At 43.6% G+C, this 72089-nt stretch overlaps 1 protein-coding gene across 2 annotated transcripts; it reads right to left on the reverse strand.

The window, feature by feature from the left end:
• Positions 1-3196: 3196 nt before the first annotated feature.
• LOC119364126 (probable phosphoribosylformylglycinamidine synthase, chloroplastic/mitochondrial) lies at positions 3197-16889 on the reverse strand. 2 transcript variants are annotated; one of them, XM_037629539.1, is made up of 4 exons: positions 16699-16889; positions 15942-16047; positions 11399-15606; positions 3197-3458 (listed from the first exon to the last, which is right to left on the reverse strand). In XM_037629539.1, the coding sequence occupies exons 2-3, from the start codon at positions 16005-16007 to the stop codon at positions 11404-11406; spliced, it is 4269 nt and encodes a 1422-aa protein (XP_037485436.1). In that variant the 5' UTR covers positions 16008-16047; positions 16699-16889; the 3' UTR covers positions 3197-3458; positions 11399-11403. The 2 variants fall into 2 exon arrangements, with proteins under 2 accessions (XP_037485436.1, XP_037485435.1); XM_037629538.1 differs by having other exon boundaries at positions 3197-3455; positions 16699-16888.
• Positions 16890-72089: the final 55200 nt, after the last annotated feature.

A 72089-nucleotide genomic window follows, 5' to 3' on the forward strand; every position in this document is an offset into this window, starting at 1 on the left:
CCTATGTCGTCGTCGCCGATTTCACCACTGTCTTCTGTACCAACCGACTTGCGTCGATCCGTCAGACTGCCTAGTCCGACCCAACCGAACTTGTTCGACTGCAACCATGCTCCACCCTACGTCGTCTCCGCCCCGCACATCTCCGTGCATTGCTTGACGTCCCATGTTTGCATGGTCCCGCCACGACGCGCTCCAGACTCCTCCAAGCCTTATACGCACATCGTCAATCTGCCATCATTATGGTAGAAACCTCGTGTCCAATTAGCAACACTTCCAAAAGAAATTTACTTTCCTGATAGTCTCCATGGACGCAACAAAACTTTGCTCCCATAACTTCAAAAGTCCTTTCTTTATTGTGTTGTTGTCAATGCCACGGTCAATACCAAACCATACATATTGCTTTTTTTTTTTCAAACATATCTCTTCACGTGCAAGCCTTCACAGCTCAACGAACGCCTCTGCAGCCTCCTGTAGCACACAGTACATGACCACACGCCTGTGCACTGCCCTTGTGCAACTCAAGGGAAGTAGCCAGCCCAACACGGTTCTTGCTCCACCTGTGCCGCCACCTCCCCTTTGCGCGCCTGTGTTATTATGTTGGCATAGGTTACATCGTGTGTCTATTCATTAAGAATAAGAGGATGTTTGGTCTTGTGCTAGAAGCGCTCGATCACACCAAATCAGATGAAGAATATCCTCCCCAACTATTCACCTCAGTGAAGAACGACAGGGTCTACACTCCGCTGTTTTACTTTTACCTTGTTAACTTCTTACAGATTACTCAACAATATTTAGAAGGCAGTGGATCCAGAACATGCTACCGAAAGAAGAAAGGAGATGAGGAAATTGCAGATGCATAATGTGGGTCTGAACATCAAGGAAAATCCTGAGCTGGCCCAATTGGATGGAAATGATGCTGAGATGATCCACCACCATCGCAGCGCCGGCTTGCATGCAGACTCATCCTCCCCATCCAGCTCAATTCCTTTGAATGGCACATCAAAAACAGATGACAGCATTTATATCAGCAACACATGCACACATCCCTCCCTCCGTTTCACTCAAGAGGAGCGGGAGCGGGAGACGACTGAAACGCAGCATGCCATATGACTTATGGGGGTGGACCCAGCTCCAATCATGTGCACAGGCAAGGACCACCCAAGAGAAAAAGGCAAAGGTTTATTCATTCATCTCTGATCCATGCTGATCACTTGATCAGCAACCAACCTAACCAAGGAATCCAGATAGATCAACAGAATGGTGCACAAAGGAGTGAAAAGAAGAAGATAGAAACAGTGTTGATTGATGGATGGATAGAGGCGTATCAATTAGGGACACATGGCATGGCCCTGGGCGAATAATGCATACTCAGGCGTCATTTGGTTTCACGGGATCCTCCCGGGATCCCTGCTATTTCCCTGGTTAAGAGCCCCACGTGGAAAGTTAGTCCCGATTTTCCTGCCGTGGCATTTGGTGGCACCGTGGAGGACAAATTCCCGTCCCAATCCACCCGATAGCCCCGAGTTTCCCACCCACGTCTCTACACATCGGGAGAACTCCCCCGGACGCCGTCCGCGTTCTCTTCGCGCGACTTCGCCTACCGCTTGTGCACTCGTCCGCAGGCTATTTTCCGGCCCTTCCTGTTGATAGTCTCCTCCACAACAGCTCACAGCGACCCACCAAAGACCCAAATGGAAACGGGGAGATCACCCCCACAGGAGAAGGGAATCCCCTGTGTCCGTGAAAATCCCCCACAGGGTTTTGTTACCCTGGGTGGTCCTCCCTTTGCAACCAAACAAAGCCTCACCGGGAACAAATGGCCGGCTGGCTTGCTGGCTGCTGCTCCTTCCGTCCACGAAAAGAAGGGAACACATGCGGCATTACGTTCATGTCTGCACATCGAGAAGCCACTAATGCTAGGGATGGGAGGGGCCATGCGAGATTCAGCAACTGACCGCCGAGCGCCGAGCGAGACAGATGACGGGGCCTTCTGTAAAGGGCATCGCATCGCCTTTAGTCTTGTAGCATGCCCTGTCCTCTTCATTAATGCTGGAGTGCGTCACCAGCCATGCTTAGTGATTGTCTAATGATGTGATGATCCTCTCTATCTCCTTTCCAATCAACTCAAACATCAACTTTCTGGCTAGGGGTTGACTAATCTTAAATTTAGATTCGCCTCCGGCAGATCTCGACGAAATACATGGCGTTTTGTTTGGCCAAGTGGACTTATCGATGAAAAGATACGCAATCTTTGCGTATTTGCATAAGATAAAGTAGTAAAGTGGCACGAACCATATTTCCTCAAGCTAGAACTGTAGTATCCTACCTGTAGACCACACGGAGAGACTGATAACACAAGGCACTACGCAAGCAAAGCCATGTTCCACACAACTGAATGGCGTATCCGATGACCTAGTTCCAGCTTAGTCGTCTTGCTAGGGGCGAGGTTGTTGGATACATGATTAATGACCTGAACCTGTTAGAAGGTGAAAATACACTAAAATTACTTGTTTCGAAAAGGTTTTGGGACTTAGGTAGGTACAGTACTTCGTAAGTCCCGAGTCCAGAAAAGATGACTAATTGACTTGCTGAGAGAAATGTCTGCAGAAATTACGCCGAAAGCATGATTTGCTATAATGGTAGGGTGATCCTTGATTGAGATCAGTATCATGTAAAAATAAAACACCCAAAATGGCTGCTGGTGAAAACAAGAGGAGCAGAAAAGTTCTGACAGGCGATATGCTGGGCGGCATAATCATTCTGTACTGACTTCAATCAACCCTCTTTTATGCCCTGTTTCCTCCGATTCCAAGGACCGCAATAGTTGAAGCGTCACCAACAAATCACTAGGGGGCATAGCATTCCCATCAGTGTCTCCTCAGCCAGGAGCCATTCTTCATGGTTGCACCTGCGAATTTGGATCATAACAATTCGCCAGAGCAGCGGCAGATCAGCGTCAGGAAACAGGTACACATAGGAGAACTGAATGTCAACCAATAAAACTAGGCAAGATTCTAATTTATCTCAAAGAAATCAAAATACGTACGCTAGATAATAACTTAGATATAAATCTCCCGGAATTTCAGAATTCAGAATAACCCTTTAGAGAGCTTCTTTTGGTACTATCTACAGAATAGAGGATTGCACAACACAAGCTTTAGCTAAGCAGAACACCAAAAGGGGCGGAAATCGGGTATACAAAATATAGATATTAAGTGTTCAACCATGGTTGGAGCATAACCGCTGACAACCACTTATTATAGCACGTTCAAAAATAACCCCATGATTATTGCAAATCATGATGATAGCCCTAGTATTGCAAGAAATCATGCTGGGAGAATCTCTAGCAACTGAACAGAGATTATTGGCTTATCCACGCTCAACTCCCAAAGAGAAAATGTCCATCCAGGTCCCTGCGGGCAGGATACGGTGTAGCACCAGCGACCACCATTTTTCTTCTTGCAGAAAAAATACCATATTAGTAACACATTTATTGATTTTTACTTTTGTATCTAGAAGGGAAAAAGAAAAAACCAACAACATGACTCCCATCTTTCGAGCAACACAACACAGCACATCATGGGGGGAATTTATTCTGTAGACCCTATTTCAATCATGTGCATAATACATCATCAACAAAGAGCTTTTTAATATGGTCCCAGTTGAGCAAGCAGCAATGGATAGAAGCACATCCACTATTGAGTGGTCAGTAACAGAGTCAGTTTTGGAAGTACATTAATTAGCCACAACTAGCAATACCAGCAGGGCCGCAAATTATTATGCAGTCGCAGGAATAAACAAATAACTGTTTTCTCAGTTCGAAAGTTGAAAAAAGATCAAACATGGACTTTAATGGACCTGAAACATCCAGATCTATACATAATGAATGTGCTAAACAGCACTTCCAATGACAGATCGATGTCGACCACCTCATTAGACCGAGACATGACTGCAATGTTACCAGATAACAATTTCCGTAAGATGATAATAACTAGCTTTGTTTGCCAGGATATGCATCATCTAGATTCTAGACCATGCTGAAATATCTAAAGCTTCTTTCTCCTCAGGAGTCAAACTAGTTTAGCTTGAAAGTTCATCATCGATGTAATATAGCATGCATCTAATATCTAAACACCTTATACTAGCTTTATTGATTATAGTCATGTGATTCAATGTGAGCATGAAAACTATTTAGAGTATAAGTAGCATTCAGTGTCTACTATCTGGAACAATTGGTACATGTACTAGTTGCAAAAAATACTAGAAAACAAAGAGAAAACACTCCAAACAAATAGAGGTTTAACATAGGAGAACAGAAAAATACTAAAAGAAGCAAAAATATGCACATCAAATATCCAACAGATTCCCCCAACAAGGATGGATATGTGAAGAAAGATAAAGTAATCTACATAGGCTGCGATGCAACATCACAGGCTAGGCCTGGTGAAAACATACCAGGTGACATAAATAGCCTGAAGGTGCGTCATGATTCACCAGGCTGGCAGCATAAATAGCTTGTTTCGACTTATGCTCAATGCAACTGGCAGCGTGACAATGTTAAAGTTGTCATGTGGGGCCAGTCCTATAGGCGCAAGGGACCTGGGCGGGCCAGCCCTGCTCCTGCCTAAATATATATCCTAGTTTAATTATAGTTTTTTTAGATTAGGAGTCTGGGTATTAGTTGGAAAGGTTTAGTCCCGTAGGAGGTTTTCCCTGCCAACACCCAATTATATTAGGAGTCTGTAATCTGGTCTTGTAATTAGGCTATATATAGCCAGCCCTTGGGATCAAGAAAGGCAAGCAGAAAAATAACCTATCTCTCTTCCCGTGTTCCTGCGCCTCGGCGCCCCTCCTCACCTCCTTCCCCGACCATAGGTCGACGAGAGCGGCGCCCTCATCCCCCAACCTCACACGACTACAACCTGTGGTCCAATCCAGCCCAAGCCCGTGACAACTTGGTATCAGCTTCCTCGTCGATCCCAGCGGCCATTTCTCCACCACCGCCGCCGGCGCCTCTGCCGAAAACCCTAGAAGAACTCGCGACCAAACAGCACGAGGATCATGAACCCGTGGTCGCCATGTTGAACAGCCTCTCTAAGGAAAACCACACCGCTCGGACAGAGCGCACTGAGGACCGCGCCACCCTCCAGTCCATCGCCGAGACGCCAAAAACCTCCAGGGCCAACTGGTGGACACGTCGCAGCAGCAGCGCGCGCACAACCTGGCCCTCCTTCGGCAGGAAGGTAAGGGCACGCCTCAATTGGGTGGTCTCGGGCTCACGTGGGCTCTAGACGTGTCGTCCCACACCGGGGCCCCGGCCGATCCGGCGGAACGGGCTCCGCGCCTCTACAAGATTGATTTTCCCCTCTTTGACCGGGCCAGCGATCCGCAGCCATGGCTGACACACTGCAATCTCTTCTTCCTCGGGCAGCGAAAGCCGGAGTCAGATAAGACGTGGCTCGCCTCCTACCACCTCACCAATGTCGCCGCATTATGGTATGGCCACCTCGAGACAAAGCTGGGCCAGCGGCCGTCCTGGACCGAGTTTCAAAAACTGATCGCCAACCACTTCTGACCGCCTATCCGCGCCGACCCCTTTGGCGAGCTGATCTCCACCCGCCGCTCCGGCACCGTGACGGAATACTCCAAGCGATTTCTAGAGAATCTCTCTCGGGTGCGCCCCATTGCCGATGACGATGAGCGAGATATCTTCACCAACAACTTGGGCAAGCCCATGAAAACTCAGGTCAAGATGCTGAAACCGGCAACTTTGGACGCGGCTATGGACTTAGCCATCTCTTTTGAACACCTCAATACCGGCACCGGCACCGCGGCCACCCCTGGCCGGCCCAGCCGGCCACTCCGCCCCATGGCCGCACCTACTCCGGCCTTACCAGACACCTCCAACCCCACGCCCGCGCTCGTCTTCAAAAGACTCACGCCGGCCGAGATGGATGAACGGCGCGCTAAGGGTCTCTGTTTCAATTGTGACGAGAAGTTCACGCGGGGCCATCGCTACAAACGGCTGTTCTACATTCAGTCCGCCGACGCCGAAGAGGAGCAGTTTGAGGATTTCCAGGAGGCACAAATCTCGCTCTTGGTTGTCACCGGAATTCCCACCAGCGACACAATGCAGGTCGCTCTTCGCATCGGAGACCGTGACTTGATCGCCTTGCTGGATTCGGGCAGCACTCATAACTTCATCCACGAAGAGCTGGCCACGATCGTCGGGCTGCCTTCTCCTCCAATCGTCGCTTGGGAGTCACGGTCGCTAATGGCGATAAGGTGACCTGTCGGGGCCTCCTTCAGCAGGCCGCGATCACCATTGATAAGGAGCGTTTCGTTGTTGATCTGCATGCCATTCCTTTGGGCGGGTTCGACATCGTCCTCGGTACACGTTTCCTCAAAACGCTTGGGCCAATTCTCTAGGACTTCACTACGCAGTGGATGTCGTTTTGGCACTCGGATCACCGTGTGGAGTGGTCGGGCCTCGGCTCCCTCGGACGGCCTGCCCACCTATATGCGTGTGAAGGCAAGGACCTTCTGGACAGCCTTCTGGCCACTTTTGCCGATGTTTTCGCCGACCCTCCGGGCCTGCCGATGCAGCGCGCACATGACCATCATATTCATCTTATTCCCGGGACACCGCCGGTTGCTGTCCGACCCTACCGCTACCCAACGATTCAAAAAGATGAACTTGAGCGCCAATGTTCAGAGATGCTGGCTCGTGGTCTGATCCGTCCTAGCTCTTCCGCATTTTCATCCCCCGTTCTACTCGTCCGAAAGGCCGACGGGACTTGGCATTTCTGTATCGACTACCGTGGTCTCAACCTTGTCACCATCAAGGACAAGTTTTCAATTCCCGTCGTCGATGAACTTCTGGATGAACTAAAGGGCGCCCGCTTTTTCACCAAACTGGATCTCGGGTCGGGTTACCACCAGGTTCGGATGGCCCCTGAGGATGTCCACAAGAGAGCATTCCGCACACATGAGGGCCTCTTCGAGTTTGTGGTGATGGCCTTCGCTTTGACCAGTGCTCCAGCGACGTTCCATGCACTAATGAACGACGTCCTCCGTCCCTATCTCCGTCGGTTTGTGCTTGTCTTCTTCGATGATATCTTGATCTACAGCTCATCCTGGTCGGATCACCTACGTCATGTCAAGCTCGTCTTGGAGGCTATGTGCACACATCAGCTGTTTCTCAAGCGCTCCAAGTGTTCCTTTGGGGAAGAATCCATGGCTTATCTGGGACACGTCATCTCCGCTGCAGGAGTTGCCATGGACAGCGACAAGGTTCGAGCCGTGGTAGACTGGCCGGTTCCGCCCCGTCCGCACTGTGCGTGGTTTCTTAGGACTGGCAGGATACTACCGCAAGTTCATCCGGGATTTTGGCACCATTGCAGCCCCCCTCACGGCGCTCCTCAAGAAGGACGGATTTCTTTGGACGCTTGCGACGACTACCGCCTTTGAAGCTCTCAAGACAGCTCTTACCACCGCCTCGGTGCTTCAGCTGCCGGATTTTGCAGTTTCATTCATTGTGGAGTGTGATGCATCTGGATCTGGTTTCAGGGCATTCCTACATCAAGGTGGCGGGCCCATTGCCTATTTCAGCAAAACCATCGCTCCGCGCCATGCCTCTCTTGCCGCTTATGAGCGGGAACTCATTGGTCTAGTGCAAGCTGTGCGCCACTGGCGGCCCTATCTTTGGGGACGCGCGTTCATCGTCAAAACTGACCACTACAGCCTGGAGTTTTTGCTGGACCAACGCCTCGCTACCATTCCACAATATCATTGGGTGGGCAAGCTGTTGGGATTCGACTTCACGGTGGAATATAAACCAGGTCGACAAAACATCGTCGCCGACGCTCTTTCGCGCCGTGATGCTCCTGCCGGCCATGCACTCGTCATATCCGGGACTTCCTTTGATCTGTTTGAAGCTCTCCGTCAGGCTGCACACACGGACCCGGCACTCGTCACTTTCCAGGAACAACTCGAATCTGGTGAATTAGGCCAGCCTTGGGCTCTCGTTGATGGCATTGTTACCTTCCAGCAACGGGCTTATGTGCCACCCGCGTCGCCGCTGCTCGGGGAAGTACTGGCCGCAGCCCATGATGCGGGCCATGAAGGTTTCTAGAAGTCACTTTATCGTCTTCGCCGGGATTTTCATCTGCCGCAAGCAAGGGCAGCACTTCAGCAGTACATTCGTGCTTGTCAGGTTTGTCAACGCAACAAGACGAAGCAGCTGCATCCAGCCGGCCTATTGCAGCCCTTGACAGTGCTATCCCGTGTCTGGGAAGACATCTCCATGGATTTCACTGAGGCACTTCCGAAGGTGGGCGGCAAAAGTGTGATCCTGACCGTCGTGGACCGTTTTTCCAAGTATGCGCATTTCATCCCCTCGGCGCATCCGTACACTGCGGAGTCTGTTGCTAAGGCCTTCTTCTCCAACATTGTCCGACTTCATGGGTTTCCAACATCCATCGTTTCAGATAGGGATGCGGTTTTCACTTCGGGCTTTTGGAAGGCTTTGTTTGCCGCCGCGGGGACGCGCTTGCACATGAGTTCGACAATCTGAGGCCGTCAATCGCGTCATCACCATGTACCTTCGTTGCACAACTGGGGATCGCCCACGGCAGTGGCTCCAATGGTTGCCTTGGGCGGAGTATTGCTACAACACTTCGTACCACTCAACATTGAAGGACACTCCTTTCAGGGTGGTTTATGGACGGGATCCCCCCTCACTCCGGGACTATACGCCGGGCGAGATTCGCAATCAGGCCGTGGAACGCCAGATCGTCGACCGCGATTAATTCTTACTCGACATCCATGAGCATCTCCTTCAGGCAGCACAACAGTACAAGCATTACTATGATGATAAGCATCGGGCCCTTTCTTTTGATGTTGGAGAGTGGGTTTGGCTCCGTCTTCAGCACCGGCCGGCGGCATTCCTTGGAGTAGGCGCAAAACGGAAATTGGCTCCCAAATATTATGGGCCTTTCAAAGTCCTCGCTAAAATCGATACGGTTGCTTACCGTTTGGAGCTGCCCCCACGCGCCCGCATTCACAATATCTTCCATGTCGGGGTCCTGAAGAAGTACCATGGTCCGCCGCCGGAAGTTCCGCCGATGCTTCCACCTCTGTTTCAGGGACGAGTACATCCAACCCCTGTCCAAGCATTGCGTGCTCGTATTGCTCGTGGTGTTCAGCAGGTGCTCATTCACTGGGAGGGCCAGCCGGCGTCTACTGCTTCATGGGAGGATGTCACAACCTTCTGCGAACGTTATCCAAGCTTCCAGCTCGAGGACGAGCTGTTTCAGAATGGAGGGGGAGATGTCATGTGGGGCCAGTCCTATAGGCGCAAGGGACCTGGGCGGGCCAGCCCTGCTCCTGCCTAAATATATATCCTAGTTTAATTATAGTTTTTTTAGATTAGGAGTCTGGGTATTAGTTGGAAAGGTTTAGTCCCGTAGGAGGTCTTCCCTGCCAACACCCAATTGTATTAGGAGTCTGTAATCTGGTCTTGTAATTTGGCTATATATAACCAGCCCTTGGGATCAAGAAAGGCAAGCAGAAAAATAACCTATCTCTCTTCCCGTGTTCCTGCGCCTCGGCGCCCCTCCTCACCTCCTTCCCCGACCATAGGTCGACGAGAGCGGCGCCCTCGTCCTCCAACCTCACACGACTACAACCTGCGGTCCAATCCAGCCCCAGCCCGTGACATAAGTATACAGCTTCATTTGAATGTTAAGTTAGAAGTTTGACCCTAGTCGAGCAAAAGTAATTTGGTAAGATGGTGGAGGCTGGGGAAGCAGTCATAGAAATTGACACGCAAAGTACCGACATAACGAAGTGTATGCTTCTGCAAATCACACATGAACAATCTAGCTATCAAATTGATAGCAAACAGACATAGATTTTTAACTAATTGCTGTTAATGTGATAATCACAGTGTACGCATTAGCAACGGGCCACAAAACTAATCAGAGATATAGGGACAAGTGCAATGTCCTTAGTTCGTAATATCAAATGCATGAATGTCACAGCACCATCACCCAGGCCGGGTGCTTGCTGAGTGACGATCCCGGATCGTCAGATTCCGACGGGTTTTAGAGGAGCACTGAATACAAGACCTCAAAAATGTTGACAAGGGTCACTGTAATGTATTGTACGCTTCTCTGATGGAGATTCTCTATCCACAAGAATGTGGTAACTGGCAATACGACAAAGGAACGGCACATATGGCTAAACAATAACAGCAATATCAACTAACCTAAAGAAGTGCTACACAAGATAGCAATCCATTATTTGGTAACACAGTTCAACAAATAAGGCTTTACTTTAGCATGGTAAGACTGCATAAGATATCAGACCCATCTACTGCATTAAGGGCATCTCTAGCAGATCCCCAAAAAGTCAGATTTAGGGAGAAAATGTCTGGTTTGGGGGATTAACCCCAGCTAGCAGACCCCTCAAACGGTTAATCCCACAAAACTATAGCTTTTGATTCCACAAAAAGCCACCCTCTAGCCTATTTTGCTCAGAACATTACACACACGCAGAGAGTATTCTCTTGCAGCACATGGATATGGGTCATAAAGCTTTACATAACCAGATGCTAGACTACTACTACTACTATCGATCACTCAGAGAGAAGCTAGATGATCCGCTGATAGACGCATGCGAGAAGCAAATCCAAATCAACGAGAAGCAAGATCAAATCAACGAGATGCAAGCCCAGAGAAAGGAACTTAAGAAGCTTTGCCTTGCACTCGCTGCTGCAATGATTTGGTTCATACTCCCTGGATCAGCAGCAACAGTTCTTGTGGGAGCCATTGCACACTGATGATGTTCTTAGTGAAGGCCATTAGCTAGAGAAACTACTATGTTCTTAGTAATATTTGATATGTATCCTAGATCAAGTTACGAATTATATATGTTATGAAAATATATGTCCAAATGAAGTTTGTATGCAAACATTTGAAAAAAAAAGAGCAAAAGAAAATTTTGGGGGGGTTAAGTTTTGGGGGATCTGCTAGATGAAGAGAATTTTAATCCCCTAAAAAGTAGTTGTTAGAGGATAGGGGATACGATGAGGGATCTGCTAGCCCTAAACAACTAAGCCATGCTTATACTTTTGTTGGCATACACATGCTAGTATTAGAATATACAGCACTAGAACTTCTGACACAAGCAAAATAAGATGTAAATCGAAAATGAATAAATAACATGTTACTTAAATATAAATTATTTGACAACCTTAATTTATGATTCCAAATATGAATTCTGCAACATCATGTAGCAGCTTACAGCTAGCAACAGAGGAGCCTTTTTTTTAAACAGGGGATCTACTTACATAGAGACCAAAACAAGGAGAAAATGTTTCAGGAGTTAGGTTTACCTGCTCTATGAACACCATTCTCGTGCATTCTGGAACATGCGCAACCAAGGACTCGGACCACCCTTCTCAACCTGCCATTCCTTGGGGTACCATGGGTATTGCCACATCATGAAGGAACGCTCCGGGTGTGGCATCATAGCAAGGTGCCTTCCATTAGGGGAACAAAGGCCCGCGATACCAAGAGGAGAACCATTAGGGTTAAAAGGATAGACTTCGGTGGTATTGTTAGCGTCATCACAATATCTCAGAGGAGCCAGATTAGAGTTAACAACACCAGATAAAACATTTTTATCTGGGAATAAGGCTCTCCCTTCACCATGAGCAGCCCAAATGCCCAAGGTAGAGCCTTCCATGCCTCTGAACATTATAGCAGGAGATTCCCCTATGGCCACACTGGTAAAGCGGCACTCAAAACGGCCAGATTCATTGTGAATGAACCTTGGCTGGGCCATGTCTCCGCCTGCACCAAGAGAACCTCCAATATCTGGTCCTGGCACCCAACCGAGAAGGGACATGAGCTGACAGCCGTTACACACTCCAAGGCTGAATGTGTCTGGCCTGTTGTAGAACTCCTGGAACTGTTGTATGAGAGGCTGGTTGAACCTGATAGAAGCTGCCCAGCCTTTTGCCGAATCTAGAACGTCAGCATAGCTAAAACCGCCAACAAATGCAATCCCACGGAATTCCACTAGAGAGGCCTTCTGATTCAAGAGGTCTGACATCGAAATGTCCCATGGTTCAAATCCAGCAGCATGGAATGCAGCAGCCATTTCCCTATCACTGTTGCTCCCTTCTTCGCGAATGATGGCAACTTTCGGTTTAGATGACGCAGTCAATTGCTCCCTGTCTGTGAAGTTGGGGGTGAAAGACAGATGCCACAAAGGAGATGTTCGGCTTTTTAAGCCTTCTTTCTCTAGCTTGACACAAGACTTCAGCCGTTGTAGCTCCTCAAGCTGGAAGCTCGTTTCTTCCCACAAATCCCTGAGGTCTGAAACGCTTTCATTCAGGCACATCTCATCATCAACAACCAGCTCTATCTCTGGTGTTGTGTTTACTTCTCCTATTACGTTAACAGAGACGCCTGCTGCTTGAAGCTTTTCCTTTACAGCAGCAAGGTTATTTGAGTGAACTTCAATGACAAGACCAAGCTCCTCGGCAAAAAGTGCTTGTAGAAGGCCACTGTCTTTTGAGTCAATGTTGAGGTTAACACCACAGTTGCCAGCAAATGCCATCTCAAGAATAGTAACAATAAGCCCACCATCACTAATGTCATGACCGGCCGAAATAAGACGTTCACCAAGCAATTCCTGAACAGCCTCAAATACTTTCTTCAAGTAAGGAACATCTTCTATGTCTGGGCAGTCATTTCCAATTTGGTCAAACGCCTGTGTGAGAGCAGAACAACCAAGCCGCCGTTTTCCTTTAGCCAGGTCAATATGTAACAAGACACCATCCTTTCCCAGCTTTAAATCTGGAGTGACAGTCAAAGTTATATCAGGACAGGTCACATAAGCACTGATAACAAGATTGCCAGGAGCCTTGACTACCTCACCATCACATTGAGCTGCCATAGAAAGGCTGTCTTTTCCACCATCAATTGCAATACCAAGTTCAATCATGCAGTCAGCCAACGCAACAGCGGCATCATACATATCTGCTCCTTCTCCGTCAAGCTTTGCAGCATACATCCAGTTACCACTTGCTTTGACATCAGCAAGTGATGTAACTTTAGCCCAAACCAGATTGGTCAAGGCCTCCCCAACAGCAAGCCTTGCCATGGCCTTAGGATTAAGTAAACCCTTCATTGGTTGTTCTCCAATGGCGCAAGCACCACCTGTCAGATCTGTGTATGTCTGTGCAATCACGGCGACATCGGCAAGTGGAAGTTGGAGAGGACCAACTGTCTGCTGCTGTGCAACAAGACCTGTCACACACCTGTCAACCTTTGTGGTCAAGAAACGCTTTGAACATACAGAAGGCAGCTTCAATACTCGCTTAAGAATATCCATTAGCGTGACCTCAGGTGCAATATCTAAGGGCTCACCCAAACGACAAATTCTCTTAAATTCAAACATCTTCTGAGGCATATCTCCTAAAACCTTTTCAAGCTGAAGATCAACAACGGGGACGGGAGAGGGAAGGTCATTCAACTTGGCATACTCCACGGCAGCACTATCGATCAAAACAATTTTTCCACTGCCATCAATTTCCCCAAGGACAGCCATTGAAACTCTTTCTCTCTCACAAAGTGACTCCAACAGGCTTCTGCTCTCAGGCTTCACCAACAATGCATCTTGTTCCTGGTATTCAGCACCCCAGATCTCCAACACAGACAATGTATGATCACCAACGACAATTTTACGGATATCAATTTCAGCACCCTTAGGATAGATTATTTCTTTCACAACATTGCAATTTCCACCAGCACCCTGGTCATGAATGCTGATAATTGGGTTCTTCTCTCCCATTTCTACACATGCCCTGACAACACGATACAGTTTCTGTGACATCTCAGCATCTCCGCGCTGCACTGCATTGAAATCAAGCTCTGCGTCATTCTGCCCACTAACCATACTTGAGGCAGCACCACCACCCATACCAATTCTATATGCTGGACCACCAATCTTCACAACTAGCATGCCAATTTCTGGATCCCCCTTATCTATATGTGCATGATCAATCTGACCTATTGCTCCACTGAACATTATTGGCTTTAACCACTCTCGACGCTCCCCATTTGGCAACCTTGTACCAAAGCTTCTTGTAAATCCCTGAATCATAGGCTCACCAAACTTGTTACCATAGTCAGAAGCACCATCACTAGCATCAATAAGGATCTGCAAAGGAGAAGCTAAGTTCGATGGGTATGAAAAGGATGAATCCTCCCAAGGTGCATAAAATTCTTCCATTCGAAGATTTCCAACACAATAACCAGCAGTGGAAGCAACGACAAAAGAACCTCTTCCAGTTGCATGTGTGTCTCTTATGCGACCACCTGCACCTGTTTCAGCTCCTGGGTAAGGTGCCACAGCACATGGAAAATTATGGGTTTCTGCTGTGAACAGAATGTCAAGCTCGCGCATCATGAGGGATAACGGCGAAGTGGAACCAGGTAGTGATGGACGTAGATGATTTACTGGGTGTCCTTTTATTGCACTTGAGTTGTCCTTGAAACCAATTACAGAGTTATTAGGGTTGGCCTTCAAGGGGCTCTTCACTAACTGGAACAAAGTACTAGCCATGGTCTCTCCATCTATCACAAGCTTTCCGTTGAAAAACCAATGCCTGCTGTGTTCACTATTGGATTGCGCTATATCAAAAAGCTCCACAGTAGTTGGATTGCGCTTGATGTCGTCTCTGAAGAGGTGGGTGTAGTATTTAATATCTTGTTCATCAAAAGCAAGCCCCATTTTCATATTTATTTCCTCCAATGCTTCCCTCCCCCTTTCAATGACTGGTATAACACTGATAGGTTCTGGAACTACATCTGACCAAAATGATGTGAGCTTGCTAGGATAAACACATTCTGTCATTCTGTCATGAACCAAAGCAACAAAGCTGTTGAGTTGGCTTTCATCAAGTTCTCCACTGCCAGGCTGAAGGTGCAAAAGATATCTTCGAGATCTCTCCAAGCGAGTTACTTCTATTAATGATAGAGCTCTACAAATTGAGACGGCATTGGTTGAGAAAGCAGTTGAAAATGTCATCCGTGGTCCAACCTCAACAAGGACAGAATAAGGGCTGCTACTGATTTCCTTCTCAAAAAAGCTCCTTGTTTGTAAGTTATCAGGTTCATAAGTTTCTGCAAGGAGCCACTGAAGTGTTGCAAGCTTATCAGACGCTAGTGCCTTCTCCAATTCCACATTAAAACATTGCTCAGTCTGTATGTCAATAATATTACAAGAAACTTTTGCCTGAACTTTCTTGAGTAACTCCTCAGTCTCATTGTCTTGAAGTAGTGGTTTACGGTAAAAATGAATAATCCTTGATCTTGACTCCGCCTCATCAACCAATTCCTCTAGCAATGGGCTAATAACGCCCCTATATACTGAAGCACTAGGAGCATGCCTTGGTCGCTTATTTGGAACAGTAGTACCTCTCTGTTTAGGTAGCCTGCAAAGATGCCGTAGGTCCAAGCAGTGTCGAACCATTCGTGACCTTCTCAACCAAGGATTTCTTGCAGAGATGAAACCAGGACTTTGTTTTCCCTAAGCAGAGCATACATATAATATAAGCGAATGAAAAGTTTAAATGCAGAAAACAGAAGCATAAGTAAACTAGGTACTAGCCCCTCTGTTGATTTATTCAAGGCACAGTTTGACATTCTAAACTTGAACTTTGACCATAGATTTCGCATACAATACTTTTTCAAATTTACAGAATCACAGTCGCTAGAAAATGAGGTGGAATACGATAATACAAACCCCAACAGTATCACTTTTGTGTAATATAACTCAGGTTGTCATAACTGTTGGTCAAAGAAGGATGATCAAACTGCACCCAATAGAAATCGATTGTCAAAGTGATTTAACTGGGTGCATACCACATTACTAGGAAAGCATTGAAGGCGCAGCATACTGGCTCCTGTCATTTCACCAGGAGATGCCATATTTCAGGCAATCCGGAGGAATAATAGACACTCCCAAAACCTGTAAAGCATGGAAGAGTAAATCAGCTATTGAACATAAACTCAAATTTGTTCTAGGAGGTATGAGACTAGACATTATATTTCATATCATCTGCAAGTGGCGAGACCAATAATTCCTCTCACTATATTTTAACTATGTATGCTAAAAGGCTTCGCGTATACGCATACACACGTCAGGACCAAAATCCTTGCATACGGATACTATTAACCAGTTCCAACAAGTGCTCAGCAAATTCTGTCCACTGCAGTCATAACAACATCAAAAGATGAGCGGTGCATATCTGTATGTACAAATTACACACCCACGCAACGCACAAATCAGATGACTGGCATTTTGTGCACCGAACAGGAAGCGTTCATCACAAGAAAGAAAGATTTACTGCTGCGCGTGGCATGAAATCTTATGTTGGGCTGTCTTATTTCACGAACCCAGTGCGCGAGCGCTTAGTGGAACCCCAGACTCTAGCATCACCCCCCGTCAGTTGAAGTGTTGAACTACCAGTTTTCTTTTCATACAGGAGGCTACAGCTGATGGCCCATCACATGGCAAGCAAAACCCACAGCAAGCTGGCCAGATTGGAATATCCATCCAGGAAAAGAAACTTTGTATTAGAATGAACTGAGAACAAGGCATCGAGATTGAGAGGCCAACCTGGCTGTATCCTGCAGACCAGCACGTAGTCGGCGGCCGCCGAACTCGCCGCACCCGCGTCCTTGGCTGCACGCCCTCGCTTCCTTGCCGCCGGGTCTCTCACGAGGTCGCCGCGCCGCACAGTGGCACAGAGCACGAGGACAGCACTACCGCGAGGGCGGCGGCGAGAAGGGTATCCTCCGCTCGTTTTACCTTTCCTTTTTCCCTCTTCGATTCGATGGAATCGTTTTCCTTTCTCCCCCTATCCTGTAGGAATAACTTCCCTTTCGTTTTCTGGGCATATTATTCCGGGTAGCATTTTTCTTGTTTATAAATAGTTTTTTTTAGCATCAGTACATACACAAGCGCTCATATACATGCGCATACACTCATCCCTATGAACGCACACACGCACATCCTACTCCTATGAGCACCTCCAAGAGATTGAGTCGGCATATCATCTTAAGATTTACGAAGTCACCGGCGGCGCCTCGTCGTCGACGAGAACGTCTCCTCCCACTGAAAACGCATCACCGGAAATCCTGAAATAAATCCACGATAATGCGAGCACCAGTTTATAAATAGTTGAATTGCTTACCACATGTGTCACAAGGTATTATTTTGGATAGCCTTTGCTCATGTGACTGAACTGATATGTATCTTTTGAAGCGACTAGTAAATGTATACGTGCAATACATGTTAGTATTGGTGAGAAAATTATTTTTAGGATATCTGTCACGTGTTAATTGAATGTTTATATTAGTTAAGATATCAACTATGCATTAATTATATGATTAATGTAGATGTTTATATTAGATAGGGTATCGGGTATGTGTTAATTATATGATTAACACAGACATTGATACTTTATATGATATAATTACACGCTAAATATGTCGAGCGCTCATCACTGGATCAATCGATGTCGTTGGATTGGCATAATTTGATAGTGCAGTTTAATTGGATCCTACCTCTTTGGGTATTTTTATATTGGTATAGGTACAATCGCGCCAGCATCGTGACTGAGCTGGCCCATCCAGCGAAACACGAATTTTATTCAAAAAGTTTCAAAGTTTTTTTTGAAATATTGAGAACTTTTTGGGAATAGTGTTTTGATATTCTTGAACAGTTTTTGAAATTTGTGAACATATTTGAAATTTTGTGAACATTTTTTAATATATTTTTCAAATGAAAAAAACCCTAAAAAATAAAGATAAAACCAAAAATTAAGAAGAAAGAAATAAAATGGACCAAAACCTTCTAGGCGGTTCACAAAAACAAATTCCCCGTAGACCTAACTGGGTTGGGCCTGTGGTGGGGTGGCGAGGACAATATTAGAAGAGGACGCATTAGATGGCTTGGTGGAAGATGTGTGTTCCAAAAGATCAAGGAGGTACGGGTTTTTAGGATTTACACTGTTTCAACCTTGCACTATTGGGTAAACAAGCATGGCGTCTTCTTGACAATCATGATTCTTTGTGCAAGACGAGCATTCCAATAGGCAATCAATTTCCATATTGCCGAGAGATAGCCCAAAACTTAGAGCCAACGCTTCTTGACAATCATGATTCTTTGTGCAAGACGAGCATTTCAATCTCTTGCACAAAAAGTGGGATGCTCGTCTTGTTATTAATTCGGATAATATGAAAGTCATTGACAATGAAGAATGGAGGACGGTCTGCATGAGCAGCAGCTGGCGGTGGCAATTTTTTTTTGGCTTGTGTTTTTTCTTACTAGTTTTGAACATTGTAACGGATAAGATTGCCCATGAACTTGCTAGGTTAGCGAAATTTCCAGTGACAAGAGATTGGTTTGAGGATCCCTTGGATGAGATTGTATCTCTTCCTATAGACGATGTAACCGTTATTTGCAATTAATAAAAAAATATTATTTTAAAAAAATATTGGGTCGGCCCTCTCCTGAGCCGCTTCATGCGGAAGGTTGACACCTTGTCGCATACTGTCAATTGCCCGCTAGGCCGTCACTACCAGTTCAGAACAGGACTAGAGGGGTGGAATGGGCCAGAGTGATAATACACTTGCTGCTCACACCTAAAGTTTTTTTTAAAGATCCAGCAATTGTTGGCTTTTCATATCATTAGCAGGAAGTAGTGGGAAATACAAAGTGGGAGTACAGGTCCTAGGACAAGGTATAGATACGGTGTACATCACATTACAAAACGGTCTGTTATTTTCTGGCTGTAATTTGGACATTACAGTGGCTTACTCCTCATGGCGGATCCCAGAAGGGGCTCTGTAGGCAAATAGCTCCGGCATGCCGCCAAAGCTCGACGGAGCTATCAATGGCCCTTGTGATGTCCCATGGCGTTGGTTGTTTGCGTTTGAAGGTGTAGTTGTTTCGCCCTTTTCAGATTTCCCAGCAGGTTAGGAGTATGATGGTTCTTGCGCCTTTCCTGTAGGCTGTTGGTGTCACGTTGATCATTTATTGCACTATCTCAACCGAGCTTGAGGATTTCCAGGAGTCGCTTGGGGTAATTTCAGGCATCCTCCTCTTCTCCCCACCGTGTTCCAGACTATAAGAGTAGTGGGGCAGCACCAAAGCAGATGGTGTGCCGATTCCAGGTTGCGGACACATAATTGGCAGAAGTAGTTGTTAGGTCAGTCGCGTCTCTTGAGGCGGTCATTTGTCCATAGATGATCTTTAAGCATCGTCCAGGCGAAGAATTTGGCGTTCCCCTATGCCAAAACCTTCCAGACAAGGTCGTCCAGGCTGGATCGGAGCCTACCCTGAAACTGCAGTTCGTAGGCCGATCTTGCTGTGTACTGGCCCTTCGCGTCCTGGTTCCACCTTATGGTGTCAACAACACCATCCCTGAGTACCGTGGCTGCGGCGATGATTAGGCGATGTAACCGAATGAATTGTCGCAGCAAAGGTTGAGTGTCTCTGTGGCTCAGGTCCTTTATCCAAGTGTCGCCCCTGAGTGCCTCCCGCACGGTTCGCTTCTTCCGCTTGGAGTGGTTGTAGAGGCCAGGGTATGCTGAGGCGAGGGTGCATGCTCCAATCCAGTGAGAGTGCCAGAACAGAGCCGTCGAGCCATCTCATATCGTTACTGTCATTACAACCGCAAACAGGGCCATGTCCTCATCGCTGTAGGGCGGCATGGTGCCTACCCATGGGCGACTTGGGTCTGTCCACCCAATCCAGAGCCATCTCAGCCTCAAGGCGTGATGACCGACAAGTATATGGGGTCAATTGTAGCCTTTTCAATAAGAGTGTCGAACCCAACGAGGAGCAGAAGGAAATGACAAGTGGTTTTCAGCAAGGTAATGTCTGCAAGTGCTGAAATTGTAAGTAGTGGAGTAGTTTGATACCAAGATAATTTGTAACGAGCAAGTAACGATAGTAGTAACAAAAGTGCAGCAAGGTAGCCCAATCCTTTTGAGGCAAAGGACAGGCCAAACGGTCTCTTATGATAAGCAAAGTGTTCTTGAGGGTACACGAGAATTCCATCTATTCAGTTTCATCATGTTGGCTTAATTCGTGTTCGCTACTTTGATAATTTGATATGTGGGTGGAACGGTGCTTAGGTATTGTTCTTACTTGAACAAACCTCCTACTTATGATTAACCCTCTCGCAAGCATCCGCAACTACGAGAAAAGTATTAAGAATAAATTCTAACCATAGCATTAAACTTTTGGATCCAATCGGTCCCTTACGGAATAGCGCATAAACTGGGGTTTAAGCTTCTGTCACTCTCGCAACCCACCATCTAATAACTACTCCACAATTCATTCCCTTAGGCCCAAATATGGTGAAGTGTCATGTAGTCGACGTTCACATGACACCACTAAGGGAATGACAACATACATATCATCAAAATATCAAACACATATCAAGTTCACATGATTACTTGCAACATGATTTCTCCCGTGACCTAAAGAACGAAAGTAACTACTCACAAATGATAATCATGCTCAAGATCAGAGGGGTATTAAATAGCATAATGGATCTGAACATATAATCTTCCACCAAATAAACCATATAGTAATTGACTACAAGATGTAATCAACACTACTAGTCACCCACAAGCACCAATCTATAGTTCCGGTACAAAGATTGAACACAAGAGATGAACTAGGGTTTGAGAGGAGTTTGTGTTGTTGAAGATGTTGATGAATATAGCCCTACCCAAGATGGTAGAGTTGTTGGTGATGATGATGACGATGATTTCCCCCTTCAGGAGGGAAGTTTCCCCGGCGAAATCGCTCCGCCGGAGGGCAAAAGTGCTCATGCCCAAGTTCCGCCTCGAGGCGGTGGCGCTTCGTCCCGAAAGTCCTCCCCTTATTTTTTTTCTAGGTCAAAATGACTTATATACGAGAAGAGGGGCATCGGAGGTGGGCCGAGGAGGGCAGCAGCCACTAGGGCGCGCCTGGGCCTCCTGGCATGCCCAGGTGAGTTGTGCCCACCTAGTGGCCCCCCTCCTGTACTTATTTGCTCCAATATTCATTAAATATTCCATAAAAAATCCTCGTGAAGTTTCATCTCATTTGGAGTTGTGCAGAATAGATAGCTTGACATAGTTTTTTCAGGTCTAGATTTCCGACTGCCAGAATTCTCCCACTTTGTGCATACCTTGCATATTATGAGAGAAAAGCATTAGAATTACTCCAAAAAGCATTATTATACAGTAAAACAACATAAATAACAATAGAAAAACATGATGCAAAATGGACGTATCAACTCCCCCAAGCTTAGACCTCGCTTGTCCTTGAGCGAAAACCGAAATCGAAAAACATGTCCACGTGCTTAGAGAGAGAGGTGTCGATAAAAACAAAAATACGTACATAGCGGCATCATGTGACTTATTATAACAGCAATAAACTTTAACATAAAACTTTTATCATAGAACTTTTATCATAGGCTTCTCATGAACAAGTGACAGTTCATCACAACATCGAAGTATAAAGCATAAACTCTATTGGAAACCAACAAACTATGTTCTCAGTCAATTTTGTAACTACAATTCATCATCTTTTCAGAAAGGGCCACGTATCGGAGCCTTTAGGCAAGTCCACATACTCAACCATCATTTAGTCTTCTATGATTGCTAACACTCACCGCGTACACATGAGCAAAACATTTCAACTGGACACATAGAAAGATAGGGGCTTAAAGTTTCGCCTCCCAATGCACTCACCTCAAGGGTGATGTCAACAATAATAACTCATGCCACCCATATTCAACTAGATATATGTGCCTAGATCTTTCCTCACCACATGATGCTTGCCAAAGGAGAAAAATAAAAGGAATAGAGAGAAAAACTTTGACTCTTGCATGAAAGTAAATACATGAAAGTAAAAGGTAGGCCCTCCGCAGAGGGAGAAGCAGAGGTTGCCATGCGCTTTTTGTTTGTATGCTCAACCCCTTAGTGCAAGAGAACATCACATTATATTGCCCCTTGTGATGGCAACCTTTATTATGTAGTCTGTCAATTTTATTCTTCACCATCACAAGTTCGTGCAATGCTCAATTTTCCCTTACTCTAAATGATCTCACACTTTTAGAATCAATTTTTATTGCCCTTTTTGCACTGATGACAACTTACTTGAAGGATCTTACTTAATCCATAGGTAGGTATAGTGGACTCTCAAACAAGATTTGGATTTAAGGGTTTTGGATGCACAAGTAGTATCTCTACTTAGTGCGGACTTTTTTGGCTAGCAAAGATAGGGGCAAGCACCACATGTTGAAGGATCTATGAGAATATAACTTCTATGTGAATATGAACACACATAAATTATTAAGTTGTCTTCCTTGTCCAATGTCAACAATTTTGGCATATAATATTTTGATGGGTGCTCACAATCACAAAAGATTTTCAGGATAGTATATTTATATGTGAATCTTCTCTTCCCTTATTAATTCTTTCATGAGTTGCATCATTTACCAATGCTATGTTTGTCAATCTACAATAAAAAATTCTACTTATACTTTTCCTTGTGTAATGTCATCACTTACCATAAGATTAGCATATGATCTTTTTCTTTTATTTCCTTTCTTTTTATTGAAACAAGGAAGTAAAGAAGGCAAAATTCAAACTAAACTTTATTATATATCTCGCACACGATTACAAGGATTGGTCACTAAGCAAACTCTTGAAAAGAAAGGATCGAACTAAACTTTTATTCATCTAATAGCAAAAGATAACCATGGATTGAACTAAGAAAGTAAAGGAAAAAGATAGTGGAGATGATACGATACCGGGGCACCTCCCTAAGCTTGGCGAAAGCCAAGGGGAGTGCCCATACCCAATACTCAATTTTCTTTTGGTGATGATTAAGAAGGTGGTGGTGATGAAGTAGAAGCTTTCTTGTCCTCGGGTTTCCATGGGAGAGGCTCACCATCATAAGAGGAAGAGTGAGTCTCTCGGATCCTGCAACTGGCAGCCAAACTCATACCTTTAAACCTCGCCTCGTATTCAAAGACTTGGCTTTGAAGGTCGTGAATCTGGCTATGGAGGAAGTTGATTTGCTTGTTGAGGGAGAAGACGATGTCCTTTATGGACTTGCCATCCACCTTGAGATCACGGGTGTAGTCCGCGATCATGAGGTGATTGGCATTGAGTCCATGTTCCACCATCCCCTTGCACCTGAAGATGTCCTGCTCCATAGCTTCAAGCCTGGACTCCATGGATCCAGTCCCCTTGGGTCCTTGCACATCACAGATGTGCAGCACCCCATCTCGCATTTGGATAGCTTGAGGGTGTTGCATCACCTCCCGCAGATATGGGTTGATGACGTTGTCGAAGAACTTGTCCTTGGAGGACCTTGAAGCGGCCATGATGGATTGGATATGACAAAAAATAGCAAGAAAAGAAAATAGGAGATTTCTCCGTGATATAGAGGTCAACGGGTTCGGGAGGTATATAAAGACTTTTTTATCTTGGGGAACAAGCAGAATAGAAGAAAAATAGAGTCCGGAAAGTACTCGAGGTGGGCACAATCCACCTGGGCGCGCCTGGCATGCCAGGCGTGCCCTGACGTATTGTGCCCACCAGGGTCACTTTCCTAGAAGTTTCTTATTTTCCTAATTTTCTAAATATTCCAAAACTAGCAAAAAATATTTTTGCGGATTTTTCGGAGTCCGTTTACTTACCGTATCACGTACCTCCCTTTTTTCATGATTCTGGAGTGTTCCAGAAGGTTTCCTTAATGTGTTCTTTCGGTGTCAAAGCTTGGATGATATTGCTTTCAACATTAATGGGCGTACCTGAGATATAGTGTTTTATTCGTTGCCCATTAACAACCTTCGGATTAGTACCTTCGGCATTATTTATTTTGATAGCTCCGGATCGATAGACCTCCTCGATGACATAGGGTCCTTCCCATTTGGAGAGGAGTTTTCCTGCAAAGAATCTGAAACGAGAGTTGTACAAAAGAACATATTCTCCAACTTTGAACTCACGCTTTTGGATTCATTTGTCATGCCATCTTTTATCTTTTTCTTTGAATAACTTAGCATTTTCATAAGCCTGGGTTCTCCATTCATCTAATGAGCTAATATCAAATAGCCTCTTTTCACCAGTAAGTTTGAAATCATAATTGAGTTCTTTAATTGCCCAATATGCTTTATGTTCTAACTCAAGAGGCAAATAACAAGCTTTTCCATAAACCATTTTATATGGAGACATACCCATAGGATTTTTATAAGCTGTTCTATAAGCCCAAAGTGCATCATCTAATTTCTTAGACCAATTCTTTTGGGACCTATTGACAGTCTTTTGTAAGATTAGTTTTATTTCTCTATTGCTAAGTTCAACTTGACCACTAGACTGAGGATGATAAGGTGATGCAATTCTATGGTTAACATCATACTTAGCAAGCATTTTACAAAAAGCACCATGAATAAAGTGTGAACCACCATTAGTCATCAAATATCTAGGGACTCCAAACCTTGGGAAAATAACTTCCTTAAGCATTTTAATAGAGGTGTTGTGATCAACACTACTGGTTGGAATAGCTTCTATCCACTTAGTGACATAATCAACAACAACCAAAATATGTGTATACCCATTAGAGGAAGGAAAGGTCCCATGAAATCAAATCCCCATACATCAAATGGTTCAACTGCAAGTGAATAATTCATAGGCATTTCTTGACGCTTACCGATATTACCTATTCTTTGGCATTCATCACAAGACGAGACAAACTTACGGGCATCTTTGAAGAGAGTAGGCCAATAAAAACCAGATTGCAATACCTTATGAGCGGTTTTGTCTCCCGCGTGATGTCCTCCATAAGCTTTGGAGTGACAATTCCGTAGGATTTGTTCCAGTTCATGCTCAGGTACACAACATCTAATAATACCATCTACTCCTTCTTTATAAAGATGCGGGTCATCCCAAAAGTAATGTCTTAAATCATAGAAGATTTTTCCTTTTTTTGGTATGTGAAGCTAGGTGGTATGTACTTAGCAACAATATAATTAGCATAGTCATCATACCAAGGTGTACTGTTAGAAACATTTATTGCAGCTAATTGTTCATCAGGGAAGCTATCATTAATAGGTTGTGGGTCATCAAGAATATTTTCAAGCCTAGACAAGTTATCAGCTACGGGGGTTCTCTGCTCCTTTCCTATCAGTGATATGCAAATCAAATACTTGTAGCAGAAGACCCCACCTAATGAGTCTAGGTTTAGCATCTTTCTTTTCCATAAGATATTTCATAGCAGCATGATCGGTGTGAACAGTCACTTTTGAATCAAAAAATGTAAGATCTGAATTTATCACAAGCAAACACCACTACTAAGAATTCTTTTTCAGTAGTAGCATAATTTCGTTGGGCACTGTCTAGAGTTTTACTAGCATAATGAATAACATTCAGTTTCTTATCAACTCTTTGTCCTAGAACAACACCAACATCATAATCACTAGCATCACACATAATCTCAAAAGGCAAGTTCCAATCAGGTGGTTGAACAATAGGTGCAGTAATTAAGTCTTTCTTTAGTGTTTCAAAGGCTTCTAAACAATCATCATCAAACACAAAGGGAATATCCTTTTGCAAAAGTTTCGTAAGAGGCCTAGAAATTTTGGAAAAGTCTTTGATAAACCTCCTATAGAATCCAACATAACCAAGGAAACTACTAATACCTTTGATATCTTTAGGACATGGCATTTTCTCAATTGCATCTACCTTGGCCTGATCCACTTCAATGCCTCTTTCAGAAATTTTATTGCCCAAAACAATACCTTCGTTAACCATAAAGTGGCACTTCTCCCAATTCAAGACAAGATTTGTTTGTTCACATCTCTGCAAAACTCGATCAAGATTGCTTAAAAAATCATCAAAAGACTTCCCATAAACAGAAAAGTCATCCATGAAAACCTCAACAATCTTTTCACAAAAATCAGAGAATATAGCAGTCATACATCTTTGAAAGGTAGCAGGTGCATTACATAAACCAAAAGGCATATGTCTATAAGCATAAGTTCCAAAAGGACAAGTAAAAGTGGTGTTTTCTTGATCAGGTTATGAAACATGTATTTGTGAAAAACAATAATATCCATCAAGAAAGCAAAAAATGTGTGTGCTTAGATAATCTTTTTAACATTTGATCGATAAAAGGCAGAGGGTAATGATCTTTTCTAGTTGCTTTGTTTAATTTTCTATAATAAATTATCATTCTATAGCCTGTGACAATTCTTTGTGGAATAAGCTCATTCTTATCATTAGGAACAACAGTAATACCTCCCTGCTTAGGGACACAATGAACAGGACTTACCCATCTACTATCAGCTATAGGATAGATTATACCTGCTTCCACAAGTTTCAATATTTCCGTTCTTACCACTTCTTTCATCTTTGGATTTAACCGTCGTTGGTGATCAACAACGGGTTTAGCATCAGGTTCCATATTAATCTTGTGCTGACATAGAGTGGGACTAATGCCCCTAAGATCATCAAGAGTATATCCAATAGTAGTTATGTGCTTCCTCGGAACTTTCAATAATCTTTCTTCTTCATGTTCTGAAAGGTTAGCACTAATAATAATAGGATATCCTTTTCTCATCAAGATAAGCATATTCCAAAGTGTCTGGCAATTGTTTTAATTCAAACACAGGATCACCTTTAGGTGGAGGAGGACCTCCTAGATTTTCAATAGACAAATTGTGTTTAAGCAGAGGTTGTTGTTTGAAAAAGATTCTATCTATTTCATTTCTTTCACGCATATGCAAATCATTTTCATGGTCTAGCAAGTATTGTTCCAAAGGTTCAGTAGGAGGAACAACAATAGAAACAAGACCTATAGTTTCATCCTCACTAGGCAAATCTTTCATATGAGGTTGTCTACTAAACTTGGAAAAATTAAATTCATGAGATTCATCACCAAAGATAACACCGATAGTTTGTTTCTTAAAATCTATTTTGGCAATTGATGGTGTTCAAGAAAGGTCTACCAAAGATAATGGTACAAAGTCATCTTGTGGGGAACCAAGAACAAGAAAATCAATAGGATATTTTATTTTCCCACACAATACTTCAACATCTCTAAGAATCCCAATTGGTGATATAGCATCTCTATTGGCAAGTTTAATAGTGACATCTATGTTTTCTATTTCAGCAGGTGCTATTTCATTCTTAATTTCTTCATATAAGGAAAAAGGAATAGCACTCACACTAGCACCTAGGTCACATAACCCATGATAACAATGATCTCCTATCTTAACTGAGATAACAAGCATGCCAACAACTGGTCTATGTTTATCTTGTTCTTCAGGTTTGGCAATTCCATAAGCTTCATCACAGAAGTAAATAGCATGCCCATCAATAGTATTGACTAAGAGATCTTTAATCATAGCAGCACTAGGTTCAACTCTGATTTGTTCAGCTAGTTTGGGTGTTCTAACATAAATTTTGTTAACCACAGTTGAAGCTTTAGCATGTTACTTCATCCTAACAGGGAAAGGTGGGTTTTCAATATAAGTAGTGGGAACAACTGGATCAACATTGTAAATGATAGTTTCTTCTTTAGCTTTTACCAGTTCTTTAACTTCCTCTTTAATAGGTGGGTGATATTTAAACCACTTCTCCTTAGGGAGATCAACACGAGTAGCAAAATATTCAAAAAAGGAAGCTACTATCTCAGAGTCAAGTCCATATTTAGTGCTAAACTTTTGAAAAGCATCGGTATTCATAAAATATTTAACACAATCAAACTTAGGTTCAATACCTGACTATTTACCTTCGTCGAGTTCCCAATCTTCAGTGTTGCATTTAATTCTTTCTAAAAGATCCCACCGGAAATCAATAGTCTTATTCATAAAAGAACCAGTACAAGAAGTATCGAGCATGGATTGATCATTACGAGAAAGCCGAGCATAAAAATTCTGAATAATAATTTCTCTTGAGAGCTCATGATTAGGGCATGCATATAACATTGACTTAAGCCTCCCAAAAGCTAGAGCGATACTTTCTCCTTCACGAGGCCAAAAATTATATATATATATATATATATATATATATATATATATATATATATATACATATATATATAATTCCGATCACGATGAACTAGATACATAGGACAATTTTTTTGATGAAATTCCAATTTCAACCGATTCCAGTTCCAAGATCCAATATCATCGCATAGCCTATATGTAGGACCTTGAAGTATGTCTAGAGGGGGGGGGATGATTAGACTACTTGACCAATTAAAAACTTAACCTTTTCCCAATTTTAGACTTTGGCAGATTTTAGCTTATCTTGCACAAGTCAAGCAATCTTCACACAATTCGAGCAAGCATGCAAAGAGTATATGAGCAGCGGAAATTAAAGCATGCAACTTGCAAGAATGTAAAGGGAAGGGTTTCGAGGATTCAACGTAATTGGAGACACAGATGTTTTTGTCGTGGTTCCGATAGGTGGTGCTATCGTACATCCACGTTGATGGAGACTTCGACCCACGAAGGGTAATGGTTGCGCGAGTCCACGGAGGGCTCCACCCACGAAGGGTCCATGAAGAAGCAACCTTGTCTATCCCACCATGGTCGTCGCCCACGAAGGACTTGCCTCACTAGCGATAGATCTTAACGAAGTAGGCGATCTCCTTGCCCTTACAAACTCCTTGGTTCAACTCCACAATCTTGTCGGAGGCTCCCAAGTGACACCTAGCCAATCTAGGAGACACCACTCTCCAAGAAGTAACAAATGGTGTGTTGGTGATGAACTCCTTGCTATTGTGCTTCAAATGATAGTCTCCCCAACACTCAACTCTCTCTCATAGGATTTGGATCTGGTGGAAAGAAGATTTGAGTGGAAAGCAACTTGGGGAAGGCTAGAGATCAAGATTCATATGGTAGGAATGGAATATCTTGGCCTCAACACATGAGTAGGTGGTTCTCTCTCAGAACTGGTAAGTTGGAAGTGTTGGTTTGTTCTGATGGCTCTCTCCGCGAATGAAGAGGAGGTGGAGGGGTATATATAGCCTCCACACAAAATCTAACCGTTACACACAATTTACCAAACTCGGTAGGACCGAATCAACAAACTCGGTCAAACCGATTTAGCAAATCTAGTGACCGTTAGGATTTTCGGTGGGACCGACATGCAACTCGGTAGGACCGATATGGTTAGGGTTAGGGCATAACGTAATCTTGGTGAGACCGATTACACAAACTCGGTGAGACTGATTTTGGTAATTAGCTAACCAAATAGTTGGTTAGGTAAACTCGGTGGGACCGATTCGCTCTTTTCGGTGAGACCGAAATGTTACGAAAGGGAAACAAAGAGTTTACATTGCAATCTCGGTGGGACCGATCGCTCACTTCGGTTAGACCAAAACGTTACGAAGGGAAACAGAGAGATTACAATCCCATCTCGGTGAGACCGAGATCCCTATCGGTGAGACCGATTTGCCTAGGGTTTGTGGCAGTGGCTATGACATTTGAACTCGGTGGCGCCGGATAGAGAGAATCGGTAGGACCAATTTTGACTTTGGGTTTAGGTCATATGTGGATGTGAGAAAGTAGTTGAGGGTTTTTGGAGCATATCACTAAGCACTTGAAGCAAGAGGCTCATTAAGCAACACCTCATCCCTCCTTGATAGTATTGTCTTTTCCTATAGACTCAATGTGATCTTGGATCACTAAAATGTAAAATGTAGAGTCTTGAGCTTTTGAGCTTGAGCCAATCGTTTGTCCTTAATATTTTGAGGGATCCACTTTCATCATCCATGCCATGCCATTCATTGAGCTTTCCTGAAATATTTGTCTTGGAATAGCATTAGCTCAATGAGCTATATGTTGTTATGAATTACCAAAACCACCTAGGGATAGTTGCACTTTCAATCTCCCCCTTTTTGGTAATTGATGACAACATATAGATCAAAGCTTCGATAAATGATAATAAGATTGAAAAACATTGTCGCTTTGAGAAGTATGTGATAAGCAAGAGCTCCCCCTAATTTTGTGCATAGTTTAAGATTTTCTTTGGACTGCAAATGCACAAGGAATTAGGCTCATGGGTTACTCTTCCATGTCACATACATCTTGGTGGATCGCTCAAAATGATAAAGATTGAATACATGCACTCATCACCAAGCAAAGTGAATGATCATATAAGGATAAGTAAGATAATATCATCTAACAAGCATAAGTGTAGCTTATGATCAAACACATGATCATCAATGTCTCACACAGGCAATAACGTAGTATCTCAAGCAAGCAAAAGCAAATGTTCAACCACCAAAACAAGAGAGAACAAAAGCAAACTCTCTCTCTCGAAGCCTATGATCTATACATTTTTCTCCCCCTTTGGCAACAAGTTACCAAAAAGTTCATGGAAAATGCATAGTGCTAGAACGACTCTCAGGCTTGGTCTTCAGGTGGTGGTGTAGAGATGATGCCAAGGACGAAAGCTTCAGTTGATGTTGATGGAGCTGGAGGAGTTGGTGCTGGAGCTGGTTGCACTGGAGCTGTAGGACCTATAGCTGGTGCAGATGAAGTGGCTCTGGTGTCTGGCACTGGCACTGCAGCTGATCTCTGAGCTCGGGGCACTCTAGCAAATGCATCAGTAGTTGTCCTGCCCTTCCTCTCTTGCATGTCATCCTGTAGCTGCTCCACAACTGACTGAATCTCAGTTACTTTGACATCTAAATCATAGAATTTTTGTTCCATGATTCTTTCCACGCTCTCCTGGTTTTGAGTTAGGGTGGCCAACCCCTTCTCAATCCTCAGAGTTGATGCTATCAATTAACCAAGCTGCTCCTGCTTGTTCTTCAAAAAGTATTCAGATGCCTCCTCTTGAGTTGGCATCTTGGCAGCCTTCTCTTTCTTTGCTTTCTCCTTCTTCTCTTGAGCTTGTACTGATGATGGTTCATTCTCATTCATCACAACTTGATTGTCCTCAAAGTCTGGATGGAGAACAAAGTGTTCCTTATCCAACAGATATTTTCCTGTGCCCATCTTTGAGTTAATCAACTCCTGAATTTGTGGGGCATATCCACAACTTCTCTTTTGGTCTGCTGCTGTTCTCTTGATAGTCTCAACCATGAGGCTCATGACCTTGAATTTCTATGGCACATCAAATATGTGTAGCAAATTTATTGCATGCCCTCTGATCATGTTGTGGTCACCTGACTTGGGCAAAAGAGTGTGCCTTAGAATCCAGTTGATCATCGGCAGCCCTGACAGAAGAAAATGGACTGACCCAAACTTGAAAGTCTCAAGAGCTTTGTCTGGGATCTCCTTGTACATATGTGACATAGAATTGTGATCTATTTTTGTCTTGGCATAAACATCCAGGTCATCTTCACTCTCCTTTGGGGCATTGATCAGATTTGCCCATTCCTCAATAGTTGATTGGTATCTCGTACCTTCAGACATCCAAACTATCTTGCCATCTGGATAGAAATGTGTTGTGGATTAGAATTGCATAATGAGCTCATCATTCCAGTTTGTGAGCTTCTGTCCAACAAAATCTGCAACTCCACATGCACTGAAGCTGTCATACACTCCAGGATAATGTTCTTCATTCTCCTTCATGTAGGTCCAGTCGACCCACCTCATATCACACACTATAGGCTTCTTGTCCAACAAGATTGTCTCATAGAAATCCCGTTGTTCCTTTGTGTGGAACCTGTAATCAACAGCAGTCCTTCTTCTGATTGCATATGGATCAGACAATCTCCATAGCCTCAACCCTGAATCTCTCCTGATGTTCATGTTCTCTGTCATAGGATGAGCATCATTGTGGTCTGGAATCTTGGGTTTGAGCTTCCTCAGGACTTGTCCTTCATCATCTTCTTCAGCAGCAACTTCAGGCACTGGGGCCTTGTTCTTCTCAGCAGCTGGTATACTCATGGTATTCCTCTTTGGTGCACTCTTGGGCTTGGACACAGCTTTGGGTGCTTCCTTGGGCTTTGATGTTGCAGCCCCTGACTTTATAGCATCACCCATCAGCTTCTGAGCCTTGGGTGCTGGAGCAGCAACCTCTTCTTCCTCTTCCTCTTCCATCATGGAAGGTTGACCAACAACTCTGGCCATGGTCTTTTTGACCCTTTCCTTCCTCTTCTTTCCTTCTGCAGCTAGCTCTTTGGGATCAGGTTTTTTAGGTACTTGTGTTGATCCTTTGACCTTCAGTATAGGTGTCCTCTTGGCAGGGACCTTCCTATTAAGTCCAGGCTTTGTGGTCTTTGCTGAGCCATACTCCTTTTTGAGCACTACCTTCTTGGAAGTAGCCTCATCTTCAGCTGCCACATAGTCCTCATCCTCAGATTCTGAGGTTTTCTTCCTTCTGGCTCTTGTGGCTGCTTTAGGCAAATTGCTAGGAGTGCTTCTGCTGCCATCATCTGAGGAACTGGAGGGACTAGTGCCCTCACTCATGTGAATCTGCTCTTCTTCCCTATTCTGGCTGTCACTTTGGTCTGACATGCTGCAAACACTGACTGCTGACCCTGTGAATGGTCATAGATGAGATAGAGTGGATGAGCATCACAAAATGCAGAGATTTTTGCAAAAAAATGCTTCAAAAACTTAGTTTTAGTTTTCCACAAAAAGCATTTCGGATCAACCGATTTTCAAACTCGGTGATACCGAAGCAGTTTTGGAACCTAAACTAGTGAAATCGGTCAGACCGAGTCACAGTTCGGTGGCACCGAGACTGCTAGGGTTTCACAAAGTTCTAAAATCGGTCACACCGATTAGCAATTCTCGGTCAGACCGAGAGTTACTAGTGCAATGGCGTTAGCCGAATCGGTGGGACCGAGTTTTTCAACTCGGTGGGTCCGAGATGGTTTCGGCGGAAACCTAACCCTAAATTTTCAAATCACATCTATTCTAAGGATTGTTTTGACTGGATAGAGGTGTTTCAATCGTGGCAAGAATCATAATGAACACAATGTGCTGAGAATCAGACGAGGATAGCACTGTGATCGAGTTCATACCCTAGTTCGGCGATGAACTCGCTACGGCGGCAACGGCGGAGATGAAATCCGTTGACAGCGCCGGAGACCAGCGACAGGAGGCGGTTGGCGACGAAGTCGATGATCCGGAGACCCAGGTGGCATAGCGAGCTATGCGCGGGCGAAGAGGTTTGGAGAAAGTTTTCCAAAATTTTGCCTGTGTGAATATATAGCCCGACACTGTCGGTGTGACCGAGTGGAACAACTTGGTGGCACCGAGATGCATACCTGTTGACAGTTACTGCAACTCGGTGTGACCGAAAAGTTCAAATCGGTCGCACCGAGATTGAAAACCTAGATCGACTGAGTGATCTCAGTATGACCGAAATGGAAGAATCGGTCAGACCGAAAAGCACAAAGAAGTTTTGGAAGTTTAAGTCTATGACGAATCGGGGACTCCGAGTGCTCCTCACACAGAGTGGTTCGAATCTGACTTGATCAAATTTTGTGATGTAGCATGAATAGAGTTTGAGACGAGAAAAGCATAGATAGCTAGAGAAGGTTCTTAGGCATTCTTGTCCATCCACTTGGCAAAAGAAAAAGAAACCAAACAATCAAAACAACAAATGGATGTCCTCGAATGAGTAAAATATGCAACCAACATGCTCACACAATAAAATGGCAAATGAAATATGTGGCAAAGCATGCACAACCAATTCTAGCATCTATCAAACAATTGGCGATGACTAGGTCATCTATATATGAGTATATTGACTTAGGAGTCAAATGAGAACATTTGATCATAGGTCATACTCATTGTTTAAGCTCAAGTGGGGTTACCACTTTTACATAATGCATTGATGTGTTCACATCATTAGAGTTGCTTTGACTCAATTCTTAGAGTTAAGCTCCCCCTAGATGTGAGATCCCCCCTTAGAGGGATGAACTAACCTTGGGTTTTGTCGATGATGACTTCATGTAGGTGTTGAAGATGTGGATGCTCTATGTTGATGTAGATCATTTGGAGCAATCCTTTGGAGTGAGTTGCACTTTCAATACCTACATGGGTTAGTCCCACAAGGAACAAACAAGAATATCCATAGACATAGAGTGATGCACACACAAGATTGTGTCCATGAAAACATTAGGTTACCTTGTCCCTTGCCTTATCAACATGAGGGTTTGTGACTCCTTGAACTAGTGCAAGATATGAAAGTTGATTGCACTTGTCCTTGCCATAATGATATGAGTGAAGAATGTTGGCGGAGTCACCCTCAAGAACTCTCTAGTTCTTCTTCTTCGGGATCCACATCATCTTGATGGGAATCCTTGGAGTTGTAGTTGTACTTGATGAAGTAGAACTTGACGTAGTCTTGGGAACCTACTTGACCAAGGCCTTAGGTGCTTCTTCAAATGCATCAATCTCCTCTTGAAGCTTGTCCTTGCCTTTGTTCTTGTGGTCTTGTGGTGGAAGATCATCTTGTGCTTGTGTTCCCTTGAAGGAAGTAGGATCATACTTCTCTTGTTGAGGGACAAACTTCGTCTTGGGGTATTGATCATCTTCCCACTCAACTCCATTGGCATTGAACTTTCGTTCAAAACCAACACCTTGATTCTTCCAGTGCCTTCCTTGCTTTCGTACAATTTCCTCGAATTGCTTACTCCCGGCAAGGCTCTTGTATACACCTTTCTCTATAATTCCCTTCAATAAGCTATTTTCTTGCTCAAGTGTAACTTGGCTAAGAGAATTATTAGTGGAATCAAGAGAACTACTAGAAGCAACAATATTGGATTTAGCATTATTATTGTTACTACTAGAGAAAGAATCTTTCTTGTTCTTGTTACTAGACTTGACTTGAGGCATGTAAGTAGATAAGAGTAAACGCTTGGCAATGTAAGAAGATCTTTTCTTACGGAGATCATCATTGATTGCCTTTAAGAACTCATGCTCTTGCTCAAGATTGAGCTTTTGAAAACGTAACTTCTCATGAGCCCTTAAAAGTTCTCGATGATCTTCGAAGATAGTTTCATGAGCTAACTTAAGAGTGTTTAGTTCTTTAGTTAGAAGCTCAATCTTCTCCTTATCATTGTCATTCGTTTTATCTTGATTAGCATGATTAATTGACGTTTCATCATAGTATTCATTACTAGAGTTGTCAATAAGTAAATCATCATCACCTAACAAGTCATCTTCATCACTATTAAAATCAACATACTCGGGGTGTGTTACCTTAGGACCTTTGGCCATGAAGCATCTTCCAATTCCTTCATTTGGTGAATCAAATATGTCATAGGAGTTGGTTGACACAAGTGCTAGACCGGCAACACCTTCATCTTGAGTATATTCGGAGTCGGAGCGATAGCTTCTTTCGGAGTGACTGTCGGAGTCGGAGCCGGATACCCATTCACCAACATGAGCTTGATGTCTTCGTTTTGTGTAGCTCTTTGATGACTTGTCCTTCCTTTCCGAATCTTTGCTTCTCTGTGAGGGTCTTCGTTCATAACGATCATCTCTACTCCTTCTCTCTCTTGGTGGTGATTCTTCTCTTCTACTTCTTCTTTTTGGAGAATCTCTCTTCTTTTGTAGGGTGCCGTACACTCATTGGAATAGTGTCCGGGTCTCCCACAATTGTAGCAATTGCGTTCTCAACTAGAAGATCTTTTGTCATTGTAGGACCTTGACTTAGAGCTTCTTTCTTTGCTTCTACTCTTGTAGAATTTGTTGAAGTTCTTCACCATTAAGCTCAATTCTTCATTGAAGGTTTGTTTCTCACTTGATGATGTGGGGGCTTCACATGAGGCTTTGTAAGCACCACTTGACTTGTTGTGAAGTTCCTCCTTATCCTTGAGTGACATCTCATGAGCAACAATTCTTCCAATGACTTCCGTTGGCTTGAGATCTTTGTAAATTAGCATCATTTGGATCAATGTGCACACGGTATCATACTTTCCATCCAATGCTCTTAGGATCTTCTTGATGATGAATCTGTCGGTCATCTCTTCACTTCTTAAGCCGGCAATCTCATTTGTGATAAGAGCAAGCCTAGAGTACATTTCAGCGACACCTTCACCATCCTTCATTTTGAACTTGTCAAGCTGACTTTGTAGCACATCCAGCTTGGATTCCTTGACGGAGTCGGTACCTTCATGCATATCAATCAAAGTATCCCAAATTTCTTTTGCATTCTCAAGATGGCTGATCTTGTTGAATTCTTCGGGGCACAAGCCATTGAAGAGGATATCACAAGCTTGAGTGTTGTATTGCAACATCTTCAACTCATCCGCACTAGCTTCACGGTTCGGCTCTCTCCCATCAAAGAATTCACCTTGCAAGCCAATACACACAATAGCCCAAACGGCGGGGTTATGTCCAAGAATATGCATTTTCATCTTATGCTTCCAACTAGCAAAATTAGTTCCATCAAAGTAAGGACCTCTACGGTGATAGTTTCCCTCGCTAGACGCCATACTCTCCTAGGTTGTGAAACCAAGGCTATGACCACCAAAAGCTATGGATCAAAGCAAATGGAGACCAAAGCTCTGATACCACTTGTAGGACCTTGAAGTATGTCTAGAGGGGGGGGGGGTGATTAGACTACTTGACCAATTAAAAACTTAACCTTTTCCCAATTTTAGACTTTGGCAGATTTTAGCTTATCTTGCACAAGTCAAGCAATCTTCACACAATTCGAGCAAGCATGCAAAGAGTATATGAGCAGCGGAAATTAAAGCATGCAACTTGCAAGAATGTAAAGGGAAGGGTTTGGAGGATTCAAACGCAATTGGAGACACGGATGTTTTTGTCGTGGTTTCGATAGGTGGTGCTATCATACATCCACGTTGATGGAGACTTCAACCCACGAAGGGTAACGGTTGCACGAGTCCACAGAGGGCTCCACCCACGAAGGGTCCACGAAGAAGCAACCTTGTCTATCCCACCATGGCCGTCGCCCACGAAGGACTTGCCTCACTAGCGGTAGATCTTCATGAAGTAGGCGATCTCCTTGCCCTTACAAACTCCTTGGTTCAACTCCACAATCTTGTCGGAGGCTCCCAAGTGACACCTAGCCAATCTAGGAGACACCACTCTCCAAGAAGTAACAAATGGTGTGTTGGTGATGAACTCCTTGCTCTTATGCTTCAAATGATAGTCTCCCCAACACTCAACTCTCTCTCATAGGATTTGGATCTGGTGGAAAGAAGATTTGAGTGGAAAGCAACTTGGGGAAGGCTAGAGATCAAGATTCATATGGTAGGAATGGAATATCTTGGCCTCAACACATGAGTAGGTGGTTCTCTCTCAGAACTGGTAAGTTGGAAGTGTTGGTTTGTTATGATGGCTCTCTCCATGAATGAAGAGGAGGTGGAGGGGTATATATAGCCTCCACACAAAATCTAACTGTTACACACAATTTACCAAACTCGGTAGGATCGAATCAACAAACTCGGTCAGACCGATTTAGCAAATCTAGTGACCGTTAGGATTTTCGATGGGACCGACATGCAACTCGGTAGGACCGATATGGTTAGGGTTACGGCATAATGTAATCTTGGTAAGACCGATTACACAAACTCGGTGAGATCGATTTTGGTAATTAGCTAACCAGAGAGTTGGTCAGGTAAACTCAGTGGGACCGATTCGCTCTTTTCGGTGAGACCGAAATGTTATGAAAGGGAAACATAGAGTTTACATTGCGATCTCGGTGGGACCAATCGCTCACTTTGGTTAGACCGAAACGTTACAAAGGGAAACAAAGAGATTACAATCCCATCTCGGTGAGACCGAGATCCCTATCGGTGAGACCGATTTGCCTAGGGTTTGTGGCAGTGGCTATGAAATTTGAACTCGGTGGCGCCGGATAGAGAGAATCGGTAGGACCGATTTTGACTTTGGGTTTAGGTCATATGTGGATGTGAGAAAGTAGTTGAGGGTTTTTGGAGCATATCACTAAGCACTTGAAGCAAGAGGCTCATTAAGCAACACCTCATCCCTCCTTGATAGTATTGGCTTTTCCTATAGACTCAATGTGATCTTGGATCACTAAAATGTAAAATGTAGAGTCTTGAGCTTTTGAGCTTGAGCCAATCCTTTGTCCTTAATATTTTGAGGGATCCACTTTCATCATCCATGCCATGCCATTCATTGAGCTTTCCTGAAATATTTGTCTTGGAATAGCATTAGCTCAATGAGCTATATGTTGTTATGAATTACCAAAACCACCTAGGGATAGTTGCACTTTCACTATACCATGTCAATGCTTTTCCCTTCAAAGATAAATGGAAAAATTACTTCTTATTTTCATCTCCGGGCAAACCTGCAAGCTTAAACAATCCACAAATTTCATCCACATATATCGAGTGCATATCAGGATGTTCGGGTCCATCTCCTGCATAAGGATTAGCTAGTAGTTGTTCTACCATACCCGAAGGAATTTCACATTCAATATTTTCAGTAGGTGCAGTAGGTTGAGGGGCAACTAATTGTGGTTCCGGTCGAGGTGAAGATACCCCGAACAAACCCCTCCAAGGATTGTTTTCCATAGTAACAAGTGACAATAAATTTCAGCACGTAGTAATAATGTTTGCATACAAATTTCCACTTACAAAGAGCGCTTCACTGCCCGGTAACGGCACCAGAAAATAGCCTTGATGACCCACAAGTATATGGGGTCAATTGTAGCCTTTTCGATAAGTAACAGTGTCGAACCCAACGAGGAGCAGAAGGAAATGACAAGTGGTTTTCAGCAAGGTAATGTGTGCAGGTGCTGAAATTGTAAGTAGCAGAGTAGTTTGATAGCAAGATAATTTGTAACGAGAAAGTAACGATAGTAGTAACAAAAGTGCAGCAAGGTAGACCAATCCTTTTGAGGCAAAGGACAGGCCAAAACGGTCTCTTATGTTAAGCAAAGTGTTCTTGAGGGTACACGGGAATTCCATCTAGTCACTTTCATCATGTTGGCTTAATTCGTGTTCGCTACTTTGATAATTCGATATGTGGGTGGACGTGCTTAGGTGTTGTTCTTACTTGAACAAACCTTCTACTTATGATTAACCCTCTCGCAAGCATCCGTAACTATGAGAAAAGTATTAAGAATAAATTCTAACCATAGCATTAAACTTTTGGATCCAGTCGGTCCCTTACGGAATAGCGCATAAACTGGGGTTTAAGCTTCTGTCACTCTTGCAACCCACCATCTAATAACTACTCCACAATGCATTCCCTTAGGCACAAATATGGTGAAGTGTCATGTAGTCGATGTTCACATGACACCACTAAGGGAATGGCAACATACATATCATCAAAATATCGAACACATATCAATTTCACATGATTACTTGCAACATGGTTTCTCACTACTCACAAATGATAATCATGCACAAGATCAGAGGGGTATTAAATAGCATAATGGATCTGAACATATAATCTTCCACCAAATAAACCATATAGTAATCAACTACAGGATGTAATCAACACTACTAGTCACCCACAAGCACCAATCTATAGTTCCGTACAGAGATTGAACACAAGAGATGAACCAGGGTTTGAGAGGAGTTGGTGCTGTTGAAGATGTTGATGAAAATAGCCCTCCCCAAGATGGGAGAGTTGTTGGTGATGACGATGACAATGATTTCCCCCTCCGGGAGGGAAGTTCCCCTGGCGGAATTGCTCCGCCGGGGGGCAAAAGTGCTCCTGTCCAAGTTCCGCCTTGAGGCGGCGGCGCTTCATCCCGAAAGTCCTCCCCTTAATTTTTCTAGGTTAAAATGACTTATATACCATAAGAGGGGCACCGGAGGTGGGCTGAGGAGGGCAGCACCCACCAGGACACGCCTGGGCCTCCTAGCACGCCCAGGTGGGTTGTGCCCACCTGGTGGCCCCCCTCTGGTACTTATTTGCTCCAATATTCATTAAATATTCCATAAAAATCCTCGGGAAGTTTCAATCCATTTGGAGTTGTGCAGAATAGGTAGCTTGACGTAGTTTTTTCAGGTCCAGATTTCCAGCTGCCAGAATTCTCCCCCTTTGTGCATACCTTGCATATTATGAGAGAAAAGGCATTCGGATTACTCGAAAAAGCATTATTATACAGTAAAACAACATAAGTAACAGTAGGAAAACATGATGCAAAATGGACGTATCAAGGCGCGACTGAAACGCTCCAGGTCAAGGATGCCCAGGCCTCCATGCGTGGTGGGCAAGTACACCGTCGGCCAGTTAACCTTGCAGCTGGATCTGGTGATCTCCTCCTATTGTTTCCACATGAACTTTTTCCTGCACTTGTCGATGTCTCTCAGCAGCTTCTTGGGGACCCGCGGGACGGTCAGTGCCAATGTTGGCATGGCGCTGAGTACACATCTAACAAGAATTCTCCTGCTGGCTATGGTTAGTAGTCCGCCCTTCCAGCCCGCCAGCCTAGATTTGAGTCTATCTATGATGAATTGCAGATGCACTAATCTTAATCTAGAAGTGGTGATCGGGAGGCCTAGATAGGTGGCTAGGAAAGTGCCTATTGCACCACCAAAATTCTGTAGCACGGCCGTGAGGTCGACGTTGTCACATCTAATTGGTAGAACCGAAGATTTTGAGGGGTTTATATGGAGGCATGTGGATTCACCAAAGTCGCGGAGGATGTCTAGGAGTGCGTCAATCTCATATTATATTGGGCTTGCAAACATGACAACATCGTCGGCGTACAGGTTGATTCTAAGCTTGAGCTCACGGCCAGGCAGTGGAGCAATAATTTGTCGATGCATGGCTTCCTCTAAGAGGTGATGTAGCGGATCAATTGCCAAGATGAACAGGAAAGGTGATAGTGGGTCGCCCTGCCAGAGTCCTCGATGATGCGTAATCTTCCAGCCTGACGAGCTGTTTAGGAGGAAAGAAGATGACGAGGTGGAGAGTAGGAGGGCAATCCAGTCTCTCCACCGCGCACTAAAACCTAGCCTCTGCAAAAGCTCAAGGATGTAATCCCCGGATACATCGTCGAAGGCCTTGGCGATGTCTAGTTTGAGTAGTAGATGAAAGGGCTAGTTATCGACTAGAGGGGGGTGAATAGGAGATTTTTTTGAAAGTCTTCAAAACATGGGAGTTTCAAAGACAAACAATAGAAATGACACTATTTGTATGCAGCGGAAGGTAGACTACACTAGACAAGCCATAGTTAACTATTCAATGAAGTGAAAGCGCGAAGACTAATAGCAGCTAGGTAGTAAAGATCAGGATGGAAGATAGTATGAAGCCAATCAGAACAGGTAGTCACACAGTGAAGTCAAACAGATAATGCAAGCAGGCAATGACTTCACGAAGACAAACTGTAAGTAGAGAGAAGTGAGAGATAGAACCAGTAGCTTCAGGCGGACAGGGATTTGTTCGACAAGTTCCAGTTGCTGTGACAACTGTACGTCTGGTTAGGGAGGCTGAGATTCAACTCAGAAGACCGCGTCTTCACCTTATTCCCCTTGATCTAAGGACACCTAGTCCCCGCCCAATCACTCTGGTAAGTCTTCAAGGTAGACTTCCGAACCTTCACAGACTTCGTTCACCGGCAATCCACAATGACTCTTGGATGCTCAGAACATGACGCCTAACCGGCTGGAGGATTCACAGTCCTCAAGTGTAACAAGTCTTCAGATCACGCAAACAGAAAGACTTCAGTGATGCCAAACACTCTTTGGGCTCTGAGTGGTTTGGGCTTTGTCCTCGCAAGGATTCTCTCTCGAAAGCTTTGGCGGTGGGTTGCTCTCAAATGACAAAAGCCGTGTACTAACTCTGAGCAGCCACCAATTTATGGTGTAGGGGGTGGGCTATTTATAGCCGCTGGGCAACCCGACCTGATTTGTCCGAAATGACCCTGGGTCACTAAGGAACTGACACGTGTCGCAACGGTCAAATTTCAAACACACGCGACAGCTTGACTTGGGCTACAAGTAAAGCTGACTCATCTGACTCTGGATAAGATGTGCTCTCATTGTCTTCGCTCAAAGACATAGGATTTGGTTGAGCACCACTTCAGTCACTCTGACTTTGTTCACTTGGACCCCACTTAACAGTGCGATGGTTCCTATGACTCAACAAAGAAGAAAAGGAAAACAACAAAACAACTATGTCTTCGCGCTCCATAGTCTTCACTCGATATCTTCTCATGTCATAGTCTTCAACGTGAATAGCTTCACAGACCACCACTGTCTTCAATGTCTTCACACATTTTTAGGGGTCATCTCCGGTAGGTAAACCGAATCAATGAGGGACTACTACCTGTGTTATTCTGCAATTCTCACAAACACATTAGTCCCTCAACCAGGTTTGTCGTCAATACTCCAAAACCAACTAGGGGTGGCACTAGATGCACTTACAATCTCCCCCTTTTTGGTGATTGATGACAAACTGGTTGAAGTTTTCAACGGGGATAAAAGTATGTGAAATTGTAGAGGATTAAGGTATTGTCTTCATAGGTAGCAAAAAGGCTCCCCCTGAAGATGTGCATATAAATGTTTTGCGTTGGAATGCAAATGCACATGGCAGGTTGTACTTGTGGAGATCCTCTTCACCATATGAAGACAATACATCATGCATGAACAGATATACAGGAATAATGACATGCATAATGAAAAATGGACATCTGTGAAATGACTTCATGCGGGATTTATCATCGCACATGCGGAATTTATCGTTGCATCATAGAATAGCAGAAAAAGTAGCAGACGACCATCAAGTTTAAGTGTTATAACTCAAAGAACCAAATGTATCAAAAGAGAGAGTTGTAAGCACTAGGCAAAAGTATAACAACCACCCATAAGGACCCGCTTGAAGACTATCAACATATGCTTCTCCCCCTTTTGTCAGTAAGGATCAAAAAGGTTTGAAGACATAGTCTCTACTCGTTCCCATGAGGAGTAGGTGAAGCAGCAGGGTCGTCGTTGAGGTTTGGTGGTGCAGAAGAACTTGGTGCAGTGTCGAGACGCGTTGAGGTTGGAGGTGGTGAAGTAGCATCATCGGCGTCATCTAGGACTCTGGCATTAACAGTTGCTGCGGAGGAGGAGTACTCTGAATCTTCAAGAGACGGGGTTCGATGCAAGACAACATTCCTAGGAGGAGTGGAGTCGAACTTGAATCTCTTAGTGAAGCCATCGTCTTGAAGATCAGCTTCAACACTGAGCAATGTCAGACTCTTCCAAGACCTCCGACAGGTTTCATGAGTGACAAAGGCATTCTTGGTGGCAAGGTTGCGAATGCGATTTACATCCATCAAGAGGCTTTGCATTTGACGCTTTAGCCAGTAGTGATGCTTGTCATGTTTCTAATGCAAGGCCACGAGAAGCTCTCGGTCATTGAGCACACGAGATCGTTTCTGAGGCCTTGGGGCAATAGTGCTTTCTGTGGCTTCAGGGCGTGCACGGCGAGTGTTGCCGGCCAGAGGATAGACACGAGAAGCAACCTGAACACCTTCAACATGCTGGGAGAAACTCTGACGATCTGCATTGTGAAGATATAGTGCTTCCTTGGCAGGCTCTGGGTAGATGGCTTCGACGGACATATCCACCCTAGCAGAAATATGAGATGATTGCGCACAGAGGGCTGATAGTCAACAGCGGAGTGAAGCTTGATCAGTCGCATAATCCAAGGAGCATAGAATTTCAGACCAAATACGTCTGATCCAGATGCAGCAAATTGGCGAATGAAGAAATCCTGAGCATTTAAGCTGATGCCATTGACAGTATAGAAGACCAATGTCTTCATTGCGCCTTCTAGTTTGGCTGAGGAAGAATGTCCTTTGATGGGCCATAGAGTTCGCTTGATAATGTGATAGATGGTGCGGGCAGATACTCTAGGTCTTCAACAAAGAATTCCTTGGGATATTCAACATCCTGTGGCAGTGGCTTCATCATGGTCAGCATTTGGCTCATGTTGGGCTCTGGCTTCTAAAAGATACTTTCCAACGCATTGCGGTGAAGCTGACAACTAGGTTCATAGAGTTCACCTGGAGCGGATAGGCCAGTAAGCTCAATGAGGTCAAGAGATTTGGCTTCATGATGGACATTGCCTCTCATCCACTCAAGGACCCATGTCTTCGGATCCCTGTTGTAGCCGCGAATGTGAAGGGTTGCATAGAATTGCAGCAGAAGCTCTTCATTCCAATTTTCCTTGTCGGTGACAAACTGGAGAAGGCCAGCATTGCGAAAACAGTCAAGGGCTTCTTCTAAGCAGGGCAGGCCAGCAATGGCTTCAGAATCCAGACGCATATGAGGAAATATGCACTCTTGATTGTATAGAATACATGAGTAGTAGCTGCATTGCTGATAACTCCAGAACCGATCAAATGATATTCTTGGCTTGGAATATGGGTTCTTGGCTTTATCGAAGAAGGTGTTGTGTGCAATGAAGCCATTGACATTGAATGATCCTGGTGCAGATGCAGTACCGGGAAACCTTGGCAGCCTTGGTTTTGGCTTCTGAACCTGAGGCCTATGCTCCACATGATAGTCAAACTGAGGTCCGGGAGCAGGCGGAGGAACCAGAATTGGCCATCTGACAGTGACAAGCTCACCTTGGTAGAATGCTTGCTCAAAGGTGTGTGTGGCCTTGGAGGCGGAACAGGAGCAGTGGCATTAGCAGGGGCGTCAGGATGCACATTTGTTGCAGGTGCATCATTGGCTTCATGCACAGTGTTCATTGTAGGCACCATATTATCTTCAGCCATGACAACGTCATTGGCTTCAGTAGTGTTGTTGGTGGCCGCCTCAAGATTTTCAACCTCCTCTTGAGTAGCTGGAGGGTCGTGCACTGACACGTTCTCCTCGAGAACAACTTCTTGGTTGGTAGGGGGAGTAGCAACACACTCTTCTTCTTGTCTTTCATCGGCTGATGCAGCCGGATTGTCCTCATCAGCATTTGCTTCGGACATAGGAACCGTCACTGAGGGATTTTCTTCAGGGAACACTTGACGTGCCACTGAGCTGGATTGTTTTGAATCTTCCTCTGTGATGGTTGTCATGGAGACTGATGGCCTTAGGCCTTTGCGAAGCCGTTGGAACACGGGCGACGCTTTTGGTGATGGTGTGGTCACCATGTAGTTGTCGTCATTCACTATTGGGCTAGTGACTTGCTCTGGTGGAGGACGGGGTGTACTGGGTGAGTCTTGACTTGATGTTGGTGGTTGGGGGCGGTCAGCCCAGGAGGCATCCTGGGAGATTGGCGTCAAAGGACGACCAATATTGATGAGCTCGCTGTTCATGAGAACAGGCGATGATACCGATGGGCGCTCAATCTGAGGAAGGACTTCATCATCTTCTACATTGTCTTGGGGACCAATGTCTTCAGCCGTGATGGGGTCAATGGCTGGATCTTCTTCAGCTTCAGGAGCCTCTGTGGAAGCAGACTCATGAACTATCAACTGACGCTCTTGATTTTCAGGAGCAGGATGAGCAAACGCAATGGGCTCGACAACAAGGGGCTCTTTGGGAGCAGCCTGATCTTTCTTCTTAGTCTTTATCTTCTTGGTGGGTGGTACATCATCAGTGGTGTTCTTGATTTTCCGCTTTCTTGCTTCGGCTTCAGCTGCCTTGGTTTTCTTCTGTTCTGAAGCCACTGTGGGGACCTTAGGCTTCGAGCCTGTCATGCTGGCAGGGAAGACAATGTGAGGTTCTTCCCGCCTTGGAGCTTCTGTTTGAGCCACAGTAGGCTTCTTCTTCTTCTTGGCAGCCAGCTTGGGGTCGATGCCAGGACGCCCAAGTGCCTTGCGCTTCTCAGCTTCATTGTAAGCTTGAACACACTTGGCAGCAAGATTCTTCATGCGCTCTCTTGAACCTTTGGCTTCTTCACGCTTCTTGTGAAACGCCTCCTTGAGGCCATGCAGCATCACCTTGAAGTTTTGAACATAAGCCATGCTGAGCTTGGCTACATGCTTCTTGAACTGCTCTTTCTCATAGTCAATCTTGTTCTTCAATTCAACAATTCGCTGAGCTAGAGCCAGCTCGGGAGCAATTGTGCCTTGGAAGGCGACGCTGATGCCAATCGGGAGCTGAAGATCATCAAAGCTGAGATTGGGGTTGTCAAACCACTCATCAATGAAGTTGTCCAAAATTTTCACATTGAAGAGGGGCAGATCATTGAAGATCTCCGCCTCTTGCTTGCTCTTAATCAGCTGCTCAAGAGCATCATCACCGCACTCATTGTCCGTTAACAGATCAATGGCTTCAGTCTCGTTCCTCAGAACGGCAACAGGTGTCAGGGATTGACCAGAGCTTTGTACAGTTTTCTTCCGAGTCTTCTCTTTCTTCTTGGAGATGCGAGAGAGATCTTCAGATGTGTTACTGGGAGCAGGAGGGGCAGTTGCCAATGGCTTTCCTCGAGAAGCTTTTGGAGCAGCAGTTGATTTTGAAGCCTTAGCTTTCTTTTGCTTCTGCGACTTAGGAGGAGGAGCTGGAGCATCATCAGTGTCAGCATCATCACCAGAATGATCCACTTTTGCACCTTGGATGGCAATGTGTGTGATGAGGCCTGCAAGGTTGTAGAAGGGGCCGATCCTGTTTTCATTGGCTTCACGGGTCCCATCTTCTCGAGGAGCAGATGGACCAGGGTTGAAGTCAAGTCCAAATTCCTTCTTGTTCTTTACAGCAGAGTCTTTGGCAAACTGGTAGTTGCGCTTGAACACATTGTCTTCACGGCACCACAACAAAGAAGAAGGGTCAGCGTTCTCTGGCTGTGGTCCGCGCACCATGCATAGATAGAAACCTTGCTCAATAGCTTCAGCCTGGGTCCTGGGAGGAAGATTTTTGTACAGTATATCACCCCAGGGTCCCTTGATGGCATTCTTCTCTGCATACTCTTCTGTGATGAATCGGTACTTGAACCATTCCTATGCCCAATATCTTCGAATCCATTGGGTTCGATTCTTGCGCCCTCTATAGGTTTCCTCTGGGTCTGTTTTGTACAGCTCGTGCAAATCTGGAGGCAAATCCTTGGAAGTGTTCCCACGGTGCTGTCTGCCACCCTTTCTCGCTGACTTCTCAGTGGCCATGAAGCTTAATCTGAAAGGCTTCAGTACTTGCAAAGGCTTCCGTTGACTGGTCAGACAAGAGCTAGCTTCAGGAGAATATATGTGACTCTGTAAGAATTCTGCAAACGAATGCAGACTATGAGAACCAAGGAATTCTCCCACGGATATGTACCTGTGACAACATTAAAGGTGCGAAGGAAGGGGAAGAGGTCATATGCATTCTTAGAAGATTTTGAAGATAAATCAGTTTGAAGACATTGACCTCATAACACGAAGACATTCACTTATTTGGTGAGAGTTGGTTCCAGATTTGTATGAATCCAAGAATAAGTACAAGTGAGGAATCTAACTTGTAGAGAAGCATAAGTGAACAGACTAGGCATAGTATGAGATGCAGAAAGAGAGAGGTTCAACTTTGGAGATCTAGCAACTACTTTTGGTAAAGAAGGATGAATCTATCAGATCGAAAAGACGGTAAAAAGTGAATTTTAATTACCACATGAAGAACTGCTAGACGGACGAAGTGGGAGGCCGAGCAGTTCGATCTTCTGTGCCCTAACTTGGCGACGGAGGACACCTACGGCGACGGCGGAGACGACGAGGTCCGCGGCTGGCGTGACGACGACATCGTAGAAGTCGCGGCAGCTAAGCGCTTTGTTGCCGGCATCGTCGAGAGCTAGCGGAGGCGCTAGGGTTTGCAAGAGGTGGCGAGGTGGAACAAGAATTTTTGACCGAGATGTGATGGGTATTTATAAGGAAGGAGACGGCACAGCGCAATTACGCAGATGCCCTTGGCGGTTCACATCTGAAGGGCACGTGGCAAGCATGCAACATCTTGGAAGTTGTTCCATGTTCCCACGCACGCCTGGATTGTCGGGGTGGTCGTTCCGAATTCTCTGGCTTTCAGGAAATATGGATATAGCATTAAAAACATATATAAATGTTTGTCAGATTGACTTCAGCTGACAAGGTCTCAGTGAAGACAATCGACAATTTTCAATAGAATGCATATGATTTGGAAAGATAGAGTTGAGGTAGAAGCATAGATAGGTTAGGGTCCGATCACATTCACTTAGTTCAAAAGATTCAACACGAAGTCATAGCTATAAGTGAATGCTGTAGAGGACAGAACACAAATATATAACTAGTATAAGGCCAAATCAACCAAATGAAGATAAACTTGAATATAAGCCAGGGATGAAGATAAATCAAATATGAAGACTTTGCAAATATAACGCCAAGAGAAACACTTCAAACAAAAGTTTGGCGGTGGCGTTACCCACCGTATAGGAAGTATTAGACCCAGACAAGGCGCACAATTATCGTGGCGCTCCGAAGTCAAATTCCGCATTAATGTATCCACACTTAGAGTGTATGTCTTCATTGATTGAAGATATACATTACTTCGTGTGTTGCACATCTAAGTCACCAAAATGCATAAGTGTAAGGATGTGTGCCTAATCACAGGACATTTGTGGATTCCAAGATATTTAGCTCACACCGCAACTTGCAAAACATTTTCTCATCCAAGGGCTTTGTGAAGATATCAGCCAACTGCTCTTCTGTCTTGACGTGAATGATATCAATATCTTCTTTCATAACATGATCTCTGAGAAAGTGATGACGAATTTCAATGTGCTTTGTCTTCGAGTGCTGAACTGGGTTGTTGGCAATCTTGATGGCACTCTTATTGTCGCAGTAGAGAGGCACATTCTTCAGATGGATACCATAGTCCTTGAGAGTTTGCTTCATCCAGAGAAGCTGAGCACAGCAAGATCCAGCAGCAATATATTCGGATTCAGCAGTGGAGAGAGATACACAGTTCTGCTTCTTTGAAGACCAACAAACAAGAGACCGTCCCAGAAAGTGACATGTGCCTGATGTGGACTTGCGGTCAACCTTGTCACCAGCATAATGAGCATCTGAGAATCCAACTAGATCAAACTCTGAGTCCTTTGGATACCATAATCCTAATGTTGGGGTGTAAGCCAAATATCAAAGAATTTGCTTCACAGCTAAGTGATGCGATTCCTTTGGTGCCGCTTGGAATCGGGCACACATGCAAACACTAAGCATTATATCTGGCCTAGATGCACATAAATAAGGTAAAGAACCAATCATGGAGCGGTATACCTTTTGATCGAAATCTTTACCATCGTCGTTGGAACCCAGGTGACTTTGGTTGGCATTGGCATCGTGTATCCTTTGCAGTCTTGCATTCCAAACTTCTTCAGGCAATCTTTGAGGTATTTTTCTTGAGATATGAAGATGCCGTTGCGTTGTTGATGGATTTGGAGACCCAGAAAGAACTTCAGCTCGCCCATCATGGACATCTGATATTGCTCTTGCATCATGTGACCAAACTCATCACTATATTTCTTGTTGGTGCAGCCGAAGATAATGTCATTGATACGTCTCCAACGTATCTATAATTTTTGATTGTTCCATGCTATTATATTACCCCTTTTGGATGTTTATGGGCTTTATTTTACACATTTATATCATTTTTGGGACTAACCTACTAACGGAGGCCCAGCCCATATTGCCGTTTTTTTTGCCTATTTTAGTATTTCGAAGAAAAGGAATATCAAACGGAGTCCAAATGGAATGAAACCTTCGGGAGCGTGATTTTTGGAACGAACGTGGTCCACAGGACTTGGAGTGCAAGTCAAGAAGAACCTGAGGCGGCCATGAGAGGGTAGGGCGCCCCCCTCTATAGGGTGCCCCCCTGTCTCATGGGCCCCTCGGGCGGCCACCGACGTACTTCTTCCTCCTATATAAGCCTACGTACCCCGAAAACATCCAGGGAGCCAACGAAACACAATTTCCACCGCCATAACCTTCTGTATCCGCGAGATCCCATCTTGGAGCCTTTATCGGCGCTCCACCGGAGGGGGAATCGACCACAGAGGGCTTCTACATCAACATCCTTGCCCCTCCGATGAGTTGTGAGTAGTTTACCACAAACCTTTAGGTCCATAGTTATTAGCTAGATGGCTTCTTCTCTCTTTTTGGATCTCAATACAATGTTCTCCCCCCTCTCTCGTGGAGATATATTCGATCTAAACTCTTTTTGCGGTGTGTTTGTCGAGATCCGATGAATTGTGGGTTTATGATCAAGTTTATCTATGAGAAATATTTGAATCTCCTCTGAATTCTTTTATGTATGATTGAGTTATCTTTGCAAGTCTCTTCGAATTATCAGTTTGGCTTGGCCTACTAGATTGATCTTTCTTGCCATGGGAGAAGTGCTTAGCTTTGGGTTCAATCTTGCGGTGTCCTTACCCAGCAACAGCAGGGGTTGCAAGGCACGTATTGTATTGTTGCCATCGAGGATAGAAAGATGGGGTTTATATCATATTGCATGAGTTTATCCCTCTACATCATGTCATCTTGCTTAAGGCGTTACTCTATTCTTATGAACTTAATACTCTAACTGCAGGCAGGAGTCGGTCGATGTGTGGAGTAATAGTAGTAGATGCAGGCAGGAGTCGGTCTACTTTTTGTGGACGTGATGCCTATATACATGATCATGCCTAGATACTCTCATAACTATTCTCGCTTTTCTATCAATTGCTCGACAGTAATTTGTTCACCCACCGTAATACTTATGCTATCTTGAGAGAAGCCACTAGTGAAACCTATGGCCCCCGGGTCTATCTATTATCAAATTTGCTTCCAATCTACTTTTATTTGCCTCTTTACTTTTTGCATCTATATTATAAAATACCAAATATATATTTATCTTATCATACTATCTCTATCAGATCTCACTTTTGCAAGTGCTCGTGAAGGGATTGGCAGCCCCTTTATTGCGTTGGTTGCGAGTTCTTTGTTTGTTTGTGTAGGTGCGTGTGACTTTTGAGGAGCCTCCTACTGGATTGATACCTTGGTTCTCAAAAACCGAGGGAAATACTTATGCTACTATTGCTGCATCACCCTTTCCTCTTCAAGGAAAACCAACGCCAGCTCAACACGTAGCAAGAAGGATTTCTGGCGCCGTTGCCGGGGAGGTCTTCGCTCAAGTCAAGACATACCAAGTACCCATCACAAACTCATCTCCCTCGCATTTACATTATTTGCCATTTGCCTCTAGTTTTCCTCTCCCCCACTTCACCCTTGCCATTTTATTCGCCCTCTCTTTCCCAAACTCCTCCTCTCTCTCTTTCGCTTGCTTTTTTCTGTTTGCTCGTGTGCTAGATCGTTTACCTTGTCGTCATGGCTAGCTCAGTTTTTATCCCTTCGTCTCCCGACTTTGAAGTTCTCCACTTCAAGCAAAGACAAGGTGAAAATCTAAAAGATGCTTGGTTTAGGATGTTAGAATCTTATCGTAGTTGTGCTTTAGAAGGAGATTTCAAGATTTTAATTCACAATTTTTACATTGGGTTAACCTTACCCCACAAACATCGCCTTGATGTTGCCGCAAAAGGGGAATTTATTGAAATTGATCCTAGTTACGCTTATGAAATTTTAGAGGGGATAGTAGGAGTACTTCCCCGACAAGAAAGATCATCTTTATCTCTTGAAGGAACACAAATTTTAGAGAAACTTCTTGAATTACAAAAACTTGTTGAACCTTTTAAGAATATTGTTGCAAGTATCAACCGCATGAATAATTTGATCACACTTTACAATAAGTGGTTGGATGACTTAGATCATAGGATCTCTGAGCAAGAAGGGAAATGCAAAGAGCCTCCCGGACTTGAGCATAACTCCATTAAAAAGATGAGTGTCAAAGATGGCACTACTTAGATCCATCTTCGCTTTTATGCCTAGCTATGGGCGTTAAACGATACCGTTAGTTGGGAGGCAACCCAATTTTCTTTGTGTTTTTTTGTTTTTGTTCCTGTTTAGCAATAAATCTTGCATCTACTTTCTGTTTAGATGTGTTTTATCTTTTAATTAGTGTTTGTGCCAAGTAGAACCTATAGGATAACCTATGATGATATTTGATTTGATTCTGCTGAAAAACAGAAACTTTGCGCGCACGAATTTAGTTTTGTTAAATCACAGAAACATGTTTTTGTGTTGATTGTTTTGCTGCTGATCAATAGAAAATTTTTCCAGGACTTCCTATTTTGGTAGGAGTTTTAGAGTTCCATAAGTTTGCGTTAGTTACATATTGCTACAGACTGTTCTGTTTTTGACAGATTCTGTTTTTCGTGTGTTGTTTGCTTATTTTGATGCATCTATGGCTAGTAAAATAGTTTATAACCCATAGAGAAGTTGGAATACAGTAGGTTTAACACCAAAATAAATAAATAATGAGTTCATTACAGAATCTTATGTGGTGGTTTTGTTTTCTTTCACTAACGGAGCTTATAAGATTTCCCGTTGAGTTTTGTGTTGTGAAGTTTTCAAGTTTTGGGTAAAGCTTTTATGGACTATGGAATAAGGAGTGGCAAGAGCCTAAGCTTGGGGATGCCAATGGCACCCAATATATTCAAGGATAGCCAAAAGCCTAAGCTTGGGGATGCCCCGGGAAGGCATCCCCTCTTTCGTCTTCGTTCATTGGCAACTTTACTTGGAGCTATATTTTTATTCGCCACATGATATGGGTTTTGCTTGGAGCGTTGTATATTATATTAGTCTTTGATTTTTAGTTTACCACAATCATCCTTGCTGTACACACCTTTTGGGAGAAGCCTACTTGACTAGGATTTGCTAGAATACTCTATGTGCTTCACTCATATCTTTTGAGCTTGATAGTTTTTGCTCTAGTGCTTCACTTATATTTTTTAGAGCACGGTGGTGACTTAATTTTGAAGAAATTTCTAGTCTCTCATGCTTCACTTATATCTTTTTGAGAGTCTTTGAGAACAGCATGGTATTTGCTATGGTTACAAAGTTGGTCCTAGAATGAGGAGCATCCAAGTTGGGTATAATAAAAACTATCATAGAAAAGAATTGGATGCTATGAACAATATGATGCTTGATAATTGCTTTGAGATATGGAGGTAGTGACATTGAAGTCATGCTAGTTAAGGTGATTATGAAAAGTACTTGTGTTGAGGGTTGTGATTCCCATAGCATGCACATATGGTGAACCGCTTTGTGATGAAGTTGGAGCACAATTTTATTTATTGAGTGTCTTCCTTATGAGTGGCGGTCGGGGACGAGCGATGGTCTTTTCCTACCAATCTACCCCCCTAGGAGCATGGGCATAGTGCTTTGGTTTTTGATGACTTCTAGATTTTTACAACAAGTACATGAGTTCTTTTGACTAATGTTGAGTCCATGGATTATACGCACCCTTTCACCCTTCCATCATTGCTAGCCTCTCTTGTGCCGTGCAACTTTCGCCGGTACCATGAACCCACCATTACCTTCCTCAAAACAGCCACCATACCTACCTATTATGGCATTTCCATAGCCATTCCGAGATATATTGCCATGCAACTTTTCACCATTCCGTTCATATGACACGCATTACTTTTGTCATGTTGCTTTTTGCATGATCATGTAGTTGACATTGTATTTGTGGCAAGGCCACCTTCATAATTTTCATACATGTCGCTCTTGATTCATTGCATATCCCGGTATACCGTCGGAGGCATTCATATAGAGTCATATCCTGTTCTAGCTTTGAGTTGTAATTCTTGAGTTGTAAATCCATAAAAGTGTGATGATCTTCATTATTAGAGCATTGTCCTAGTGAGGAAAGGATGATGAAGACTATGATTCCCCCACAAGTCGGGATGAGACTTTGGACTTTACAAAAGAAAAAAAAAGAGAAAGGCCAAAAAGAAAAAAAAGGGAAAGGCCAAAGAAAAAAAGGAAAAGAGAAAAAAAATATAAAATGAGAGAAAAAGAGAGAAGGTACAATGCTACTATATCTTTTTCCACACTTGTGCTTCAAAATAGCACCATGATCTTCATGCTAGAGAGTCTCATATGTTGTCACTTTCATATACTAGTGGGAATTTTTCATTATAGAACTTGGCTTGTATATTCCAATGATGGGCTTCCTCAAAATGCCCTAGGTCTTCGTGAGCAAGCAAGTTGGATGCACACCCACTTAGTTTCTTTTGTTGAGCTTTCATATATTTATAGCTCTAGTGCATCCGTTGCATGGCAATCCCTACTCACTCACATTGATATCTATTGATGGGAATCTCCGTAGCCCGTTGATACGCCTAGTTGATGTGAGACTATCTTCTCCTTTTTGTCTTCTCCACAACCACCATTCTATTCCACATATAGTGCTATGTCCATGGCTCACGCTCATGTATTGCATGAAAGTTGAAAGAGTTTGAGATTATTAAAGTATAAAACAATTGCTCGGCTTGTCATCGGGGTTGTGCATGATTAAATACTTTGTGTGATGAAGATAGAGCAACAACCAGACTATATGATTTTGTAGGGATAACTTTCTTTGGCCATGTTATTTTGAGAAGACATGATTACTTTGATTAGTATGCTTGAAGTATCACCATTTTCATGTTAATATGAACTTTTATTTTTGTATCATTTGGATCTGAACATTCATGCCACAATAAAGAAAATTACATTAAGAATTATGCTAGGTAGCATTCGACATCAAAAATTTCTTTTTTATCATTTACCTACTCGAGGACGAGCAGGAATTAAGCATGGGGATGCTTGATACGTCTCCAACGTATCTATAATTTTTGATTGTTCCATGCTATTATATTACCCCTTTTGGATGTTTATGGGCTTTATTTTACACATTTATATCATTTTTGGGACTAACCTACTAACCGGAGGCCCAGCCCGTATTGCTGCTTTTTTGCCTATTTCAGTATTTCGAAGAAAAGGAATATCAAACGGAGTCCAAACGGAATGAAACCTTCGAAAGCATGATTTTTGGAATGAACGTGATCCATAGGACTTGGAGTGCAAATCAAGAAGCAGCCGAGGCGACCACGAGAGGTTAGGGCGCGCCCCCCCTATTTCTACATCAACATCCTTGCCCCTCTGATGAGTTGTGAGTAGTTTACCATAGACCTTTGGATCCATAGTTATTAGCTAGATGGATTCTTCTCTCTTTTTGGATCTCAATACAATATTCTCCCCCTCTCTCGTGGAGATCTATTCGATGTAAACTCTTTTTGCGGTGTGTTTGTTGAGATCTGATGAATTGTGGGTTTATGATCAAGTTTATCTATGAGAAATATTTGAATCTCCTCTGAATTCTTTTATGTATGATTGAGTTATCTTTGCAAGTCTCTTCGAATTATCAGTTTGCTTTGGCCTACTAGATTGATCTTTCTTGCCATGGGAGAAGTGCTTAGCTTTGGGTTCAATCTTGCGGTGTCCTTACCCAGTGACAGTAGGGGTTGCAAGGCATGTATTGTATTGTTGCCATCGAGGATAAAAGGATGGGGTTTACATCATATTGCATGAGTTTATCCCTCTACATCATGTCATCTTGCTTAAGGCGTTACTCTGTTATTATGAACTTAATACTCTAGATGCAGGCAGGAGTCGGTCGATGTGTGGAGTAATAGTAGTAGATGCAGGCAGGAGTCGGTCTACTTTTTGTGGACGTGATGCCTATATACATGATCATGCCTAGACAATCTCATAACTATTCGCTTTTCTATCAATTGCTCGACAGTAATTTGTTCACCCACCGTAATACTTATGCTATCTTGAGAGAAGCCACTAGTGAAACCTATGGCCCCCGGGTCTATATCTTATCATATTTGCTTCCAATCTACTTTTATTTGCCTCTTTACTTTTTGCATCTATATTATAAAATACCAAAAATATATTTATCTTATCATACTATCTCTATTAGATCTCACTTTTGCAAGTGGCCGTGAAGGGATTGACAACCCCTTTATTGCGTTGGTTGCGAGTTCTTTGTTTGTTTGTGTAGGTGCGTGGGACTTTTGAGGAGCCTCCTACTGGATTGACACCTTGGTTCTCAAAAACTGAGGGAAATACTTACGCTACTATTGCTGCATCACCCTTTCCTCTTCAAGGAAAACCAACGCAAGCTCAAGACGTAGCAGTCACCCACATAGATTTGGCACACAAACAGTTCACCATCATATGTCTTCGTGAAGAGTGTAGGATCTAGTGAACTAGGTTTGAAGCCTTTGCTCTTCAGGAAGTCGTTGAGCGTATCATACCAAGCACAAGGGGCTTGTTTGAGGCCATACAGTGCCTTGTTGAGCTTGTATACCATATCAGGATGTTTTGGATCTTCAAAGCCAGGAGGTTGTGCGACATATACTTCTTCTTCTATCTTTCCATTGAGAAAAGCACTCTTCACATCCATTTGATACAGAAGGATGTTGCGATGATTTGCATAGGCTAGCAGTATGCAAATGGCTTCAAGCCTTGCCACTGGAGCAAATGTTTCATCGAAGTCAATTCCTTCCACTTGAGTGTAACCTTGTGCAACGAGACGAGCCTTGTTTCTGACAACTTGTCCATGCTCATCTTGCTTGTTGCGATATATCATTTTGGTGCCAATGATATTGTGCTTCCGAGGATCGGGACGCTTGACCAATTCCCACATATTATTCAGCTCGAACTGTTGAAGCTCTTCTTGCATAGCTTGAATCCATTCAGGTTCCATGAAGGCTTCATCGACTTTCTTGGGTTCAGAGATTGAGACGAATGCAAAATGCCCACAGAAATTAGTTAGCTGTGTTGCTCTTTGAGTTGCTTTTGAACAAGTGAGTGGACCAGGTGCATTCAAGCTGTCAATTATCTTCTCAATCTGAACTTCATTGCAACACGAGGATGAACAGGGCGAAGATTTTGCTCTTGCTGATCAATGTCATCATTTGGGGGATTGTCTTCAGGCGGAGCATTGTCTTCAGGTTGATTAGGTGCAAAAATGATAAGCTCTTCTTCAGTCTGATTCTCAGAAGGTATGATATCTCCAATTCACATCTGCTTGATTGATTCACTTGGAGGTACTTCATCTAGCACATTTGGCAGGTGCTCTCTTTGCGAGCCGTTAGTCTCATCGAACCGCACATCCACAGTTTCAACCACTTTATAGTGAAAGAGGTTGAAGACTCTGTAGGAGTGTAAATCCTTTCCATAACCAAGCATAAAACCTTCATGTGCTTTCGGTGCAAATTTTGACGTGTGATGTGGATCCTTGATCCAGCACCTGGCACCAAATACTCTGAAGTAGATTACATTTGGCTTCTTACCAGTTAGGAGTTCATAGGATGTTTTCTTCAGAAGCTTGTGAAGATAAACACTGTTGATGATGTGGCAAGCAGTGTCAATGGCTTCAGGCCAGAACTTCCGTGGAGTGTTGTACTCATCAAGCATCGTTCGGGCCATCTCAATAAGAGTTCTGTTCTTGCGCTCCGCGATGCCATTCTGCCGAGGCGTGTAAGGAGCAGAGAACTCATGAGTGATACCCAAAGTATCCAGATAGAGGTCGAGGCCGATGTTCTTGAACTCAGTGCCATTGTCGCTTCTGATGTGCTTGATCTTGACGCCATAGTTCGTCATGGCACGATTGGCAAAGCGTCTGAAGACATCCTGCACTTCAGTCTTGTAGAGCATTATATGCACCCACGTATATCTAGAGTAATCATCAACAATGACAAAGCCATAGAGGCAAGCAGTAGCATTGAGAGTAGAGTAGTGAGTAGGGCCGAATAAGTCCATGTGTAGCAGCTCGAAGGGTTGAGATGTAGTCATGATAGTCTTCGAGGGATGCTTGGCCCTGGTCATCTTTCCAGCTTCGCAGGCGCCACACAGATGGTCCTTCTTGAACTTGATGCCTTCGATGCCCACGACATGCTTCTTTTTCGCGAGAGTGTGCAAGTTCTTCATGCCAGCATGTCCTAGCCTTCGATGCCAAAGCCAGCATTCTGACGCTTTTGCTAGAAGACATACGGCCATCTGTGGTCCTGCTGAGAAATCTACCATATACAGATCATCTTTCTGATACCCTTCAAAGGCTAGAGACTTGTCAGATTCCATTAGTACAAGGCATCGATATTTTCCAAATAGCACAATCATGTTTAAGTCACAAAGCGTTGAGACAGACATTAAGTTGAAACCAAGGGATTCAACAAGCATCACTTTATCCATGTGCTGTTCCCTTTATATTGCAACTCTACCTAGACCCAATACCTTGCTTTTACCAGTGTCAACAAATGTGATGTGAATCTTGTCTGATGGACGTAGCGTTGAATCCATTAGAAGACTTCGACCGCCAGTCATGTGGTTAGTGCATCCACTGTCCATAATCCATTCTGAAGCACGAGGTGTCATAGCCTACAGTGCAGTTTGGGGGATAAGCTTCACCAAGCAAGTTGTGAAGCATAAACATTTGACGAACAAGTGGAACATGGAAATTCAGATCTTGGTTAGGATAGATAGGATGAGTGTCAAGGAATCCTGGAACGAAGTACATAGTAAGACCATTAGGGCATTTTATCTTGCGCCCCACAAGATGTTTAAGGTCCCCAACATTAGTTTTGGACGCCTTAGTTTTCCGGCTGGAGACCTTTCCTTGCAAAAGGAGTTAAGTTTTCTTAACCACCCACATTTTCAGGGGTGGCTTTGAAGCAATGAGTCTAAGTGCAGCATCTGAGAATTTCGGCTTTGGAGACCTAGTAAATAGCCTTGCAGGAGGTGAATAATACTCATAGGAATAAGCAGAAAAGTTCTTAGTTCTATGAACATAGCGGTTTGAGGAAACACACTCATATTCATGGGTCTGAGTATGATTTCCCTGCAAAACATTGACGTTAGGGTGACTCAGATGAGTCCTCGGTCTGTATGAAGCTTTTGGACCATATGAAGCCTTTGGTATGGGGTTTGTCTTCTTCACAGGAGGTGTCATGATGACATTCACTAGAAGATTCTCAAGACAGCTTTTGGGTACCCATATCTTCTTCATAGGTGGCCCATTCCTGTAGTTAGTACCAATATACCTGGCAAACACTTCACCATTCTGATTCTTAAACAGTTTATAGTTTGCATCAAAGGATTCATCAATGATAATGGGGTTAGCACAAGTGAAACCAGACAAGGTGGATGGATCTACTGAAGATTCCTTTGCAGCAACCCATGTGGTTTTGGGGTACTGCTCAGGCTTCCAGTATGACCCATCAACATTCATTTTCCTCTCGAACCCAACACCCTCTTTCCTAGGGTTTTGGTTCAGAATCTGCTTTTTGAGGACATCACATAATTTCTGATGCCCTTTGAGACTTTTGTACATTCCTGTCTCAAGCAGTGTCTTCAACCTGGCATTCTCATCAGCAATAGTAGTGGTATCCTCAACAGAGGGGTTAGTTACCACATCAGCACTTGAAGATATTGCAAAAGTAGTAGCAGTGGAACATCCAGCAATAGAGCTAGCGTTATCACGCTCAATGCATTTCAGACATGGTGGTTCAAATCCTTCCTGAGCAGGACTGATCTGTTGAGAGCGAAGTGACTCGTTCCCCTTTTGAAGATCTTCATGAGCCGATCTCAATTTCTCAAGTTCCTGCTTCCTTTGAAGATAATCATAGGAAATCTTTTCATGAGAAGTTGAGAGCGATTCATGTCGACCTTCAAGTTCCTGGTACTTAACATGAAGATTTTTGATATCTTCAATTAAGGACTGAGACTTGGTCATTTCCGCATCCAACAGGTCATCGCTTTTGTCTAACAATTTTTGAGTATGTTCCATAGCTTTCTGTTGTTCAGTTGCAATTTTAGCAAGTGTTTTGTAACTAGGTTTGGATTCACCATCAGAGTCATCTTCACTTGATGTTTGAAAGTAAGCATCGTGTGATTTTACCTTGGCACCACGTGCCATGAAGCAGTAGGTGGGAGGCGAGTCGTCCTTGTCATTATCATCAGCGTTGGTGACGGAACAATTGTCTTCAGTGTTGAAGATGGACTTGGCGACGTAGGCTGTAGCTAGAGCCAGACTCGCAACACCAGAGTCAGACTCCTCCTCAGACTCCACCTCCACCTCCTCAGAAGCTGACTCCTCCTCTGAATCCATTTCCTTGCCAACAAAAGCACGGGCCTTGCCAGATGAGCTCTTCTTGTGTGATGAAGACTTGGAAGAAGACTTGGAAGAAGACTTTGAGGATTTCTTCTTCTTCTTGTCATCAGAATCATATTCTTTGCTCTTCTTCTTATTCTTCTTCTCATTGTCCCACTGTGGACACTCAGAGATGTAGTGACCAGGTTTCTTGCACTTGTGACAGGTTCTCTTCTTGTGGTCATAGGCAGAAGCTTCATCATTCCTTGAGCTGGATCGAGAGGACTTTCTGAAGCCTTTCTTCTTGGTGAATTTCTGGAACTTCTTCACAAGCATGGCAAGCTCCTTTCCAATGTCTTCAGGATCACCAGAACTGCAGTCAGATTCTTCTTCAGATGAGGAAGCAGCAGCCTTTGCCTTCAAAGCGCTCGGCCATAGTTGGGGCCATAGATATCTCGTTTCTCAGATAGCTGGTACTCATGTGTGTTGAGCCTCTCAAGTATGTCAGATGGATTGAGAGACTTGAAGTCAGGGCGTTCTTGTATCATTAGGGCTAAGGTGTCAAATGAGCTATCAAGAGATCTCAGTAGTGTCTTCACTATCTCATGCTTCGTAATCTTAGTGGCACCGAGTACTTGGAGCGCATTTGTGATATCAGTGAGGCGGTCAAATGTGAGCTGGACATTCTCATTGTCGTGTCTCTTGAAGCGGTTGAAGAGGTTGCAGAGAGTACTGATCCGTTGATCTTGCTGAGTTGAGACGCCTTCATTGACCTTGGAGAACCAGTCCCAAACTAGCTTCGACGTTTCCAAAGCACTCACACGGCCATACTGTCCTTTCGTCAGATGACCACAAATAATGTTCTTGGTGGTAGAGTCCAGTTGAATGAACTTCTTAACATTAGCAGGGGTGACACCTTAACCAATCTTGGGAAAGCCGTTCTTGACGACATACCATAGATCGACATCAATGGCTTCAAGATGCATGCGCATCCTATTCTTCCAGTAGAGATGTTCAGTGCCATCGAAGATGGGGCACGCAGCGGAGACTTTGATTATCCCTGCAGTTGACATAGCTAAAACTCCAGGTGGTTAAACTGAATCACACAGAACAAGGGAGTACCTTGCTCTGATACCAATTGAAAGGGCTAGTTATCAACTAGAGGGGGGGGGTGAATAGGCGATTTTTATGTAAGTCTTCAAAACATGGGAGTTTCAAAGACAAACAATAGAAATGGCACTATTCATATGCAGCGGAAGGTAGACTAAACTAGACAAGCCATAGTCAAGTATTCAATGAAGTGAAAGCACGAAGACTAATAGTAGCTAGGTAGTAAAGATCAGGATGGAAGATAGTATGAAGCTAATCAGAACAGGTAGTCACACAGTGAAGTCAAACAGATAATGCAAGCAGGCAATGACTTCATGAAGACAAACTGTAAGTAGAAAGAAGTGAGAGATAGAACCAGTAGCTTCAGGAGGACAGGGATTTGTTCGACCAGTTCCAATTGCTGTGATAACTGTACGTCCGGTTGAGATTCAACTCAGAAGACCGCGTCTTCACCTTATTCCCCTTGATCTAAGGACACCTAGTCCCCGCCCAATCACTCTGGTAAGTCTTCAAGGTAGACTTCCGAACCTTCACAGACTTTGTTCACCGGCAATCCACAATGACTCTTGGATGCCCAGAACGTGATGCCTAATCGGCTGGAGGATTCACAGTCCTCAAGTGTAACAAGTCTTCAGATCACGCGGACAAAAAGACTTCAGTGATGCCAAACACTCTTTGGGATCTGGGTGGTTTGGGCTTTGTCCTCGCAAGGATTCTCTCTCGAAAGCTTCGGCGGTGGGTTGCTCTCAAACGACAAAAGCCGTGTACTAACTCTGAGCAGCCACCAATTTATGGTGTAGGGGGTGGGCTATTTATAGCCACTGGGCAACCCGACCTGATTTGTCCGAAATGACCCTGGGTCACTAAGGAACTGACATGTGTCGCAACGGTCAGATTTCAAACACACACGACAGCTTGACTTGGGCTACAAGTAAAGCTGACTCATCCAACTCTGGATAAGATTTGCTCTCATTGTCTTTGCTCGAAGACATAGGATTTGACTGACATGTGTCGCAACGGTCAGATTTCAAACACACACGACAGCTTGACTTGGGCTACAAGTAAAGCTGACTCATCCGACTCTGGATAAGATTTGCTCTCATTGTCTTTGCTCGAAGACATAGGATTTGGTTGTGCATCACTTCAGTCACTCTGACTTTGTTCACTTGGACCCCACTTAACAGTGCGGTGGTTCCTATGACTCAACAAAGAAGAAAAGGAAAACAACAAAACAACTAAGTCTTCGCGCTCCATAGTCTTCAGTCGATGTCTTCTCATGTCATAGTCTTCAACGTGAATAGCCTCACAGACCACCATTGTCTTCAATGTCTTCACACATTTTTAGGGGTCATCTCCGGTAGGTAAACCGAATCAATGAGGGACTACTACCTGTGTTATCCTGCAATTCTCACAAACACATTAGTCCCTCAACCAGGTTTGTCGTCAATACTCCAAAACCAACTAGGGGTGGTACTAGATGCACTTACAAGCCGGAGTCTTATTTCTGTGAAGTGCTTTGACACAATTTTGGACGTACAAAAAACTATCGTGAATACACTTGGTTTGTAGGAAGGCCGACTATGTTGGGGATATCAGTGTGTGAATGACCGTGGCCAGCCTCATCGAGAGGACCTTGGAGATCAGTTTGGTGATGGAGTGGATTAGACTAATTGGCCTATGGTCACAGACGGAGGAGGCCCCATCTTCTTTGGGAGTAAAGCAAGTAAAGCCGTGTTGAGCATCGCGAAGTTTCTACCAGCAAGACTATAGAATTGGGAGAAGGCTGCCATGATGTTGCCTTTGATGAGTGCCTAGCAGGATCTGAAGAAAATGCCCAAGAAGCCATCTAGTCCCGACGATCGCTCAGCCGGGGAGGATTTGATCGCAAGCCAAACTTCTTCTTTTGTGAAGGGGTTTTCCAAGACTCCGCCTTGAATTTGTGGCAGTTGAAGTGAGGTCCAATTGATGGTGGTGCCCCGGTGCTCTGTCGTTCCCAACAGGGAGCGGAAATGATCATGAATCAGCTTCTCTTTGTCTTCATGTGCAGTGACTACACCCGCTGGCCCATGCAGAGTATGTATGAAATTTTTTCAAGCTCTAGAATTGATCTTTGCCTGGAAGAAGGCAGTTGGTGCATCGCCAGCCCGCAACCAGGTGTTGCGGGACGCCTGCCTTTTTCGAGCTCGCTCTACTGCAACGAGGCCTAAAATCCGTAGCTTGAGAGCCTTCCATAAGTGGAACTCATCATCGGAGAGGGTCCTACTTTCTTGGGCTATGTCCAATCTCAGGACAATTTCTATAGCAAGGTGTACCTGCAGGCGTGCACTGTTGAACAACGATTTGCTCCAAATCTTCAGGTCCCTAGCCACCCGTGTCATTTTGGTGTTAAGCCTAGCGAAAGCGCAGTTGATAGAGGCGGAGGGGTGTCCCGATCTTTCCATGAGATGGTAACTATCGATTTGGTGGAGATGACTTTGACGATCCGACTACAAATGTACACGATGTTGCGCCTTAGCAATCGCTAAACCAACTCTGAGAGGTTATTGACCACGCCGAAGCACAATCAACCTGACCACGAAGGTCTATTCCTGCAAGCAATCGAATAACAAGGAAGAATATGATAAAGCAATCTGAATATTATTAATATGGATGAAGTATTGATAATGGTGGGGATCCGAAAATGGTCTTGGTCTCGTCGTTGAACACAAACGAAGTACACGAAGTTGCATTGGCTAACTTTTAACTAAACAAATCCCCAGGAAAAGCTACTAGATGGATCTACTTATATAGGAGCAAGGGGTGGAGGCCAAGGAGGTGGGAGGACGTCCCAAGGCAGCCTAAAACTAACCCTAGGTTGTACAAGGCTCATGGGCCCAAGTGGAGGTGATGCAACACCTTTGGACTTGTAGTTTGACTCGGATTCTGCTGTAGTGTCAGATTGTTTCATCGATAACTCAACACTCCGGATGAATTTGAAGGTGGATCCAATTGGGTTGGAAAGTGCACGAAATCTACTTTCCAACAAAAAAAGAATCACCCAATTTGGAGTCTGTATAAAAGAGTTGTTGGTGCTTTGAGTTAGGTATGTCTGTGCAGTCCGAATCTGAATCCAAAACGTGAGAGACTTGGACTCTATCTTCTCTTGGCCCAAAAGTGACGTGTGAGGACTTTTTGAACAGCACTTAAACTTCTCTTTTTCCCTTATCTTCATATGTGGATTGTACAAATGTCCCATACACCTGCAATTAGACATGGCACAAAAGTCTGTGAAGTATTTTTTGTCCTGGATGACATAAATAAATTATTGCATATAAGGATGGCAATGGGTAGGTTTGGGCGATTAGAGCAATACCATACCCATACCCATGTAGTAAATGGATACAAAATTCTACCCATACCCGTACCATGGGGATGAAACTTTGCCCGTACCCATACCCGATGGGTACCCATACCCATTGGGTAGATAAAACACTAGACAAGTATTCATAATTTTACATTCATTCATAACTCATTTTACAAAAATACGTTTATCTCAACTCAATAACCGATAGATGAGTACAAGACAATTATATCAACTCAAATTGATAATTGGTGACAACTTTAACATAGGTTCAGAAGCTCGCAACACACTTCACCAAATAACATCCGACAAGTATGTAACTTGTCAGTATAAACATGTAGGGTATGGGTATATCCATGGGTACAAAGCTATACCCGTGCCCTACTCACGAATTAACGAGTAGGGTATGGGTACTACCCATAGGTACAAAATTGTGCCCATACTCTACCCATGCGGGGTACGGTATCCGTGGGTACCTGTATCCATGGGTAAAATTGCCATCCTTAATTGCATAGCTTGCATTAGAAATCACCTCATAAATATGCATCTTTGCAATATTTTTGGTCATATCCAAGGTAGTCATGTCCTCATCATCCTCCCCTTCTTGAAAACAAAGCTGTCCTCGGCGTTGCTTAATCTGAAATGTGGCTAACAAAAGAGACAAGGTGTACACGTTGTATATGTATATGCCATCCTTTTTACTTCCCTTGGTGTTTGCACATATGACACATGTATACATGAGTAACTTTCGTAGTTCATAAAATCTAAAGCCAAAATATTATCACAAGAAGTAGAAGGAATGAAAATATTGCAACTCAGTTTGCACATATAAGTGAAGCTCTTATTCATTTCAAAAGGTTGACAATGTTCATCATTAAACCATCCCAACATTGGTGAATAAACCTTAATTACTTGCATCAAATTTACATGCTACACCATTCTTAAATAAGCAAACATGCGATATATCATTGGACATAGAGTCATCACCAAGATTAGAGGTCATATCAAAATGATTAAACATTGGTTCTTTTGCATCAACAGTTAATTCGATGGGTGCACTCAAAATTGTTGATATTTTAGTTGTTTGATCACATGGAAAAGTCAAATGATCAACATAGTTCTCTAAAATAGGTGGTGTGATCAAAGTAGTGGGTAGCTCATCAGATGGTGCATTTAAATTGACAAGGCATTCATCATTCTCATGTAGAGGTGGAAGATCAGTACCTTTGTCATTACCTCTTATGATCAACTCAGATGATGTAGCCACTCTCGGGGGTGACGTGTCACATGGTGGAGGTGATGTAGTCCTCACAACAACGGATGTGGTTGTCATAGTACAACTGGTAGTTAAAGGAACAACCATATCAACTCTTGGAATGTGCATCATGTGCTTGTTCTCCTTATGGGAAACACGTCGTTTTATTTCCTGTTCAGTTTTGCAAGCAAGACGAAACAAACGGTCCATAGGATAACACTTTCCATGAATTAGACTCTCCTGAATATCACGGTTTAATCCTCCCCAAAATCCATCAATTAAATCTTCTTCACTTTCTTCTAAAAAGGAATGAACAAGGTAGTTTGTAAACCATTATAATATTTGGTTACGGTGTCACAACCTTGTTTTAAATATTCTAATTTTTTAATCATGCCACGAATGTAATAAACATCGACAAATCTACCTCTCATGTCAAGTTTTAAATCATACCAAGTAGTAGGTATATAATCAGGGTATAACCAACAATGTTCGCTCCACCAAACTAAAGCAAAGCTACTGAACGTACTAATTGCAGCTTTAACTTTTCTACGCTCATCAAAATTATGAGAAGCAAATATAGCATTTATTTCATACTCCCATTCAATATATAAATCAGGCCTAAAACGACCAGTAAATGGTGGCATGGAAACATTAACTTGATTATATGCATTCTGTTGTTGTTGCTCGTCTTGTGATGGTTGTTGTATTTTCTTAGGTGGTGGGAAATCTCCCATGATCGATGAAGCCCAAGAACTAACAACTCGGGAACCTGCCATGATTAGTAGAAACAAGAAACAAAATTCAAGAATAATGTTCCTATGAACTACTAGTATGTGGTGGTAAAGCGCTCACAGTAAAGCAAATATCAATATCTTACAAGTTCTTACAATGTCGCATGTGGTGACAGGCAACCAGTGGTGTCAAATAACTCCGAAGATTGAGTAAAGAGATTGCATAGAATGTATGTATACACGGTGTAGAAATATGTGGAGCTTGGAAGGCTTAAATATTTGGTTGCAAAAGATTAGCAATAATCAATTCAGAGATGCAATGTTGAATGAATGCTCAATGACGGTACTGTGCTGGTCCTAGGCTAGACCGGACTAGAGACGTGAGCCTAGAACACTAATGGGGTCACGGTGTAGCACAACTAGCGTCAATAAAGGATATGAAGTAGCTCTTGACATCAAGATATAAGTGAAGATCACAACGGCAGTAAAGATAATGATGAGAAACAACTGCCAAGCAGGATTTACAACAACTCTCTCTCTCTCTCCAACTTTCCACTTGAAAAGTTTGAGCCAATTTTCTAATAATTTTTTCAAAAGAATGCTACTAACTCAAGCTTTAAAATGCAAAAAGAATCACTCATTTCCGAGTTCATATGTGGAGTCAAAAAATTCTAAATTTGGATTGAAAACTGGGACAAGCTGTATGCATGAACTTCGAAGGGCAAAATGACCTATTTAGAAGCCGATTTTGAGATGCCAAATATTTAACTAGCTTTTGCAACTATTCTGATGCGGCTCGTCGCTAGTTTTAGTTTGAGTACTTGTGGAGCCAAAACAGATTTTATATGAAATTGGATTGGAATATTTGAGTACCTGAATTTGGATTGAAATCTATTTTACCGAACACTGCACAAAACAGATTCAAATCCAAATTCAGGTACGAGATTGATTCTAGATAGATCCCATTTTTTTCTCTAGTTTTTTCTCTCACTTTTCTCTCTCTCTTTTTTCTGACTTTTTTATTATTTTTTCTCTATCTTGTCTTTCCAAAACAAAAACAAGATAAGATGCAGATTGGATCAAACGAAGATGTGAATGAACATAACTACGATTATGATAATGAACGATGGATAACACGTGGTGGAGATTGATGGATGGGGTGTGATGTCTGCTAGAACTACGTCGGTATTTACCCAAAGAGGAAGTGATGATGCAGCATGGCAATGGTAGGTATTTCCCTCAGTGATGAGACCAAGGTTATTGAACCATTAGGATAACCACGCAACACAATGTAAACATCTCCTGCACACAAATAACAAATACTCGCAACCCGACGTGTTAAAGGGGTTGTCAGTCCCTTTCGGGTAACGGCGCCAGAAATTGGCACGGAGACGGGAGAAAGTTGTATATTGGATAAATAGATCGCAAATAAATAAAGTGCAGCAAAGCATTTTTTTATTTTTTGGTTTAATAGATCTGAAAATGAAAGCAAATGAAAATAGATCGTGAAGACAAATATATTGAAGAAGAGACCCGTGGCCGTAGGTTTCACTAGTGGCTTCTCTCGAGAAAAATCGCAAATGATGGGAAAACAATTACTGTTGGGCAATTGATAGAACTTCAAATACTCATGATGGTATACAGGCAATGATCATTGTATAGGCATCACATCCAAGATTAGTAGACCGACTCCTGCCTACATCTACTACTATTACTCCACACATCGACCGCTATCCAGCATGCATCTAGTGTATTAAGTTCATGGAAAAACAAAGTAATGCAATAAGAACGATGACATGATGTAGACAAGATCTATTTATGTAGAAATAGACCCCGTCTTGTTATCCTTAATAGCAACGAGACATACGTGTCATTTTCCCTTTTGTCACTGGGATCAAGCACCATAAGATCGAACCCATCACAAAGCACCTCTTCCCATTGCAAGATAAATAGATCAAGTTGGCCAAACAAAACCCAAATATCAGAGAAGAAATACGAGGCTATAATCAATCATGCATATAAGAGATCAAAGAAGACTCAAATAACTTTCATGGATAAAAACATAGATCTGATCATAAACTCAAAGTTCATCGGATCCCAACAAACACACCGCAAAAATACTTACATCATATGGATATCCAAGAGACCATTGTATTGAGAATCAAGAGAGAGAGAGAGAGAGAGAGAGAGAGAGAGATAGAGAGAGAGAGATCCATCTAGCTACTAACTACGGACCCGTAGGTCTACAAAGAACTACTCACGCATCATTGGAGAGGCACCAATGGACATGATGACCCCCTCTGTGATGGTGTCTAGATTGGATCTGGTGTTTCTGGAACTTGCGGCGCTTGGAATTGATTTTCGTCGACTCCCCTAGGGTTTTTGGAATATTGGGGTATTTATAGAGCAAAGAGGCAGTGCGGGAGGCCACCAAGGTGAGCATAACCCACCTGGGCGCGCCTTGGACCCCAGGCGCACTATGGTGGGTTGTGCCCCCCTTGGGGCACCCCTCTGGTACTTCTTCGGCCCATTTTGGTCTTCTGGTCCAGAAAAAATCCACAAAAAGTTTCGCTGCATTTGGACTCCGTTTGGTATTGATTTCTTGCGATGTAAAAAACAAGCAGAAAATAACAACTCGCACTGGGCACTATGTCAATAGGTTAGTACCAAAAAATGATATAAAATAATTATAAAACATCCAAGAATGATAATATAACAGCATGGAACAATCAAACATTATAGATACGTTGGAGACGTATCAGCATCCCCAAGCTTAATTCATGCTCGTCCTCGAGTAGGTAAATGATAAAAACAGATTTTTTTATGTGGAATGCTTCCTAACATGTTCATCACATATTATTTTCTTTGTAGCACGGACATTTTGACTTTTATATGGTTCAAAGCAATAGTCTAGTTTTGACATGAAGACTTTAATACTCAAGCATATCAACAAGCAACCATGTTTTTCAAATATCAACGCTAAAGCAAGTTATCCCTAGCCCATTATGCTCAATCATTGATCCATTCATGAAACACACTCGAATACTAGCTATACCCAATGCTCAAGTACGATCATAGTGCCCTTAGTTGGTGCTTTATAAGAGAAGATGGAGACTAAAGTTAAAAATAAAAATTGCATAAAGTAAAAGAAAGGCCCTTCATGGAGGGAAGTAGGGATTTGTATAGGTGCCAGAGCTCAAAGCAAAACTTTGAGAGATAAAATATTTTGGGAGGCATAATTTTCCCACCAACGAAAACGACTTAGAGTTCCCAACACTTTCCATGCTAGATACATCATAGGCGGTTCCCAAGCAGAAAATAAAGTTTATTCCTTTTTCCATCATACTTTCACTTTCCATGGCTAACCATATCCACGGGTGCCCTCCTTACCAACACTTTCCAAGGAATTTATTATTTGACAACATAAAGTAAATTCATTTTTCATTTCGGGACTGGGCATCCCTAATACCTTTACCGTACTCTCGTACAATGACAAGTGAACAAACACTCATCGTGAGAATAACACATCTAGCATGGAAAACATCAGCTACCGCTCACCGCCTCGCGAGCGGTACGAGCACACAAAGGAGAAATTTATTTTGAAAATTAGAGATGGCACATGCAAATTTGCTTAGAACGACACTGAAATAAATACCGCATATAGGTAGGTATAGTGGACTCATATGGCAAAATTGGTTTAAAGGGTTTTGGATGCACAAGTAGCGATCACACTTAGTGCAAATGAAGGCTAGCAAAAAGAGTTAGAAGCATCCAACCAAGAAACAAAAAATCTCGTAAACGAGGATTAAGCATAACTAACACCGAATAATGCACCACAAGTAGGATCTAATTTCATTGCATAACTATTGACTTTCATGCTTGCATAGGGAATCACAAACCTTAACACCTATATTCTTACTAAAGCATAATTACTCATCAACATGACTCACATATCATATCATCATATCTCAAAACCATTATAAAGAACCAAGTTTATTTTGTCCAATGATCTTTATGGAAGTTTGTGACGCCCCCGATTCAATCGTACACTAATCATGCATGCAAACATGTATGATCAAGATCAGTGACTCAGGGGAAGATATCACAACACAACTCTAAAACATAAATAAGTCATACAAGCATCATAATACAAGCCAGGGGCCTCGAGGGCTCGAATACAAGTGCTCGATTATAGACGAGTCAGCGGAAGCAACAATATCTAAGTACAGACATAAGTTAAACAAGTTGCCATAAGATGGCTAGCACAAACTGAGATACAGATCGAAAGAGGCGCATGCCTCCTGCCTGGGATCCTCCTAAACTACTCCTGGTGGTCGTCAGCGGCCTGCACGTAGTAGTAGGCACCTCCAGTGTAGTAGGAATCATCGTCGATGGTGGCGTCTGGCTCCAGGGCTCTAGCATCTGGTTGCGACAACCAGGTAGAAGGGAAAGGGGAAAAGAGGGAGAAAAGCAACCGTGAGTACTCATCCAAAGTACTCGCAAGCAAGAAGCTACACTACATATGCATGGGTATATGTGTAAAGGGCCATATCGGTGGACTGAACTGCAGAATGCCAAAATAAGAGGGGGATAGCTAATCCTGTCGAAGACTACGCTTCTGGCCACCTCCATCTTGCAGCATGTAGAAGAGAGTAGATTGAAGTCCTCCAAGTAGCATCGCATAGCATAATCCTACCCGGCGATCCTCCCCTCGTCGCCCTGTGGAAAAGTGATCACCGGGTTGTCTGTGGAACTTCTCTGGGTGTGTTTTATTAAGTATCCGGTTCTAGTTGTCATAAGGTCAAGGTACAACTCCGGGTCGTCCTTTTACCGAGGGACACGACTATTCGAATAGATAAACTTCCCTGGAAGGGTGCACCACATAACCCAACACGCTCGATCCCATTTGGCTGGACACACTTTCCTGGGTCATGCCCGGCCTCGAAAGATCGACACGTCGCAGCCCCAAATAGGCACAACAGAGAGGTCAACACGCTGGTCTAAATCCTATGCGCGCAGGGGTCTGGGCCCATCGCCCATTGCACACCTGCATGTTGCGAGGGCGGCCGGAAGCAGACCTAGCCTCCCTTATACAAGAGTAGGTGTTCCAGTCTAATCCGGCGCGTCGCTCCGTCGCTGACGTCAAGAAGGCTTCGGCTGATACCACGACGTCGAGTGCCCATAACTGTTCCCGCGTAGTTGGTTAGTGCATATAGGCCAGTGGCCAGACTCAGATCAAATACCAAGATCTCGTTAAGCGTGTTAATTGAAGTATCCGTGAACGCCGACCAGGGCCAGGCCCACCTCTCGCCTAGGTGGTCTCAACCTGCCCTGTCGCTCCGCCACAAAGTAACAGTCGGGGGCCGTTGTGAACCCACGCCCACCTCTACCGGGATGGAGCCACCTGTCCTTCCAGCTCCCACATCGGAATCACTTGCGGGTACTCAACGAGCTGACCCGACTTTAGTCACCATCTGTATAGTATGTATATATGTATAGTATATACCCGTGATCACCTCCCAAGTGATCACGGCTTGATATTATAGCAAGGCGGACTGACAAGAATGTAGGGCCAATGATGATAAACTAGCATCCTATACTAGGCATTTAGGATTGCGGGTAAGGTATCAATGACTGTAGCAACAATGAGAGGCTATGCAACAGAATAGGAGTAACCGAA

The sequence above is a fragment of the Triticum dicoccoides genome, chromosome 2B, assembly GCF_002162155.2.
Source record: "Triticum dicoccoides isolate Atlit2015 ecotype Zavitan chromosome 2B, WEW_v2.0, whole genome shotgun sequence".
Classification (NCBI taxonomy): domain Eukaryota; kingdom Viridiplantae; phylum Streptophyta; class Magnoliopsida; order Poales; family Poaceae; genus Triticum; species Triticum dicoccoides.

Excerpts from the sequence above, each read along its gene's own strand:
- LOC119364126 (XM_037629539.1), bottom strand. The coding sequence starts at position 16,007 with ATGGCATCTCCTGGTGAAATGACAGGAGCCAGTATGCTGCGCCTTCAA. Across the intron at positions 15,607-15,941 it reads AATGCTTTCCTAGTAATGTG|GGAAAACAAAGTCCTGGTTT; the intron begins GTATGCACCCAG and ends TGCTCTGCTTAG.